The sequence below is a fragment of the Marmota flaviventris genome, chromosome 18 (assembly GCF_047511675.1).
Source record: "Marmota flaviventris isolate mMarFla1 chromosome 18, mMarFla1.hap1, whole genome shotgun sequence".
Taxonomy (NCBI): domain Eukaryota; kingdom Metazoa; phylum Chordata; class Mammalia; order Rodentia; family Sciuridae; genus Marmota; species Marmota flaviventris.
The window spans coordinates 4,371,698-4,443,786 of NC_092515.1; the positions used below are offsets into that span (position 1 = coordinate 4,371,698).

A 72,089-nucleotide genomic window follows, 5' to 3' on the forward strand; every position below is an offset into this window, starting at 1 on the left:
CTTCATGCATATCACTGTGTGGAGCATTCCTCTAGCGAGAATGACCAAAGAGTTGGCTACCATAAGTTGGCCAAGAATCAAATCTGTGGATCTCAATGTGCACCTACTGTAGGAAAGCACTAAATGATAATGAAGTACAGAGAAATTTCCCAGAACTGTTAAGATACTTGGGAATCAATATAAAGAAAAAGGTGAAAGATCTATAAAATGAAAACTACAGAATAATAAAGAGAGAGATCAAAGAAGACCTTAGAACATGAAAAGATCTACCTTGCTCTTGGATAAGCAGAATTAATATTATCAAATGACCATACTATCAAAAGTACTGTACAGATTTAATGCAATTCCAACCAAAATCCCAATGGCATTTCTCATATAAATAGAAAAAGCAATCATGAAATTCATCTGTAAAATTAAGAGACCCAGAATAGGTAAAGCATCCTTAGCAGGAAGAGTGAAGCAGACCGTAAACTATACTACAGAGTAATAGTAGAAAGAGCATGGTATTGGTACCAAACAGGCTGGTAGACCAATGGTACAGAATAGAGGACACAGAGACTAACCCACAAAATTACAATTATCTTATGTTAGAGAAAGATGCCAAGAAAATGCACTGGAGAAAAGATAGCCTCTTCAACAAATGGCCCTGGGAAAACTGGAAATCCATATACAACAGAATGAAATTAAACCCCTATCTCATGCACAAAACTTTACCCAAAATGGATCAAGCACCTAGGAATTAAACCAGAGACTCTGTATCTAATAGAAGATAAAGTAGGCCCTCATCTTCATCATGTGGAATTAGGCCCCAACTTCCTTAATAAGACTTCTATAGTGTAAGAATTAAAACCAAGAATCAATAAATGGGATGGAATCAAACTAAAACGTGTCTTCTCAGCAAAAGAAACAATCTATGAAGTGAACAGAGAGCCTACATCCTGGGAGCAAATCTTTATCCACTAATCTCTAGGGTATACAAAGAACTCAAAAAGCTAAGCACTGAAAAACCAAATAACCCAATCAACAAATAGGCCAAGGACCTGAACGTACACTTCTCAGAAGAAGATATACAATCAGTCAACAAATATATGAAAAAATGCTCATCATCTCTAGCAATCAGAGAAATGCAAATCAAAACTACTCTAAGATATCATCTCACTCCAGTCAGAATGGCAGCTATTATGAAGACAAACAACAATAAGTGTTGGCGAGGATGTGGAGAAAAAGGAACACTTGTACATTGCTGGTGGGACCGCAAATTGGTGCAGCCAATATGGAAAGCAGTATGGAGACTCCTTGGAAATCTGGGAATGGAACCACCATTTTACCCAGCTATTCTTCTCCTTGGACTATCCTCAAAGGACTTAAATACAACATACTACAGGAACACAGCCACATCAATGTTTATAGCAGCACAATTCACAATAGCTAAACTGTGGAACCAACCTAGATGCCCTTCAGTGGATGAATGGATGGAATTTTACTAAGCATTTAAAAAGAACCAAATCATGGCATTTGCAGGTAAATGGATTCAGTTGGAGAAGATAATTCTAAGTGAAGTTAACCAAACACACAATGTTCACACAATGACATAGAGACATAAAACAGTTCTCAAAAGAAATTAGATAGGAATCAACATATAGGAAATCATAAATGACCACAAATACACAATGCCAAAAGAGACACTGCAAGACACATCATAATCTACACTGAAAATTAAGACAGAATAATAAAATCTTCAAGAAAAAACACATCAGGTCACATTTAGTTGCAAATCAATAAGATTCACCTTTGTCTTCTCAACTCAGACACCAATATCAAGGAAAGAATAGAATGACATAGTCTAAGCTCAAAAAAAGAATAATTTCCAGCAAAATTGCTATATCCAAAAAAAATGTGTTTCAAAATGAGTGGAGAAATTAAAACATTGCATGATGCAGCTATACTAAAAGAAATCATAACCAAAAAGCAAGAACTATGAAGAATATTCAAAGATATGCTACATACAGAGAAATCCTAGAACAAACAAAAAAGGTCCCAAGTGGATGAGGCCCACTATAAGAGTAAACAACTAAATGAAAATCAAAACCAAATAAAATATGGCAAATAAACAAAAATTTCAGGAATGCAAAAACTTATATTCACACTAACTCTGCAAATAAATGGCCTCTACTCCCCAATAAAAAGACATACATTAGCAGAATAAATCAAAATACAAGATCCAACTGGATGCTGTTTGCAAGAGACTGATCACAGAGGCAAAGATGCCCACAGGCTGAAGTTTGTAAAAGGACATTTACATATCACACAAATGGAATCTGAAAACAATCAGGAGGAGCTAGCTATTCTCACATATAAACAAAGGAGATTTCAAGCAAAAATTAACCACAAAAGGACAGTACATTCTGCTAAAGGGAACAATTCAACCAGAAGAAATAATTGTACTAAATATACATACCCCAAATGTCAGGACACATTAAAAGAAATAATTCTTGACATTAAATCCCAGATATACTGCAATAAAATAATACCTAGTGAGGTTAACACACTTTTATCACCAATAGATAAGTCATCCAAAGATAAAATCAACAAAGATATTACCAATGTAAATAGTACTATAAACCCAATGGGCCTAATAGACATTTAGAATACACCTCACCATGTCACCTTCCTCTCACAACATTCTTCCCCTAATATCATCCAGCATCTTGTGACATAGCCCAGAAGACTCACAGGAACTGAGCTGCTGTTGGTGCCATACTCATGATATACCAAAACTATGAGATAAACTCTTCTCTCTTCAGGAAACTGAGCTTCTGGGGATTTGTCATAGAAGTGGGAAACAGGCTTCTAATGCTGTCTCCTATCCCTGTGTGAGAGGCAGAGACTCTTCCCTCTGGAAGATTCCCAGTTCCACATCCAGCCTCAGGCTCTCCTGACTTCAGTCTCCTGGGGTCATCTCTCCACCTGGGATGGGCTACATTCTTCTGTATCTTTGAAACCTACAGCTTCATGGAACAGGCACCCAAACCCCTTCTCTCCTTGAGGCTTGGACATGGACACACAGCACCCAGGAGGGTTCACAGGTCCACAAGCACAACCTGAAGATGAGGCAGGGAACTCTCCAAAGCCTCTGTCTGTGGCCTGTTTGTTGTAGTGGGACAAGTCTACAGTGCCCTCTAACATGGGCTCCTGGACAAGGTGCTCTTAAATACATGTGTAACCCAGAATGTGAGCAACCAGCACTCATGGTGGAAGCTGCATGGCCCTGTTCCCATAAGAGTCATTTACTTTGGATGGTTTTATATCTCCTCTAGATGTCTCTTGATGTAGCTTGAGGATCTGGACACTTTGGGGCACATCTTTTTTCATGGATCTCCAAACTTCTTGATATTCTTTGGTTTCAGTCTTGTTTCTCTCTCCAGTAACCAAAGCTGGATTCTGCTCCAAAATTTTACACAATCCCTGTCACTGAAGGCTCTCAATTAGCCTAAATATCCAGAACAGAATGTAGTAAAAAGAGCACATGCCCCCACCCTTGAGACATGAGCACACACAGGAAACTCAATCAATGTGGAACAATGTCAAGGCCCATTTCTTCACTGTGTTCATGCTGGAAACTGTTTCCATGAGCGAATAGTTTAGTAAAACAGTGATGGAACAAATGCAGTCATTGAGAACAAGTTTATTTATTTTATTTGCTTCAAGAAACATTTAATAAAGATTGATGAGATTAGGCATTCAGACAAGGAAGATAAATACCTGTAATCTCAGCTACTCAGGAGTCTGGGGCAGGAGGATTGCAAGTTTGAAGCCATCCAGAGCAACTTAGTGAGACCATGCTGCAAACACAGTGTTTTATAAAGAAGGCTGGGATGTAACTAAGTGGTAGAAAACTTGCTTCACATGCAGAATGCCTTATACTCAACCTCCAGCACAGCAAAAACAAAGATATAAATAAGAAAGCTAACACCAAAGTGACATTACAGGATTCTGTTCACAAGGATGAGGTCAACCCACCCTACTCACCTGCATCATTTGCAGGCCAATTCCACATGCAACCAGCTGAACTATCCTTGCCTCTCCCTAAAAAGCTGTATGAAGTGAGCAATTAAGTATTTGACAATTTTGCATACATATACAATCAACACACTATTGTGAAGCTTTGGGAGGGATGTATTCCAGAACCTGGATATAGAGGAATCCAGTTAAGGTAAAGAAAGGTCTCATAGTTTAAAAAAAAAAAAAAACAGCAATTAGCAGGCTGCTCCACCCTCCACACAGCGGGGATTCCCAATGCCTTCCAGATATTTTATTTTCTTAACCAAAGAAGAAGTTAAAGACATTTGCAGACACATTAGTACAGGTTACCAGGAGGATGTTAATATTTTCAGGAAGCAGGCTGAAAAATTCCCATTAGGATGAGGCTCTTACAATCACTACACCATGTGAAAGTGGGGTAGGTAACAAATAATATATGATCCACTGACTTGGTAGATAATGTGTGCCTGCACATATCACTGGACCAAAAAGTTGCAAAGCTAAAAGAACCACAGGGCCACATGTGGAGGGTTTCTTTTACAGCTGTGCATGAAGATGGAGTCCCAGCATTCAGGAAGTGAAGAGAAACTGAAATGAAGGTGTACATGTGCTCTTCAAGGAGTATGAGATGCAAACAAGCTGCAGAAGGAGGTATTTTTTGAATTCTGGATGGTCATTTGACTGAACACAAACGATTGAACACCAGTGCAGAGGAGGAGTTATCCAGAGCATTGCAAAAAGCACTGGATGTGCCAACAAGCACACCTCATTTCTGAGAGATGGTAGAGGCCAGTGCTGCAGGGAAGCAGATGTGAATGCAGCTGTGTTGGGGAGACCAGATGGGATGTTAACACATGAGGATGGGATGTTAACACATGATGATGGGAGTTAACATATGAGGACGCTTCCACAGACTCGTGGCTTCTGCAGCACACTCTACCTGCCTCCTCAACAGAGAGGAGGGTTCTAGGAAGACATAACTGCACCTCACACTTTTTCCCTTGGGTCTAGTTTTATTCTAGGTATAACTAGCTCACCTACACATATGTATGTATCCGTTGTATATATGTACATGCTCAAATTAATCTTCATGGATATATAAGCAAAGCAAAAATTCAGTTCTGTGAAAACAAAACTTCTTCAAAAATGCTTGATATGTAGAATTTCTTTGAAAACTGAGTTTTAAACCTTATTGAGGATAAGTGTAGCATACAGAGAAGAATTGATAAAATACATGTCAAATATTTTATTTATCAGGTTGTATTTAAAAATGGAAAGCTACTTTGGAGAGTTATGAAGAAGTCTATTGTTTTTCATGCCAAAATGACTTTAGAGATGTTTCTAATAATAATTCATTGCCTAGATTTAATTGTGAGTTAGAAGGTTTACAACAGCTGCATTTAACATTTGCCTCCCTGGGGAGAGAAGACCAGTGTATTTCTTTTTGGAAAGTGTGAAGAATTTGGAACAAAACTCAGTTGATCCATGAGTATCTGATACTTCAGGAGAAATGTGCTGATTATGTGGCACCCGCAGCCAACACTGGACACATCAATAAAAATGGTGCGCTGAGGTAGAAGTCTCTTTAGAAATGTAGTTCTTGATGTTTAACAAATCAGATCTTATCCTGCTGCTTCTGATCAGCAGAGATTCTAACTATGTCATAGCACAGTCTAAGAACATATGCCAATTGCTATTTACTATTTTTAAAGTTCCATAGAAATTAGTCCATTACAAAAAGAAGAATACTCATATGTAAAATATATCTCTCAATTAAATGTGAGAAATGTAAATTTTATAAGAGCATTATTTATTCAGGTTTATTTCTAAAAAGATTTTGGGTTTTTTTCATATTCAGCTTAATAAAATCATTTTCTTATTCAAAAATATAAAAATAAATATAGGCACACCTAATGGGTTGAAATTCATAGAAATATTTGGTGAACTCTGGTAATACATGCTAAAGACAAGTGCATGCAATTCTATGATCAGACAAATGTGTGTGATTTCTAGATACTTATACATAAATATATGTTCATGAATATACATGTGTGTGAAGAAACACATGAAAGTATCATGAAAACATGTTGCACATCCCACATGTCAATGCTGATCATGATGCTCCAAAGTGTTGTACTGATCAGTTTCTGCTGCCTATCCAAATGCCTACACAAACACCTTATAAAGAAAGGAAATTTATTGAACTACATTTCTGGAGACTCAGGAGCATGGTGCCAGCATCTGCTCAGTCCTGGTGAGGGCCTCACAGCAGATGGAATCACAAAGGTAGAATCATGTACAGAAGAGACCACAGAGCAGAAGAGGGAGCAAGAGACAGTGGAGACAGCTGCATTGTTCTCATGGGAACTAATATAATCCATCATTAATCCCCTCCAAGGTGACCCCCACATGACCAATCACCTTGTATTGCACCCACTTCTCAAAGGTTTTACCACCCAGCACATCACACTGGGGCAAAAATTCGAACACATGGAACTAGGGTTGGAAACATAAATCACATCCACAAGGGAGAAATGCTAGAATTGTTTGAAATCCTTTATTTTGATTCTATCATCAACAACACGGGAAAATACAGATTTGAAGTATATGGCATTTTTGAAGTCAAATATGAAACAGATGATGTTGAATGATTTCATTTATGTTAAGTGCAAATCATTGAAACTGATCTCTCCAGTTAAAAGTCACATACTGATCACTCTTGGGAACACATACAGGAAACAGGAGTCATACAGACTATGGCTTTCTTTACCATGTAGCAGCTGCTTGCACAGGTGCATTCAGTTTGTGAGATTTTATTAGAAATACATGCCAACCCATACATATAAACATTCCAAAGGTACATAAAACTAATTCAATAATAAGTAGTGAAATAAAATTTATTAGCACCCAATGTTTTAAATGACCAAGGCGAACAGTAAATAAAGCGTAAATTCTAATTATCTTATGACAAAAATATTGCATTGTGATAATGACAGCACAGAAATAAAAAAATTCAATATAAGTTGTTTAATAAAGAGGACATCAGTAGACTTCTGCTTCCTATCATGTCCAAGATTACATGAAACATATGTCTCATTTCATTGCAAAAGACAAATGTTTGATACTGTTCACTGATATTTCCTTCAAAAAACACAGCTGAGACATAAAAATAATATGTAGATAAATAAAAAAGGAATGTCACTTGTTTTCTCAATTTAATAAATCAGGATAGCAAGAAAACAAAGAAAGCAGATTTATGCTAAAGAATTTTGTTCTTGTTGCAACTGGTATATGGAGTCTGAAATTTCTATTGGTAACATCTACTTTCCCCAAAATATTGTTGGATGTACAGAAAAGCCAAATCTAAGTGTTATACATGTGCATATACTCAGGTACACATATGCACACACTATAATAAAAAAGCACATGTGTCTTGATTGTCATTCTTTGAGATATGACTGTGTCACTATTATTGTAATTGGGAAGTACAAATGAAGAAACATAAGAATTGTGTGAAGCCTACAATTTACACATTCCCCTGACATCGTGGGTTTTCCTATTCCTTATCCAAGGGAGACCAAGCCTGGATGCACTGGAGTTCCTGCTCATGAGCAGAAAGGGGCTGAGAGTTGGGAAACTCCCAGCAACTATTACACCCATCTTTACCAGCAGCCAGTGGGGATTATAAATAAAAATTACACAAATCTGAAAGATGCAGGAAAGTGTGTAAAAAGATGCAAAAGTGCTCACCAGGAGGAGGATGGTTTTGGTGGCTCTGGACTCAGGGGAAGACCTGGGGGAGCTGGTCTTGTGAACCTGCTGCATTCTCTGTTTGTGTCTGTGCAGGATGAGCACCATGGAGCTGCTGGCCCAGAGCATGAGCCCCACACACAGGACATCAGGGAATGTTACCAATGCTGCATACAGTGATTGTAAGGTTTTGCTAGGATGAACACCAGAACAGTATTCAAAATCTTTCATGCTTGTGATATTATTGTTGCTCCTTTTTCCAGTCATTTGTGAAAAAGTCATAATACTTACAAGCAGGTACAGAATCCAGCTCAGGAATATGGAGAAACCAATGTATTTGGGAGCTTTCACTTTAAGCTCTGAACAGCTGGAATTCTCAGGACTAATCTTCATGGCCTGGAAGACACTCAGGAGGCAGGTGCTGCCAATGGACACACCCCTGCCCACCCTGTGAAGATAGAAAAGCAGCTGGCATCCAAAATCATTGAGGAAATCTTTCACTCCAAAAGCTGCCACTGTCTGGGGAACTCCTCTTGACAGGAGAGCTAACAAGTTGGCCACAATCAAGTGCTGAAGAATCAAGTCTGTGTGTCTTACCCTGCACCCAGTGAAGTAAAGGACCAGGTAATGGAGGAGAAGAGAGGAATTGCCCAGAGCTCCAACCACAGTCTGTGACAAGAAGATGATTCCTAGAGCCACATCACTGGTTGCCATCCTCCCAGTTCCCTGCTGTCCCAGCCAGAGGGTCCTGGAGAGAAACAGGAGGCCTGGGCTGCACTTGTCCTTCAACCAAGATCCAATATTGCCTTCACTCCAGAGTTAACACTGTGAAAACTTACCTAACGTTTTATTTTCACTAGCAGGTTTTAATGAGGTTCATGACTAGTTCAGGCAGGATGTGTATAAATCCTTCTTGTGAAGGCAGCACATGGTGATTCTTGAATCTTCATGACACGACAAAGGGGCTGAGATGACCAGGAGAACTTGTGCACACACATGTTAAGTCTCTGTCCAGATTCATACTCTGATCAGGTGCACAGAAGGGTCTTGAACCTGGATGAGTGTTTACAAAGAGCATAGCATGAACCATCAAGCTTCTGTAATGGTAATGAGCTGGTTCTTTTATCAATCCAGCTCACATTTACTTCCATTTGTCTATATTCCTATTGTCTTCAAACTAGTGTTATTTTTCAACTTTTAATTGTAAAATGTTTTCATTTTTTGTAAGTAGTTATTCTATGTACAAGATCAAATATGAAGGAACATTTAGATATTTAAATACCTGAAGGTGCACTGAGGGAACTCTAGCCCTGCAGGCACCTGTCTCATGGTCATCGACCTGCAGTGAGGCAGGACTGGCTGCACATAAGGACAGCTACCCCATGACTCATGTAGTTGTATGTTAGGAATACAGCTCAGTGGCCCCTGTCACAGAAATTTTGCCTCAATCCCAGGCCATGTCCTAACTCTTGGAATACCAAGAAGTAATACGTGATTAAAGAGTATGTGTAGAAACAAAATATTCACTTTTTCAGAAGATACAAACATGAGCTAAGTAATACCTAAGAAAAAATATTTCAAAGAAGTAAGATTAGTGAATGATGTTACAATGGAAGCCATCTATGAAAACTGGTATTTGTGGCCATTTAAAAGTCAAATACTAGAATTTCTGCATTCATATAAATGCATATCTTTAACTTAATTTATTAGGTAGAAAAATTTAGGTTCACATCTTACTGAACAGATGGTGAAGAGCTTTCCTGCACATTCATACCCTGCTCCACTATCAGATTCCTATGCCACATGGTGCATTCACTACAATCAGAAGATTTTTGACATACTAAAAATATACAGCTCTTACAGGTAATAATAGTAATCTGTAATAATCTTGTCCACTATTTCCATACATGTTTCTTTCCATAATATAGAGAAATGGCCTCACTATCATTGAATTCTTAGGCTTTCAGGATTGCTACCATTACTATCCCCCTTGGCTGCACCATGCTGATAGTCAGAGAAAATATTCTACCTGAGCAGTCACCATCAGCTCTCTCTCTGCACAGAACTATGAAGATTCCTGTGAGCACCTCCTACTCCACACACAAAGTCTGGACCTAGAAATCATGAAGATTTAGTGTAGACTCCCTGTGAGGGAAACTGAGCAGCTGGGTGACTTTAAAACAACCTCCTTGTGCACCTTGAAAATCACATTTAATTTTTATTTGCACTAAACCACAGCAATTTCTGTCGGTAAGAATCACATATAGTTAAATTAGGATTCCTGATGGTTTGGCATTTTAGGCTAGGACCCATTTATCTTTGCTACCTAGAGCCATTCTTCATCAACCGTTTTAATACTTGTGTGGCTCTGGGTTCTGTAGGGCTCAACTGAGCATCCGTTTTTGGCTGTGATCACTTACCCAGACTCTTGATGGGTCTCTTCTCACAGATGCTGCTCTCACACTCACCCTGAGTCACTCACCAGGCTCTTCCTCTCTGCCAGGATGGTGACCCCAGTGCAGAGGCCTCTGTGACCAAGAGGTGTGCTACAGGGAGGCGGCCAGCTCCTGAGATATGGGTCTGTGACTCTCTGACCTCACCTCCCCTGGGACCTGCAATTACCACTGTGCCAGCAGCAGCAATGGCTGTGCAGGCTGGGGGAGCTGAGGACACTGCTGGAAACTTTCTCCCAGGTGTCACTTATGAATAACAATTTTAAACTTTCTTCATAACATGTCTTCAGAGGATATTCTAGTGTTTGGAGAGACTCTTACTTATCCATGATCCTGGGAGACCAACAGGGTGTCACTTAGAGGGGTTGGGAAGTACTGAGGTCTGTCATATGAAGGGCTGGCAGTGAGGTTTGCATGTCTTATATTATTTCTTCCTTCCCTGGGAAGATTTCTACCCAAATCTAGTTGCTTCCTGTTCTTCATTTCAATGAACAGCACCAGATTGAAGGTCTGAGCACAGAAATGGAAAGAGAGAAAACACATAGGAAGGATATTAACACAGGTACAAGAAAAAGAGAGAATGTGATGCTATTATCACCTTGGAAGCCACCAGAGTTATCTGCAAAAACATGGGAAAATTCAATGGACTCATTTACATATTGAATGTTAATTCATATCATTATTTTGTGAATATATATGCCGTGCCATTATTGACCTCCACTACTGACAGAAGGGAGAAACAGAGCAATATCCCTCAAACAAACAGAATGTAATAAAATTCTCCTTCAACAATGACATCAGCAGAATCAGTTTGCCGTTTCTGAGTAAAGATTTCTGTAAATACCAGGTATTCAAGGGATACAAACATTAATTCAGTAGCCCCGCGGGGTGACCACAGCACAGGAGCCCTTTCAGTTACTGTACTCCCTCCAGCCCTGCAAGGACAATGTATACACCGAGGCACCTTAACTAATGCTGTGAGATTTACCATTCACGTGAAAACCTGTGGTGTGAACACAGGTGGGTTTTGGGCACTGACACTAAATAGGAGTGAGACTGGAGTGGATAAAAGAATAAAGACATGAGGAAAGCGTGGACAGAGAAACAAGATGGTAGAGCTCCTGTGACATGGAGGAGAGAGTGCAAAAGAGAGGAGGTAGATGCAAAAAAGGCAAAAACTCATTACCTATCCAGAAAAAGCTCATGGACATGCCTAGGTGTGGGCACACCTGGGGGGAGGATCCAAGGGACACAAGGACATAGGGTTAACCAGGTAAGAGAGACATGGGGTGCAAGGTCACACAGGAATGAAGATGCTTTTGGGGATGGGGACAGAATACAAAATAAAGTTGCAGGTTGCTGGATGTAAAGCCTCTGAGGTGTTCATAGCTTCACGTGGTGGGAAGTTGTGAACACGGATGGGGGAACAGGGACTGCATTAGTTAGTTGTCCAAAACAGCCCCAGAGTGTGACAAAAAGTGAGTCTATGCAGAGATAATGGGCCTTGGAGAAGACAAATTAGACAGAGAACAATGAAAGAGCAGGGGAAGGTGGTGGGGAAAGAGCTAAAGGGGCCATGAGGCTAAAAGTGGAAGGAAACACAAATGTAAAAATGTACACTTCTAGATTTCAGGACTAATATGAATCCCCACAACCATGTCGTGTTACTGAGTGACAGAAAAGACACCCGTGAAACAGGGAAAGTGTCTTGATTGAGGACCAGGCACACATGGAAGAAATAATATGAAGAGCTGTGCCCCAGGAGGAAGGTGGGGGGACGATGGCCCTGGCTGCAGTCACTTTGGAGCCTGAATTGGGTGTTGAGAAGGCTGAGAGTTGACCTTGGACATTTGGTTGTGGGGGGCTCAGGGGCCCTGGGGACTAACTGAGGAAATGGAGTTGAGGGTGGATACAAGAGAAGACAGAGCTCTGATGGTGAGTCTTGATGGGTTAATGGAAGGCAGAAGGGCAGTCCTGAGGCCACTAGAAGAGACATCACTGAGGAAGGGACATTAAATATGTCACAACACAGCTGTGTGGAGGATGGATGTGGAATGGATTCATGGCTCTGAGGGATGGGGGAGCTTCAGTGTGTGGCTACAGCTCAGGGTGAGGAGCCAAGCCTCCCCGAACAGTAGGGGAACATGCGTTCAGATCAGCCCTGCTTATGGAGGTGGGACTGACAACTGAATTTGTGTACATTTGTGGTGTACAACATGAGGAGCTGACATCGGTAGACACTGTGAAGTGATTGCCACACGCCAGTTAATTTACCTACCTACCATGAGATATACTTAACTTGTGTGGGGGACATTGAAGATATCTCAGCAAATTTCAAGAACACAACCTTGTCTTGCTAACTGCAGTTTATATGTTGCACAGTAGATTCCAGAGCTCATTTATGTGGTAATGGAACTCTGTGCACTTCCAACCAGCTCCCCATGTCTCTCATTAACCACCTCTTTACAATACTCATTCCACTCTGTTTCTGTGAAGTTTACTCTTTTAGAAGCCACATGGGTCAGATCAAACGGTATTCATTTTTTGTTGTTTGTTGTTTGTTTTGCCAGTGCTGGGGATTGTGCATCTGAGACAAGCACTCTACCAACTGAGCTATACCCCAGCCCCTCCAACAGTATTCTTATTTGCCACTTCCATGCTGCCCTGCAGGATCATTGGTCAGCACAGTGGCAAGATTTCCCTGGGTTGAAGGCTCAGTACCATTCCCCTGCATATTAATGGACACAGCACCTCACCTACACACCTGCACACACTGGTGGACACCACATCTCACCTTGCTGCTGTCTTGCCTGTCGTGAACAGTGCTGCAGTGAACCTGGAGGTGCAGACGTCCTGTTGACTATGAATACTTTCCTTTAGATGCACAGCAGGGATTGGGATTGCTGTCCCACAGGTGAGTTTTACTCTACATTTTCAGAGGCGTCCTCCTGCACTTTTCCATGGTGGGGTGCAGGTTAGCTGATCTCCCACATAATCTGCCCAAGGTTGACTTGCCCCATATTCCTGTCAATACTCGTTTACTCTGATCTTCTTTGTATTACGCATCCCAACACTTGTGAGGTAATATCTCTTTGTATTTTATGAATTTTACTGATTAGTCACTAAAAGCATAATTAACATACATTCTGGCCACTCTTTCTCTTTGAAAACTATATGTACTCTATATTTGGCCCAAGTTTTGAAACTTATAAATTTTACTGTGCATATTAATGTAGATAACATAACCCCATAACATATAGAAAAATGGTGACTAAAATAGAACAATTCACTTACCCATTCTCTCTCTTAAATACACATGTATTCCCCCATGTGAAGAACACTAATCATGTAATTATGTGGCAAAACTCCTATTCAGAATACAGAACCTCTAACATGGTCAGTATATTATACCTGAGATTTCCTTAACTGCTCACCCTATTTCCTATCTGGTAGGTTTTTACCCACAGCCATGAGTAGATGAATTTTTATATGAGTCCCATGTTCTGTGGAGTCACTTTCTTCCTTTAAGAGATTCCCAGCCCTGGCAGAGCTAGTCTTCCCAAGGTTAGGGACCACCTTGACTATCCCCAACCTGCAAATAACAAGCACATCTAACAAATATAATGAGTCCAGTGATTAAAAGGTGTCAAATAGACTGATACAGACAAAAACTGAACTCAAGACCACACAGAAGAGTTTGGAAAACACTTGTGGTCACATAGGACCTTTTTTTTTCAAATATACTTCATCTGTTCCTCTTTCCCACATCTTGATCTGAACACTCTTCTTGCAGCTCTAGATGCTTAGGGCTTCCTAGGTGACCCGAGGACAGGGGAAAAGAAGCAACAAAGGACAAAAGCCTCTCTCAAAGAAAACATTTTTTGCAGTAGAGCTCAGATCTCTCTTTTTGCAGGTGGTCACAGGAAAGTTCCTCCTGGATCTGCCTCGTCATGATGACTGTGTTTGCCATCCATACCTACAATCTTGTTTTCTCCCCCTAGATTATTCCAGGAACTGCCTTGTTCTTCTGAGTTCCAGTGTGCTGTGTTTACCATATCCACTTCTATGAAGTGGACTTAGTCTTTGCCAAGATTGGTGTTGAGTTTGCTTTTCTGCAAAGGCATTTCCCGTTCTTTATTTCCTGGGTGGAGTTCACTGCTGCTAATGCCTCACTCTGCCCCTTCATGGATTTTTGGAAGGTCTTACCCTTCCTTGTAAAACTGCATGACTTTCCCACTTGATGTGCTGTGTCTCACAAGGATTTTAATTATAAGCTTGGTGTCCGATGTGGCACCAAGTGGTGGTGGAACTTTTATTCCTAGGTAGTTTAAATTTGGTGTTATTCTGTTCATTTTGATATTATTGTGTCTGCAGACACATTAGGAGAGGTTAACGGCAGGATATTAATATTTTCAGGAGACAGACTGAAAATTTTCCAACTTGGATGGAGCTGCTACAATCTCAACAGCACCAGTGACTGTGGTAGGTAATGAAAGATACATAATCCAGTGACCTGGTAGATCATGTGTGCCTACACATATCACTGGACCAAATGGTTGTAATGCTGAAAGAACCACAGGGCCACATGTGGAGGGTGCCCTTTACAGCTGGCCATGAAGATGGAGTCCCAGCTCTCAGAAAGTGGAGAGAAGCTGGAATGAAGGTGTGCATGTGTCCTTCAAGGAGTATGCAAGGCACACAAGCTGCAAAAGTAGGTATTTTTGAATTCTTGATGGTCACTTCATTGAACACAAAAGATTGAATACCAGTGCAGAGGAGGAGTTATCCAGAGCATTGCAAATAGTCTTGGCTGTGCCAACAAGCACATCACATTTCTGACAGATGGTAGAGGCCAGCACTGCAGGGGAAGTAGATGTAGGTGCAGCTGTGTTGGGGAGACCAGTGATGGGAGTTAACAGATGAGGACCTTCCACAGCCTCATTGCTTTTGCAGCACACTCTACCTGTCTCCTCCACACAGAGGAGGGTTCTAGGATGACCTAACTGCACCTCATACTTGTACCCTTGGGTCTAGTTTTATTCTAGGAGTTAACTAGCTCACTTATACATATGTATGTATGCCATGTATGTATACACATGCTCAAATTAATCTCCATGGAAACATAAGCAAAGCAAACCTTCAAAGTTGCTTGATATGTAGAAATTTTCAGCTTAGAGCTCTAATTCTTATGGAGGGCTAAGTGTGGTATATAGATAGAAGAATTGCTAACATACATATCAACTGTTTTATTTGTCAGGTTGTATAAGAAAATTGAAAACTACTTTTGAGAGTTATGTAGAAGTCTATTGATTTTAATCTTGGAATGGCTTCAGAGATGTTCCTAATAATAATTCAATGCCTACATTTAATTGTGAGTTAAAAAGTGTGTAACAACCATAATTCACATTTGTCTCCCTGGGGAGAGAAGACCAGCATATTTGTTTAAGAGTTAAGAACTTGGAAGAAAACTCACTTGATCAAGGAGCATGTGTTAATTCAGGAGAAATGTGCTGATTACATGGTGCCCACAGCCAACACTGGCCTCCTCAATGAAAATGGTGCACTGAGGAAGCAGTCTCATTAGAAATGTACTTATTGATGTTTAACAACAAAGAGTTTATCCTGCTGCCTAAAACCAGCATAGTTTCTAACTTTGTTGTGGCACAGTTTAAGAAATATGCCAATTGCTACTTACAATTTTTAAGTTCTGAAGAAAGTAGTTCATTACACCAAGAAGAGTCCTCACATGTAATATTTTCCTCTCAATTAAATGTGAGAAATGTAAATTTCATAGCAGCATTATGTATCCAGGTTTAATTCTAATAAGATTTTGGGTTGGGCATGGGGTTGTAGCTCAGAGGTATAGTGTTTACCTAGCATGCATGAGGCACTGGGTTCAATCCTCAGCACCACACAGAAATAAAGGTGAAGATATTGTGTCCACCTAAAGCTAAAAAATACATATTAAAAAAAAGACTTTGGGTTATTTTTATATTGAGACTAATAAAAGCATTTTCTTCTTCAAAAATATGAAAATAAAACTAGGAGCACCTAAAGGGTTGAAAATCTTAGAAATATTTGGTAAATTCTGGTAATATATGCTAGTTGCAAGTAGATGTGAACCTATGATCAGAAAAATGTGTGTGATTTATTGATACATATACATAAATATGTGTTCACATATATACATGTTGTGAAGAAACACATGAAAGTACCATGAAAACATGTTGCACATTCCACATGTCAGTTCTGATCATGATGCTCCAAACTGAAAGACACTACTATATTTTATTGATCAGTTTCTGCTACATATCCAAAGGCCTACACATATACTTTATTATAAAAAGAAATTTATTGAACTACAGTTCTGGAAATTCAGGAGCATGGTGCCAGCAAATGTTCAGCTCTGGTGAGGACCTCACAGCAGTTGGAATCACAAAGGGGGGAGATGTGCAGAAGAGACCACAGGGCAGGAAGGGGAGCAGGAGACACTGGGGACACCAGCACTCAATGTGGGACAACCAATGTTCTCAACTTTTCAGGGGGAAGACAGCAAAATTCTCACTGGGGGATCTTCTGCCCAGAGAAATCCAAGCCACCCTAAATAGCCACCCTGAATCTTTATATCTCAAATAATTGGCAAATAATAAAACATAAACACTCAGAGAATTTATTTACAAAAGCAAAGCCCCTGATAGATCAAGTCCACATGGGTTCTTGAACTGGACAAAGAGAAAATGGCCCTGATGGTTTATTTAAGGGGGTACCATCAAAGGCAGGGGCAAGGTTTCAAGGGCAGACTCTTGCTTTCTGATGTCTTGCAGTCAGCAGGTTGATTGACATTGGCAGGTCACACCCATCTCAGGTGCTGTGGGGGATCTTAGTGAGAGCTTGAGGGGGAAGTTCACCTGCATCAGGCAGTCTATCCCTGTGAGGGGTACTCCAGGGAGTTACCAGTGCCTGACTTATCCCCTCAGGAGGCTGCAATGAGCAACGTAGTCCACACACATCCCACAGATGGCTCGTGACAGGAAATAATATAATCCATTATTAACCTTTTTCAAGGTGACTTCCCCATATCCAACAACCTTGTACTGCATCCACTTCTAAAAGGTTGCACCACACAACACATCACACTGGGACAAAACTTCTAACTCATAGAACTTGGAGGTGGGTGCATAATTCACATCCAAACTAGAGCACAGGTGCATCAAGAGAGAAATGCTAGAATTGTTTGAAATACCTTCAGTGAGATTCTGTCATCGACAACATGGGAAATACAAATTTAAAGCATGTGGAATTTTCAAAGTCCAATATAAAACAGGTGATGTTGAATGATTACATTTGTTTAAATTGCAAATAGGGGAAAGTAATCTATGCTGTAAGAAATCACATACTGCTCACTCTTGTGGACACTTAGAGAAAAAAAGAGTTATTGTTTTACCGTGCAGCAGCTTCTTGCACATATGTTTTCAGTTCAGGAAAAGTCATTAGAAATGCATGTCAACACATCCATACAAACATCTCAAAGATACATATTGATAACTCAATAATCAGTTATAAAATAAATTTATTAGTACCCAGTGTTGTAAATCATCAAGATAGACAGTAAATAAAGATTAAATTCTAATTATCTTATGAAAAAAGACATATTGCATTATGAAACTAAAAATGCAGAAACCAATAAATAGGATATACACTGTTTAATAAAAAGAGCATCAGTAGACTTTGTTTCCCTTCATTTCCAAGATTACATGAAACATGTCTCATTTCATTGCAAAAGAAAAACGTTTGAGAGAGTTCACTTTGATATTTCCTTCAAAAGACACAGCTGGGACAAAACTAAGAGTAGACAAAGAAAAACTACATTCCATGATAGCAGGAAAATAATGAAAGCAGATTTTATGAGGAAAAATTTGCTCTTGCTGAACTATATTAAATGTGAAATTTGTATGTTACATCTAATATTTCAGAAATATTGTTGAATGGAGAATAAGCCAAATCTTAGTGATATGCATGTGCACATACTCAGATACACACACACACACACACACACACACATGCTCACACTATAATAAAGAATATATGTGTTGATTCTCATTTTCCTTAGATGTGACTGTATCAGTCTTCTTTCAATTTGTGGGTTACAATAAAGAAACATGTAAGAATTGTGTAAATGCCTACAATTTACACGTTCCTCCTGATATCAGGGTTTTTTCTATTCCTTACCCAATAGAGATAGTGGCTGGATGCACTGGAGTCTCTGCTCATGAGCAGAAAGGGACAGAGAGCTGGGAAACAGCCAGCAACTATTGCACCAACCTTTACCAAGAGCCAGTGGGGATTATAAATAACAGTCACACAAATCTGAAAGAGGCAGGAAAGTGTGTAAAAAATTACAAAGGTGCTCACAAGGAGGAGGATGGTTTTGGTGGCTCTGGACTCAGGGGAGGACCTGAGGGAGCTGGTCTTATGAACATGCTGCATTCTCTGCTTGTGCCTGTGCAGGATGAGCACCATGGAGCTGCTGGCCCAGAGCATGAGCCCCACACACAGGACATCAGGGAATGTCACCAATGTTACATACAGAGATCGTAACATTATTTCAGAATCAACAGAAAAACAGTATCCAAGATCTCTCAGGCTTGTGGCATTATTGTTGCTCCTTTTTCCAGTCATAGATGAAATAATAATAATATTTATAAGCAAGTACAGAATCCAGCTCAGGTATATGGAGAAACCAATGTATTTAGGAGCTTTCACTTTAAGCTCTGAACAGCTGGAATTCTCAGGACTAATCTTCATGGCCTGGAAGACAGTCAGGAGGCAGGTGCTGCCAATGGACATACCTCTGCCCACCCTGTGAATATAGAAAAGTGCTGAGAGCCACGGCTGAGTCTGTATGGCCCCTGGCATTTTGCCAACAGTATTGATTGACAGGCAAGGCATTACTATCCGCCTCTGCCGCAACTTTTGAGTTCTCGCACTATTTTGGAGTTCTCGTGGGGATTTCCGGGGATTCCCCGAGAGTTCCCATTGTTGGGGAAGTGCAGGAGGAGGGATTTCCGGGAGAGATATTTCCGGCTGGGGGTTCCTGGACAAGCCTCGTGGCGTTCGGGACGATTCCCCGGGAGCTGTGTGAAGTGTTTTCCTGCAGTTTAAAAATAAAGTTTGTTCCTGCTTCAGTGGCTAGTGATTTGTGCCCAGCCAGACTGCGGCAGAAAAGCAGCTTGCATCCAACATCACTGAGGAAAACTTTCACTCCAAAAGCTGCCACTGTCTGGGGAACTCCTCTACACAGGAGGGCTAACAGATTAGCCACAACCAAGTGTTGAATCATGACGTCTGGGTGTCTTACCTTGAACCCCATGAGATAATGGACCAGGTAATGGAGTGTGATGAGCCGCTTCTGCCGTTTCTGCAGACTATGGTCGCCATTACAAGATGACGCTGGCTCCGCTGTGGTCTGTGACAAACAACTCCTTATCTGGGAGAGTTGGCACATGATTTTTCACCACCCTGTGAGAAAGCTCCACGCGGCAGCTTTGCATTGGGGCTTGGGATGCTTTATTAAGGCTGGGAGGGGCATCCGGGAAGAAGAAGAGAAGAAGAAAGAATAAGAAATATCAGGGACCTGAATAAACTGCTGAAAGAAGATTCCCGAGTGTTGCGTCTTCCTTGCGGGCAAGGGGTCGCGACAATGGAGGAGAACACAAGAATTACCCAGAGCTCCAACCACAGTCTCTGACAAGAAGATTATTCCAACAGCCACATCACTGGCTGCCATCCTGCGAGTTCCCTGGTATCCAAGCCAGAGGGTTCTGCAGGGAAACAGGAGGCCTGGGCTGCACGTGTCCTGTCATCCAAAATCCAATATTGCCCACACTCCAGAGTTACCACTCTGAAACCTTACAAAAGGTCTTATTTCACTATCAGGTCTTAATGAGGTTCCTATGACTAATCAAGGCAGGAAGTATGTATAAACCCCTGTTGTGAAGGCAGCACATGGTGATTCATCTTCATGACATGAGCCAGGTGCTGAGATGACTTTGCTGAAGACCAGGAGAACTTGTGCACAGATGTTAAGTCTCTGTCCAGATTCACACTCTGATCAGGTGTACACAGGGGTCTTGAACCTGGCTGACTGTTTACAGAGAGCACATCAAGAACCATCAAGCTTCCCTAAAGGTCGTGAGCTGGTTTTTCTATCAATCCAGCTCATATATTCTTCCATTTGTCTGTATTCCTATTGTCTTCAAAACTAGTGGCATTCTTAAATTATTCATTGTAAAATGTTCCCATTTACTCTGAAATATTAATTCTATGTGCAAGGTCACTTATGAAGGAACATTTAGATATTGACTTTAATGACTCCAGATGCACTGAGGGAACCACAGCCCTTCAGGCACCTGTGCAATGGTTAGTCCCATGCAGGGAGGCAGGACTGACTCCACATCAGGACAGCTACCCCATGATTTATATGGTTGATTGTTAGGAACACAAGCTCAAGGGCCCTATCTCAGGAATTTTGCCACAATCCCAGGTCTTCTTCTAAGTCTTCGGATACCAAGAAATAACACGTGATTAAAGAATATTTTGTAGAAACAAAGTATTCACTTTTTCAGAAGGTACAGAATTGAGTTAATTAATACCTAAGAAAAAATATTTCAAATAAAGAAAATTAAAATTACTGAATGATATTACAACAGGAGCCATCCATGAAACTTGTGTGAGTATTTAACCCTTGAAATACTAGAATTAATGCATTCGTTTGAATGAATATATTTAACAAAATTTTTAGGTAGAAAAATTTAGGTTCACATGTTACTGAACAGATAGTGAAGAGTTTTCCTATGCTCCCTGCACACTCATATCCTGCTCCACGATCAGATTCCTATGCCACATGGTGCATTCACTACAATCAGAAGATAGCCCACATAAAAAGAAACATAAAGCTCTCACAGATGGTAACAGACTTCTGTAATAACCTTGTCCACTATTTTTATACATGTTCCTTCTCACAATATAGACAAATGGCCTCATTATCATTGAATTTTTAGGCTTTCAGGATTGCTACAATTACTCTCTCTGTTGGCTGCACCATGCTGAGAGTCAGAGAAAATGTTCTGCCTGAGAAGTCACCATCAGCTCTCTCTCTCTCTGCGCAGGATTAAGAAGATTCCTGTCAGCTCCTCCTGCTCCACACACAGGCAGAGATATACTATGAGTCTGGACCTAGAAATCATGAAGATTTAGTGTAGACTTCCTATGAGGGAAACTAAACAGCTGGGTGACTTTAAAACAACCTCCTTGTACACCTTGAAATCACATTTAATTTTTATTTGCACTAAACCACAGCAATCCCTGTCAGTAAGAATCACATTTAGTTAAATTAGGATCCATGGTGGTTTGGCATTTAGGCTAAGACCCATTTATCTTTGCTACCTAGAGCCATTCTTCATCAACCATTTTAATATGTGTGTGACTCTGGCTTCTGGCAGGCTCAATCAAGTGTCCTCTTTTCAGCTGTGATCACTTACCCAGACTCTTGATGGGTCTCTTCTCATCTCACAGATGCTATTCTCACACTCACCCTGAGTCACTCATCAGGCTCTTCCTCTCTGCACTGGTGACCTCAGTGCAGAGGCCTCTCTGACCAAGATGTGTGCTGCAGGAAGGTAGCCAGGTCCTGAGATATGGGTCTGTGGCTCTATGACCTCACCTCCCCTGGGACCTGCAATCACCACTGTGCCAGCAGCAGCAATGGCTGTGCAGGCTGGGGGAGCTGAGGACACTGCTGGAAACTTTCTCCCAGGTGTCACTTATGAAAAACAATTTTAAACCTTCCTCATAAAAATGTCTTCAGAGGATATTCTAGTGTTTGGAGAGACTCTTACTTATCCATGATCCTGGGAGACCAACAGGGTGTCACTTGGAGGGGTTGGGAAATACTGAGGTCTGTCATATGAAGGGCTGGCAGTGAGCTTTGCATGTCTCATATTATTTCTTCCTTCCCTGGGAAGATTTCTACCCCAAATCCAGTTGCTTCTTGTTCTTCATTTCAATGAATGGCACCAGATTGAAGGTATGAGTAGAGAAATGAAAAGAGGAAAACCACATAGGAAGGATATTAACACAGGTACAGTGAAAAGAGAGAATGTGATGCTAGTATCACATTGGAAGTCACTGAATTCACCTGCAAGAAGATGGGTGAGTTCATTGGATACATTTATGTATTGAATGTTAATTTATATTCTGCTTTGTGAATAAATATGCCCTGCTAATATTGACCTCCACTACTGACAGGAGGGAGAAACAGAGCAATATCCATCAAACAGAATGAAATAAAATCTCCTTCAACAATGACATCAGTCTGAGTCAAGATTTCTGTAAATATCAAATTTAATATTAATATTACTAATTAATATTAGTAACATTAATTGCTAAATAATTATTAATTATTTACATTGGTATAAATAATTACTAATATTAATTCAGTAGCCCCAAGGGATGACCACAGCACAGGAGTTCTTTCAATTATTATAATCCCTCCAAACCTGTAAGGACAATACATATACTTAGATACCTTAACAAATGCTGTGAGACTGGCCATCCAGGTGAAAACCTGTGGCATGAGCACAGGTGGGTTTTGTGCAGTGACACTAAGTGGGAGTGAGACTGAAGTGGTTAAAAGAATAAGGACATGAGGAAAGAGTGGACTGGGAAACAAGAGGGTAGAGATCCTGATCTGGTTCCATGATTTTGGAGGAGAGGGAAGATAAGAGAGTCCTCATTTTATGCTGATCCTCTAGGGGAAAATAATCTATTTGTGTCCTATGAAAACACCTGGAATCAGGGACCCTGGACAGGAAAACATAAAAGTGGTAACTGTCCCACACAGATGAGAATTACAGACATTCTAGGGGAAGAAATATTGCAAAAAGCAAGAATCTGGGTTTCTTCCTTGAAAAGCTGAGTGAAGTATTTCGGGGCCCTTTAGTGCTACAACAGCAGGGAGAAGAGTGGCCCAGGCTCAGCCAAGACATTAAGGATAATGGGGGAACTTAAGGCCCAGCTGTCTGAGGGATGCGGCTTTTCCAATGTTCCTCCCTTCCTGGTAGATGGTCCCACTCTTCTGTATCTCCTCTACACCATGCAAAATGTCATCACAAGCCCTGGCTCCTGCAAAATGTAATCACCCACAGGCTCGTTCTCTCAGGCCATCAGGACCACAGCCTGCTTACCAGGGATGCATGTGGCCATGTAGTCCTCACAGTAGGGCCAGTTTATATGGCTCGTCTCTAGTTTGGCCAGACCCTGGGACCAGCATGTTCCTGGATATTTTTAGCCCATTGACAATAGAGGCCAGACTGACAAACTCCACCAAGGACTGATTGATCCAAATCCTGGCATGCAGCCCAGAAATTGAGATCATCCTGCTCAGCAGGTCTCTGTGGCTGGCTGCAGTGATTCCACCCACTCCAGGAACTCCAAGTGTTCTATTCTCTTCTGTAGGATTGAAAGTTAGGAGTTGACCTCATGGATTACACACATTTGCTGGATATCTTGCTTCTGCTCTGCGAACTGCTGTTTATGATCAGCAGATGTCTTCTAGAGCGCTGTCATTTATGTCAACTGCTGCTATAACACAGAGCCAAGTGCTTCATGCAGTTGTGGTTAATCAGCTCATCTTTGAATGTCTCCAGGAGGCACTGGCCCATTCAAGACTTCATGAAAAAATAATGGATAAGATCTTCATGCATATCACTGTGTGGGGAATTCCTCTAGCAAGAATGACCAAAGAGTTGGCTACCATAAGTTGCCCAAGAATCAAATCTGTGGACCTTAATGTGCACCCACTGCAGGAAAGCACTAAATAATAATAAAGTACAGAGAAATTTCCCAGAAATGTATAACATACTTGGGAATCAATGTAAAGAAAAAGGTGAAAGATCTATACAATGAAAACTACAGAATAATAAAGAGAAAAATCAAAGAAGACCACAGAAGATGAAAAGATCCACCTTGCTCTTGGATAGGTAGAATTAATATTATCAAAATGACCATACTACCAAAAGCACTGTACAGATTTAATGCATTTCTGACCAAAATCCCAATGGCATTCCTCATACAAATAGAAAAAAAATATGAAATTCATCTGGAAAAATAAGAGACCCAGAATAGGTAAAGCAATCCTTATAAGGAAGAGTGAAGCAGACGGATTTCCTATACAAGACCTTAAATTATACTACAGAGGAATAGTAACAAAAGTAGCATGGTATTGGCACTGAAACAAACTGACAGACCAATGGTACAGAATAAAGGACACAGAGACTAACCCACAAAATTACAATTATCTTATATTAGACAAAGGTGCAAGAACATGCACTGGAGAAAAGATAGCATCTTCAACAAATGGTGCTGGGAAAACTGGAAATCCATTTGCAACAAAATGAAATTAAACCCCTATCTCATGCATAAAATTTAACGCAAAATGGATCAAGCACCTAGGAATTAAACCAGAGACTCTATGTAGAAAAGAAGATAAAGTAGGCCTTAATCTTCATCATGTGGAATTACAACCCAACTTACTTAATAAGACTTCTATAGCACAAGAATTAAAACCAAGAATCAATAAATGGGATGGAAAAAATATAAAAGTTTCTTCTCAACAAAAGAAACAATCTGTGAAGTGAACAGAGAGCCCAAATCCTGTGAGCAAATCTTTACCCCTTACACATCAAATAGAGCACTAATCTGTAAGGTATACAAATAACTCAAAAAGCTAAGCACCAAAAAACCAAATAACCCAATCAACAAGTGGGCCAAGGACCTGAACAGAACAGACCTCTTCTCAGAAGATGATATACAATCAATCAAGAAATATATGAAAAAAATTCTCATCATCTCTAGCAATCTGAAAAATGCAAATCAAAACTACTCTAAGACTACATCTCACTCCAGGCAGCTATTATGAAGACAAACAACAATAAGTGTTGGCGAGGATGTGGCAAAAAATTACACTCATACATTGCTGATAGTACCACAAATTGGTGCAGCCAATTTGGAAAGCAATGTGAGATTCCTTGGAATCCTGGGAATGAAACCAGCATTTTACTCAGCTATTCCTCTCTTCGGACTATCTCCAGAGGACCTAAAAACAGCACACTACAGGGAAACAGCCACATCAATGTGTATAGCAGCACAATTCACAATAGCTAAACTGTGGAGCCAACCTAAATGTTCTTCTGTGAATGAATGAATTTTAAAAAATGGAATTTTACTCAGCATTAAAAGGAATCAAATCATGGCATTTGCAGGTAAATGGATTCAATTGGAGAAGATATTTCTAAGTGAAGTTAGCCAATCACAAAAAAACAGATGATGAAGGTTTTCTTTGATATAAAGAGACTGACTCATAGTGGGGTAGGGAGGGAGAGCATGAGAGGATTAGATGAATTCTAGATAAGGAAGAGGGATGGGAGGGATAGGCAGGGGCAGGGGAATAGCAAGGATGGTGGAATGTGATGGACATCATTATACAAAGAACATGTATGAAGACATCAATTAGGTGTCAATATACTTTATATACAAACAGATATAAAAATGTGGAATATATGTGTATTAAGAATTGTAATGCAAAAAACAGAAAAACAAAGTACATGTATAAAAGTATGAATTGGTGTGAACATACTTTATACACAGAGATATGAAAAATTGTGCTCTATATGTGTAATAAGAATTGTAATGCATTCCACTGCTGTCATTTATTTCAAACAAATAAAATCAATAAAAGATTAAAAAACAATGAATCTACTGAAAATGAAATTAGGAAAGTGAATCCATTCACAATAAAATAAAAATTAGAATACCTATGGATAAATCTAATCCAGGATGTGTAAGACCTCTAAAATTAAAACTAGAAACAATGCAGAAAAAATATTGAAGTAGAAAGTAGAAGATGGAAAGACCACCCATGATTTGGATAGGAATAGAACTGAACATAAAATAAAAACTATTTTAAAAACTTAATGTATACCCACCAAAATATCAACAACAATCTTCACACAATGACATAGAGACATAAAACAGTTCTCAAAAGAAATTAGATAGGAATCAACATACAGGAAATCATAAATGACCACAAATACACAATGCCAAAAGAGACACTGCAAGACACATCATAATCTACACTGAAAATTAAGACACAATATTAAAATCTGCAAGAAAAACCACATCAGGTCACATTTAGTGGCAAAACAATAAGATTCACCTTTGACTTCTCAACTCAGACACCAATATCAAGGAAAGACTAGAATGACATATGCCAAGCTCAAAAAGGAATTTCCAGCTAAATTGCTATATCCAAAAAAAATGTGTTTCAAAATGAGTGGGGAAATTAAAACATTGCATGATGAAGCTAAACTAAAAGATGTCATGACCACAAAGCAAGAACTATGAAGAATATTCAAAGATATGCTACATACAGAGAAATTCTAGAATAAACAAAATAGGTCTCAAGTGGTGAGTCCCACTATAAGAGTAAACAACTAAATGAAAATCAAAACCAAATAAAATATAGCAAATAAACAAAAATGTCAGGAAAGCGCAAACTTATATTCACACTATCTCTGCATATAAATGGCCTCTACTACCCAATTAAAAGACATAGATTAGCAGAATAAATCAAAAGACAAGGTCCAACTGGATGCTGTTTGCAAGAGAGTGATCACATAGCAAAGATGCCCACAGGCTGAAGTGTGTAAAAGGACATTTACATATCACACAAATGGAATCTGAAAACAATCAGGAAGAGCTAGCTATTCTCAGATGAAACCAAAGGAGATTTCAAGCAAAAATTAACCACAGAAGGACAGTACATTCTGGTAAAGGAACAATTAAACCAGAAGAAATAACAGTAGTAAATATACCGGCCCCAAATGTCTGGACACATTAAAAGACATAATTCTTTTTTTTTTAATTTTTATTGTTGGTTGTTCAAAACATTACATAGTTCTTGATATATCATATTTCACACTTTGATTCAAGTGGGTTAGGAACTCCCATTTTTACCCCATATACAGATTGCAGAATCACATCAGTTACACATCCATTGATTTACATATTGCCATACTAGTGTCTGTTGTACATAATTCTTGATATTAAATTACAGATAGACTGCAATAAAATATTACCTAGTGATGTTAACACACTTTTATCACCAATAGATAGGTCATCCAAAGATAAAATCAACAAAGATATTAACAACTTAAATTGTACGATAAACCCAATGGGCCTAATAGACATTTAGAATACACCTCACCATGTCACCCCTTCCTCTCACTCACATTCTTCCCCTAATATTATCCAGCATATTGTGACATAGCCCAGGAGACTCACAGGAACTGAGCTACTGTTGGTGCCATATTGATATATTCCAAAATCATGAGACAAAGGAAGGAATGTATAGGTAAAGCACAGGGGATCATTAGGGTGTGATCACTACAGTAGAATACAGCAAAATGGGTCCTTACACTATGCATTTTTCCTGTTCCATATGCAGGTACAACAAAGAGTGAACTCCAAAGTAAACAGTGGACTTTGGCTAAGAATGATCTACATCCAGTTTGATGCTGTCACACAGATCACACAGATTCCAGATGTTACAGTTATGGAGACTGTACTGGGAGCAGGGATGTATTAGAACTCTGTACTATATGCTTGAACATTCATAAATACAGCTTGCTTTTAAAAACTGAAATATTAATGTAAAGATAAATGATCCATCAAAACCAAGGAGTTATTACCTTGGAAAGGCAAGGTGCATTCACTATTTGATAGGCAGTATCATTCAGAACCCTAACAAAGTAAAGGTGAGAAACCTCATTATCACTGGAATAGATGAATAAGAGAAATGGACAGCACCCTACCTGTATTTGTGGTAACAATGCTCACAAACTGCTATAAATGGGTACTTTCCTCATAGAACTGGTACCTTCTCCCTCTGTGGCCCCACCCAGAAAGTAACCACAGCCCCACACCCCTAAATGTGCTCCAGGGCCCCCAGGCCAGAATCCTGCAGAATTTTGGTCACAGAGGTGATGGCTGTCCAGGACGATGTCACCTCACAGTTGCAGTGCACCTGTGTAGCACTGCAGTGGCCACTGTCCACCAGCGACCCTAACTTAGATGACAGGACAGGTGGACAGCAAGTTCACACCAGTGGTTCTGCTCTCTAGGGACAGCCTGAAGGTCGCCCAGGAAAGGTGGTGTCCACTGTGCAGCTCATCTTTAATCACTGCCACGGCATGACCTGTGCTGAGTGGGCAGCCTGGTCCTCATACTGGTCCTCAGGAATATTTGGCCCTGGGAGAATGTGGCAGTTTACCCAGAGATGACAGTAAATGGTCCCCACTGAACTCTCATCCAAACAGCTTTACTCTGAGCCCAGTTCCCCACCTGTGTGTCCTGCTCTGATATTTCCCATGTCCCTGCCTGAACCAGCATCCTCACTGTTTATATATAAATGGGTTCTCCTGAGAATACAACCTAGCCTCAATATATAAATGTATTCTGACTTAGAGAGTGGTAAGTGCTACTTTTTAAGATTGTAGGTGAGGCTGGGAGTGGTGGGACATACCTCTAATCCCAGTGGTTGGGAAGCTGAGGCAGGAGAATCACAAATTCTAGGTCAGCCTAAGAAACTTAGAAGGGCTTTATACAACTGAGTGAGACCATGTCTCAAAAAAACAAATAAATAAATAAAAATATAAACAAGCACTAGGCATGTGGCTCAGTGGTTAAATGACTCTCTGTTCAACCCCAGTACAGTGGCGAAAAAAAGAGTGTAGGTGAGGATGTGACCATTTATCTATGTGCGCTGAAACGCATCTGTGGATATTTTAACAACATGTCAATGTATGAGATTACACTGCTACAGTTGTAGAGCTCCCAGCAGAACAGGTGCAACTCCTAGATGAGAAACCAGGTCCTTCCTTCCTTGTGGCACAGCAGGCAGCAGGAGCACTGTGTTCCCACCAGCTTCTCTTATTCCTGCAAACTGCAATCTGGGTGACATGGAGTGGCCCAGGTGGAAATTGCACAGGAAAGGAGTTTGCATCACAACTGAGGATACCCACACACAGGAAAACAAACCTTTTAAGGAGAACTGCTGACAAACCTACCTTGTTCCTTGAAGAAACTGTGCAGAAAAACAATTCTCTCCTTAATTATGGCAGTTGATGCTAAATCTGTCCTCCCAAGGTCTCTTCAAAACTATCTAACATATAACATTCTGGAACAAAACTTTTCTGGTAATTATAAACTTACTGAAATGCTAAGGAGAATTATTTTCCAAAAAATCCACCGCTCATTTCTACATTGCATTTGTTTCAGGCAATCTTTCCAGGAGTGCAGCACTTGGTCAAAAGTTGTAATTCAACTGACCTGGAAGCCTGGGAACTAATTAATTCCGTGTGCCTCCAGCGACAGGAACTAGGATGGCTGACTTCATGATGCTCTGCTTAGGGTGAGGACCACTAGCTCTGTTTCCTTCCACCACGACCATGTGGGTATCACAGTCAGCCAGCTAAGGACCCCAGTGCTCTTTACGGTTTGCAATAGAAAGACAATGACTCTTCCATCCATTTCTCTATTGATGTTTTGAATGTGAAGAACAATGAAACACTTAAACATTTGTGAAAAAATAGGTAACTTACGTAGTTATGATACAATTATGTTGTTACGATACTTTAAATTATGTTTTGAAACTGGTGATTGAGCCCAGCCTTGTCCCTGAGCGTCATCTGCAGCCTTTTTAATTTCTAATTTTAGAGGCAGCATCTACATTGTTGAGGCTCCTTCCACTTGTGATCCTCCTCTCTTGGTCTCCCAATTTGTTGTGATTGTAGGTGTTTTCCACAGTACAAACATAGATTTTTAAATTTTTTTATGCAGACAAAGCAGAGCCTGGATAGTTTGGATACAGTGGATTTATGGCTCATGAGAAGAAAGGGGCTGACAGTGGGAAAACACAGTGAAATCAGGTCATTGGTGTCCACCACCCACCAAATGAGGTTGGAAAAAATAGCAATATATAAATGTAATAGGGAGGAGAGGGTGTGGAAAGTCACAAAGGTGCCCACCAGGACAAGGATTCTCTGGGTGGCTCTGGACTCAGGGCAGGATCTGGGGGGAACTTTGATGCTGTGGATATGCTGAACCCTCTGCTTGTGCCTGTACAGAAGGAGAACCATGGAGCCACTGGACCAGATCATGAGCACAGAAAAGACAACTTCAGGAAATACAAATAAGGCTGCATATAATAAATCTGTGATTCTGTCACGACCTGTGTAAGAGAAGTAACCATAATCTCTCTTGTCCGTCGTGTTTACACTGTTCCATTTGCTAAGTATATAGAGAGGAAAAATGGAATTCACCACCATGTACAGAACCCAGCAGAGGGAAATGGAGAAGCCAATGTACCTGGGAGCTCTTCCGTTGAGATCCTTCCAACAGGAGTTCATGGGGCTGATGGTGATGTTCTGGAAGACGCTCAATAGGCAGGTGATGAAAATGGACATACTTCTGCCCACTCGATATATATACAAAATTAGTTTGCATCCAAAATCACTGAGGAAATATTTCAACCCAAAGGCTGTCATTGTCTGGGGAATTCCTCTACTGAGAAGCACCAAGGAGTTGGCTATGATCAGGTGCCTGAGAATCAAATCTCTGGACCTCAGTTTGTACTCATTGCAGAAATGAAATAAATGATAATAAAGCAGAGAGAAATTTCCCAGGATTCCTACTGCAATCTGTGATAAGAACATCAGTCCCATAACCATATCTCTGGAGTCTATTCTTTCATTCATCATATTTTCCTTTGAATGATAGCAACAGTTCCACATATGAGCAAAATTACTCATTAACAATAGCTGTATCCAAGCACAGTGGTGAGAATCTATATCCACTTGTTACCTGTGGGGCTGAGGCAGGAGATTCACTGGAACCTGGAATCCAGTCTGAGCAACGTAGTGAGCTCCTCATCTTAATTTTTCACACCAACAGTAACTTTCATTGCATGCACCTGTGGCATTGTAAAGACCTCAAGATGCACATATTGATGGGGAGAAATATGCTTTGTAGGAAAATGGCCTAGATGATCACATTATGCCAAGTTGGGAGGAGCAATGAAAAATGAGAGCAAATGCATAGAAATAATTTAGCATTTAATATTTCAGAATTAACTGATATATGCTGATCACATAGGAAAAGGAATTTCAATCACCATCCATACCATACAACAAATCAGATCTTAGTGGATTTCTGACCCAAATTTTAAAGAGAAGCAATGGCATTTTTAGAATACCAAAAAACATTTCTGTAGTATTAAAAAACAAAATGCACAATAAACAGACAAATATCAATTTTTACATGGAGTTTTAACTCCTGTGTTTTCTGGTTGTGACTTTTCACTCTGCTTTCCTGCCAGGCTCCTTTCTCACAACCCAAGTCACTGTACTTTTAAAGCTTAACACTGCATTCTGAAAATGGACCACCAGACTTTCTGTTGCTCACATTATCATTCCAGGAATGAAAGAATAGTGAAATCTATAAGTGAATTATTCAACAATTTTACTTTGCTCTTAAACAATGGCACATGAGTCATTAATATCTGACAAAGTAGTTTAGGATAAAACTGAAGCCCTCAGTGATTTCAGACTGAAATATTCTGTGCACTGATAGATGCATCAGTGAAACTGATAGTGGTGAAAGATGATTTGTGGAGGACATTTCAATACACAGGATATGACAGTAGAAGATGGAGGATGTGAAATCTGCTGCATGGAATGAACTGAAATAAAAAGAAAAATTTCCTGAGTTTGTAATTAGTATTGGAATATTATTAAACCAGAGAAGTTACCAGATATACTTGGTACTGCTGACCAGTGTCCGGTTGTCATTGTTATAATGTTACCTTCTTTTATATGTTCAGCAGGGAGAGAAGTCACGCTAGAGCCATCTCAGCACAGGGATTCGGATGAGACACAATTCCTGTCCACTAGGTGGATTGTAATGTAGAGTTGGGAAAGAACACTTTATTCCAGAAATAGTCCCTGGTCTTGGTTTCTGCACAGGATGAGGTGATCCTTACATTTACAGGATTATCTTTAAATAGACATGAAAGCCTTATACACACAGCCATCAAGGCAGTTTAAAATATATTCTGAGTTTTTTAAAGTAATGTGAAGAGCATGTTAGTTGCTAACTACAGTCCTTAAGTCCCTTCAAAATGACAATTCACTATCAATGGTAATTTTCTTAAATAATCTTAGTGTGTATTTTATTAAATAACTTTAGGAGCCCTGAAGAATTGATATCAGGTCAGGGACACTTCTCTTTTTACTACTGAGCTCATAAAGAAGGAATTATTCCTCTCCCTTGTTGACCTTCCCACCAACTCTGTTTTCACCCCAGGATTTCTCTGCAGTCATGAGCACACCTGCAGACTTTCTTTCCTTACTGAATCTGCTGAAACAAAAGACTGAAATAGAAAACACTCACGTTGCTTCTTGTGTGCAAGGTTCTGGGCTCAGTGTGAGGTCCTGACAGCCAGCATGGAGAGAGGGAGGCAGCTGCACCCTGAGATAAAGGTCTGTGCTCCTGTGACCTCACTTCCCCTCAGGGCTGCAATTATCACTTCACCTGGAGAGGCAATGACAGTGCAGGCCTGGGGAGCCCAGGACAAGGATGAAAAACTTTCTCCACACTTGTTAATTAGTAATGCAATTATGAGTTCCTTGTTAGTAAATTCAGAATAAGGGCTGGGGTTGTAGCTCGAAGGTAGGGCACTGGCCAACCATGTGTGAGGCACTGGGTTAGACCCTCAGCACCACATAAAAATAATAACTAAATAAAGTTTTTAAAAAAGTAACAAAAGTTTTGAGTTTTTCAGAGGCTATTGCTTTGGCTTGATCCATTGAAGCTGACAGGATCTCCTATGGAAGGATAAGGCAATAGAGACGTGTGATCTATATGGGACTCACAGAGGGTTTGTGTGTCTCACTGGACTCCAGGCTTTCCTGACTTGACCCAGGCTTTCCTTGACCCAAAGGATACAAATTCTGCCTTCTTGCTCATACTTCTTTATCCCCATCCTCAGTGGGAGAGCCTGGGACATGGATCCAGGCCTATCAGGTGGCCCTGTGGGCTCATCTCCAGGCAGGTTGGGGGAAGGAGAGTGTAGATCATATTCAGGGCCAGTGCTCCTGATTGTGACATCAGATGCTGTCATCACAACCATGTCTTAGTGATGGAGCTTGTCACTAGGAAGGAAGACTCAGTTGGGGAGTAGCCAACAGGATGGGTTACTTGGAGCATTTACTGAGGGGCACTGTGTGGAGGCATCAGGGGGTGGTGCCTTGTGAAGAGGAAATCTGCCCCAAACACTAGAAAGGACCTGGGTTTCGGTGATGAGGACTTAAGTATGCTGTAACCAGCTCACAGGAGGACGGGTACAAAGGCCCTGTCCACTATTGTTCATGGAGTCTGAAAAGAACCTGTATATGATCCTGTAGATGCTCAAAGATGAGTTGCCAAAGAATGACTGCATGAAACACCTGTGTACTGTGTACAGCAGCAGCAGACATGCACGGCAGATCTGCAGAAGACATCAGTCGGAGCGAGACATCCATCATACATTTGTGCAATCTGCAGGGCCAACTCCAACTGTCTAACCTGCAGGAGAGGATGGAATACATGGAGTTCCTGGAGTGGGTGGAGGCTCTTCAGCCAGTCATAGTTACCCACTGGGAAGGATGATCTGGACCCCTGGGCTGTGCTCCAGGCTGTGATCAATCACCACTTGGGGAAGAGTGTCTGTCCTGCTTCTATTGTCAGTGGACTGTAGATTTCCAAGAACATGGTAGACAAAGGTTTGCCACATAGGACACGAGACAGATAAACACCCTACTGTGAGAACTACATGGCCAGGAGCATTCCTGGCAAGCAGGCTGCTGTCCCATTGGCCTGTGCCCACCAGCCTGTTGTGATGGCCTGGTGGGGAACAGCGGGGCTCGTCATGATGTGCATGGTGTGGAGGAGATACAAGAGAGCTGGATCAGCCATCAGGAGGAGAGGGACATGGATAAAGCCCACCCCTCAGGGAGCTGGGCCTTGAGGCCCCACTCTCCTTCATGCCTCTCCTGAGCCTGAGCCGCTCCTCTCCCTGTTCTTCTAGCACTGAATGGCCCTGAAGTCCTTTGCTCAGCCTTTCAAGGGGGAAACCCAGGGTCCTGCTTTTTGCAGTATTTCTTCCCCTATGAGTCTGGGTGGGAAAGTCAACATCTTTGTATTTTCCTGCCTAGGGTCCCTGGCTCCAGGTGTTTTCAGAAAGCAGAAGAGGATTTATTTTCCTCAGAGGATCGGGATGGATGAGGAATCTCTAATCACCCCTCCCCTCTAAACCAGGGCAACAGAGCAGGCTGCCTGTGGATTCAAGCCTCACTCTCTGGGGTCAGACGTCCAGAAGAAGTGTTAAGGGTGGAACTGAAACATAGAAGTAAACAGTGAGCCCAGTCATAGGTCACCTTAGAGCTCTAAAGGTGAGTTTAGGCCTCTGGGACAGGCGCATCCCTGTTCAGACTACATTAAATGTGCAGGCTCCACTGGGTCTGCAGGTGCACAGGTTGTAATGCCAAAGACTACTAGATGAGCCCCTCTCCCACTTCCTCATAATGAGGGTGGCAGGGTGTGGGTGGGCTTTGACTGAGGTTCAAGTGCTTGTCAAGAAGCTGCTCTCTGGCTTTTGCTGAAAAGACACTGCCTCTTGTGGCATGCCCATAATACCACCATAGACCCCTCTCCAGCCTGTGTTTCATTTCGAAATTATCTATTTTTACAAAGTCTTTGGACTTTTAAAAATTGGTTCTTTTTAGTTATTCATTATAGTAGAATCCATTTTCAATAAATATAAAACCATGGATTGTATCTTGCTCTATTCAGTCCCCATTGCCTCCCCTTCCCCTTTCCTCTCCCTAAACCTTGCTTTCTTTACTGCTTTCTGCCATTTTCTCATACTTTTTTAAAAAAAGTCATTTCCCATATTCATATATGTATGTAGCAAAGTTATGTCAGATTCATTCCACTGTCCTTTCTTGTTCCACCCCCTCCTTTCCTTCATTCCACTGTCTACTCCACTGAACTTGTATTCTTCTCCCCTGCACCTTTATGGTGGGTTAACCTCCACATATCAGGGAAAACATTTGGCCTTGGTTTGGGGGATTTTCATATTTCTCTTAGAATCATAGTCTCCAGATCCATTCATCCATTCACTGGCAAATGTCCTAAAGGGATTCTTCTGTATGGGTGAGATACACACCACTGTGTTTGTATACACCACATTTTCTTTAAACATTCACCTGTTGAAGGGCCCCTATATTGGTTCCATGTCTTATTTATTTTCAATTGAGCTTCTATAAATATTGTGTGGTGTGACACCGTAGACTGCTGATTTTAAATTATTTGGATATATACCAAGGAGTGAGAGAACTGGGTTAAATTGTGGTTCCTTTCTTAGTATTTTTGAGAAATCTTGAGAAAACATTCCATAGTATCTGCACCAATACAATGTCCTACCAACAACGTATGCATTCCCTAGACTGCTTTTGTGTATACAAGCACCATCTCTTCCCCACTATTATTTTCTTAGAATGGCTTTGTTACATCTCCCCTCCTTGCTATCCTAGTCACATTAGTGGCAACTTAATCACTTAATTATTTTAAGAGATCAAAAAGAAAAAAATATCCACAAAAATTTTGTTCATTTTAAATTTCACATTCCTAAGTGGTATCATTTTGTAATGTTCAGCAAACAAACAAAAAAAAAAAAACACAACAAAACAAAAAATAGAATCACTCAAAGTATCTGAGAAGAATGTCTAATGAGGGGAGAGTAAAAGGAAGGTCATAGAGTCAAAGTTTAATTAGATGTCATTGTTTTCATTTCTATAATGGGATGTAAGTTACTTTGGAAATCATAATATCAGACTATTTTACAAAAATGACTTTATGTGTATTGCCCCGCAGTGATAGACGTCTAAACAGAACACTATCACTAGCAGAGAGTTGTTCCTCAGAAGTAAAAAGACCAGCATTATCTGGATCAACCAGCAAACTCTACCATTTTTATCAAGCATTACTTTACCAAATGCTGCCTTCCCAGCCCACAGGATGGTTATCAGAATTACCTAAACTTTCAGGGAGGTGGCCCTAGAGAGTCTGCTGGTTTTGAGAAGGCCTTGGCACCAGTGAGCTGAGAGGGGTCTATGAGAACCACTGATCCTCACTAGAAGCATCCATGTGGTCTATGATGGGAATATTAAATGGAAGTCTTCTAGGTTATCCATCTCTTTTACAGAATTGAGGGTCACTTCAGAAAGCATGGCACAGGTAAAGATTTACTGAAGAACATTGACAGAATTTGCACTGGAAGTATGGACAGCCCTTGTCTCAAAAGGTGAGGGAGGTGCCCAGCTGTGAGCTTTCTATGGATGATTGTTGAGGGTGTGCTGGGGCCCTAAATGGAGGAGCCATTGTTGGTTTTTCCTGGTGTGAAAAGTGTTTAGAGGCCACTGTGGAGATCTAGTCACCTCACAATCACATCGTGTGGTGATCATCCTATGTGAGGGTCAGAATGTACCTTGTCTAACCATCTAACCATGCATAACTTCCTGGCACATTCTGTAACTTTCTCAGTGGTGATGTTCTAATTAATGTCTGATCTTTGGTAAGCATATCTTGAATGTTCTGTTTGTCTTGAAGTGAAGAAGCAGCTCAACATAACTTGTTTTGTTTTCAGAGGTCTCCATTTCCTAAGGGTCTGTCCCTTTACTAAGGTCCTGGGCCTCTGGGCCTCAGTGATGTGGGTCTTGAGAATCAAAGAGAAGGTGTGTGGGGTTGATGGGGAATTTGTGGTGTCAGCAACCTTGGGATATCTGAAATTGGTAAATGGGAGAATATTCAGGTCACAGATGGAGAAAACATGGGAACAATTATGAATTGGAAGCCTATGGGGTCGAAATTAGGTACTTGGGGGACTAAAGGCCCTGTAATGTCCCCTTTGTGATAGATAATATATTCACAGGTTCTGGGCATTGGGATGTGCACATCTTTGGGGTCATTATCTGGTCTGTCACAACTTCTATATTCAGTGTAATGTTTTTGAGTTATCTGTTCACTTCATGTATCAGCCCTAATTTCTATATATGAATGGTATTCCAGTGTATGAATGAATACACAATAATTTATTTCATTTTCTTCCTAATGGATACTTGGACCATTATTAATTACACCATTCACAAAAAAAAAAAAAAACTTAATCCAAATGCACCATAGAATTAAATGTAAAACAAAAGCCTTATAAAAAGTCTAGGAGATGACATAGTGACTTTGATTTTGGCAATGCCTTTGCAGGTATACAAACCAAGAACTGTTCACAAAAGAAAAATAGTCAGTTGAACTTTGTTTCAATTAAATATGATCTGTGAAATATACCTTTTTTGTATTTTGAAATTTATTTATTAGTTTTAATCAGTTATATATGACAGTAGAAATCTCTTCCATTCATTGTACACAAATGGAACAGAATATTTCACTTCTCTGGTTGTGCATGAAGTAGAGTCACACCATTTATGCAATCATGTGTGTACCTAGGATAATGATGTCTCTCTCATTACACTATCTTTCCTACCTCTTTGTCCTCTCCCCGTCCCCTTTGCCCCATCCAAAGTTTCTCCACTTATCCCATGCCCCACATGGATTGGCATCCACTTATCAGAGAAAACATTTGGACCCTGGTTTGATGGGATTGGCTTCCTTTCCTTATCATGATACTCTTCAATGCCCTTCATTTACCTTCAAATGCCATAATTTTATTCTCTTTTATTGCTGAGTAATATTTCTTTGTGCATATGTACCACAGTTTCTTTATCCATTCATCTATTGAAGGGCATCTAGGTTGTTTCCAGTTTAGCAACTGTGAATTGTACTGCTATAAAAATTAAAGTAGCTGCATTAGTATAGTATGCTGTTTTAAGTCTTTAGGGTATAGCCCAAGGAGTGGGATAACTGTCTGGGTCAAAGGATTGTTTCATCCCAAGAAATCTCCATACTGATTTCCCAGAGTGGTTGCACCAATTTGCAGTCGAGTAATGTGAAATACACTCTTAAGAGAAAGACAAGCCACCCACAGAATGAGAGAAAATATTTGCAAAATGTATATAAGATAAAAGCCTTTTATACAAGACTTATTATAAGATCTATCAAAACTAATCAAGAAAAAAAACTACTAAGATTAAAAATTGGCAAAAATCACCAAAGGGATAAGCAGATGGCAAAAGATCATGAGAAAAGAGGATCATCGTATGTAATTAGGGACAAGAACTTCTCATCCCAAAGGTTCTGTATTTAATAATTTTTGCTTTAAACCACAAGCTTGACCCAGGGCATCCTAAAGGCCCAAGCTATCACCTGGCACCTGGGCAGATGGTCTGCTATGGGATGATTCTCCTCCTCTGCATTTGGGCCTCAGCTGGGTGCAGTTGGTGCAGCTCATGCCATTCTCAGGTGTCCCCGCCATGTGCAAAGAGAAGCAGTGCAACAGAGCCATGCTCAGGGTCAGAAAGAGAGTCAGGAGGCCTGTGAGGTTTTGTCCATTAATGTACCCTGTGACATCCTTCATCTCTCCACCCCTGTGACCTTTAGAGCCACCAAACATCTATCATCCCTCACTTGCATTCACCTCTTCCACTCTGTAGGGTGCCCCAATGTCCCATGCCCTGAACATTACAAAGACCACCCACTTCACCTTCATCTGCCCCCACACATGCCACCACAAGGGTCTTCCCTCTCCTGGCCTTGTATCTACTCCCAGAACCAACATTTCAGACCCTTCCCTGTGTTCTCTGCACAACCAGCTCAGTCTCACAGTGCTCAGCTTCCAGGCATCGTCAGCTCCGCCGTGAACCAGGCACCTGCCCTTGATCCATTACCTGTCATGCTGTCCCAGCCTTTTCTCCCATATTTTTTAGCCCACCCATGCCCGTGGCTCTCCCTAACTCCCCTCACTTTCTGTGCATCTCTTTCCTCTGTCTTCCCTCCATGTTTCACCTCCTACCCTTACACTGTGTGTCTGCTTTGATCCATTATCGTCCAAGACCCCCCTCCTCCATCTCTATCCTCTCCTCGCAGCATGCCCTTGTCATGTTTTCCACAGAACCTTTACTTCCCTTTGCCCTTTAACTCTACATTGTCAGGTTCTCTTTTGTTCCTGGAACACCTGAAACTTTTATCCTCCTAGAACCCAATATGTTTATACCTTAACTTCCTTGTACATGGTCCCCTTGGTACTCTGAAGCCTGGCATTGCTTTATCCCATGCACAACCTGTACTCGGGTTTATGCTTACTGCTCTGCAAGCACTTTTCTTCTTTCCTGGATCCTTCTTTAGGCTCTGCACCACCATTTTGTGCCTGTGGTCCCACTTTCCATGTGCCCTCTTGTGTCATGTGTCATGCAGTCATACACTGTCACTCCCTCGTTCTCCACTGTTCAAAATGACTGCTGGTGTTCATTGACAAATGGCTCTTGAGTTAGAGTGTTCACATTTTTATCAAGTTTTAAGTCAGGTAAAAATATTAAAAATGTGTATCAACAAGCTGTCAGGTAAAGTGTAGAAATGCTCTGTGTGTGTGTGTGTGTTTTTCAGGGTGTATCATTGTCATTTTGATCCCTTCAGCCTCTGCTAGGGTGCTGATTTTCACTGTGCTATAGCTGCACAGTGGTTGCCTTCAGGTCAGGCTTGGAGCTGAGGAAATGGGTATTGGCTAAGCTAAGTTAAAATGAAAGCAGTCTCTTTTATGTGGATTTAATGAGCTGCTCTAGATGGGAAATTACCTTGCTTCTAGTTGACTACATGATGATAGCATTGGGTATGCAGTGCACCATCACAGTGCCAGTTATCAGTGGTCAACTTCAGTTTAAATGGAGAATCCCAGAGAGCAGAGCACTTTCACCCCACTCTCATTAGAATATAGTTTTGTAACTTTTCTACTTTATTGCAAGTTACTGTTATTAATTAATATCTTTCTACCCCTAAAGATAACCTGATCTTGATCATATGTATATATACATATATAGGAAAACAGTGAATGTAGTTCAGTAGTATGTATGTATTTAGGAATGCATCCAAGATGTTTGATTGCATCTGCTGTATAAGGAAAAAGTAATGCATGAGACCCTCCATTGTTCAATGCAGCAGATCTTAATGTGAACAGCCAGGTCCACTACCTACTCTGCTCTGGACCACTCTTTATTTCATCTCTATTGTCTAAGCATACAAAAGACATATATTAGAAAAAAATCTATTTATTCCACAAATGTTGCAAGTACTTTCTAAGTCTAGTTTCTCCCCTTGAAGATCTTACTTTTACCATATCATTCTGATAACCTGGAAATACTAGCATTTTCCATGGAATTTATGCTAATACTTAAGTTGTTCACTTATCTGGATCTCTTCTATGCTCAATTCAGCCTTTTCCATAAGCTAAGATTCTCTTACATAAGCTAAGATTATAAAAAAATTGTAGCTCTCTCAAATATTCCTCATAGATGCATTCACAAAAAAAATACTTTCTTCTGTGGCATTTTTAGAAGATATAATATGGGTGATAAGAATAGATTTATCAGGGCAATCAAGGGAAAATAAATTTATATCCTGTATAATAATGAGTTTTACTTCCAAAGGTCCTCTAGGAATGTGTGCCCATTAGGACTCTCTCATCACCCACTTGTCAAGAGGCAATGTTCCACCAATTGTTCCTGCTGTGATTCGTCTCATATTCCTACTGCCACCAACAACTTACATTCTACTGAACACTGTCTGCTGTGCAAGGATCTTTTTGTCTTCCTGTGTACAACCCAGCCTAACTACATAAGATGACTGTGATTTAGAAAGTAACAAATACAAGATTTGGAGGGAATAGCTAAGCATCTCTCTACTTATTTTGTATCATAGTTGTGTTTTATTGCCCAGAGTTTGAAAGTGTGAGATCATGCTGCAACTCTTGTATAGATGCCAGTAGAGAGGTGCAATCTCTAGGGAAGACCCCAGGCACTTCTTCCTTTCTTGTGGCATAGAAGGCAGCAGGAGCACTGTTCTGCCAACCAACTGCAGTCTGGGTGGTGTGGAGTGGCTGAGGGGGATGCTGCACAGGAAAGGAGTTTGGCCACACCTGAGGTTCCCTGCATGTAGGGAAACAGAACAGCTAAAAAAAAAACCCGCCTCACCATTTTCCCTAGAGAGAGATGTTACCTTTATTTCCATTTGTAAAAAATAATTCTGTTACAGAAATGTAAACTGTATATCCTAATCTCCCAAGGCTCTTGCTGCAACAAACTTCAAGTTAACAACAGAACCTTTCAATAAGATTATAAATACATGAAGAATTGTCATTTAGCAATATCCACCACTCATTTTTCCTCTGTATTTGTGTCTGGCAGAGTTTGGAGCAGTCCAACCCTTGTTTAACAATTGTGATTTAACTCACTTTGAAGGACAGAAAATAAATTCATTTAGTGTGCCCCAGCATCAAAAATAATGGTTACTCTCAAAGGATTGTTGCATCAGGATGAGAACACAAGGTCAATCCCCTCCATGATGCTCACATATGTCCCATAGTCAGACAGCTGTCCCATAGTCAGCCAGCTGAGGACTCCAATATCCATTAGGGTTACAATAGAGAGACAAGTGACTCTTCCTGGTTTCTCTGTTGTGAGGGTGACTAATAACTAAAAAATTAGGCATTGTGCAAAAATTTAAAATTTATGTACATTCGACAAAGATAATTTTCTTCATTATCCAGTTGAAACAGCCCTTGGATACTGTGGAGTCATGTATCATGAGAAGAAAGGGACTCACAGTGGGAAAACACAGGGAAATGATGCTGGTGATCCTCCACAACCACCAGTTGAGATTAGAAGAAAGGGCAATATAAACATTTAATAGGGAGGAGAGGGTGTGGAAAGTCACAAAGGTGCCCACCAGGAGAAGGATTCTCTGGGTAGCTCTGGACTCAGGGCAGGACCTGGGGGAAACTTTGATGCTGTGAATGTGCCAAACCCGGTGCTTGTGCCTGTGCAGAAGGAGAACCATGGAGCCACTGGACCAGATTATGAGCATAGAAAAGACAACTTCAGGAAATACAAATAAGGCTGCATATAATGACTCTATGATTTTGTCTCGACCCACAGTAGAACAATACCCATAATCTGTTTTCTCTGTTGTGTTTTCAGTACTGCATTTGCTAAGCACATAAAGAGGAAACATGGAATTTACCATCATGTAAAGTATCCAGCAGAGGGATACAGAGAAGCCAATGTGCTTTGGAGATATTACTTTAAGATCCCTCCAACAGGAGTTCCTGGGGCTGACCGTGATGTTTTGGAAGATACTCAAGAGGCAGATGATGCTAATGGAAACACTCCTGCCTACTCGCTGAATATATGAAATAAGTTTGCTTCCAAGATCATTCAAGAAATATTTTATCCCCAAGGCTGTCATTGTCTGGGGAACTCCATTAGAGAGAATAACAAGGGAATTGGCTATACTCAGGTGCTTGAGGATCAAATCCTTGGACCTTAATGGGCACTTGTTGCAGGAGAGGACTAGATAGTAAAGAAGAAGATAATTTCCCAGAATTCGAACTGTGGTTTGTGATAAGAACATCAATCCTATTGCCACGTCTCTGTGGGGCATTCTGTCATCCAGCACAGTACAGTTTCTTTTCTATGAGTTTAATGACTCATTTAAAATTTTGTAGCCAGACACTGTGGTGTGCACCAGTAGACACCAGTGGCTCAGGAGGCTGAGGCAGGAGGAACTCTTGAGCTAGGAGATTGAGATCATCCTGGGAAACACAGCAACAGCCATGGGGATTGGCAAAGACAAGAAGATGCATATGTTCATGGGGAAAAATCCCACCCTATTTTCTTAGAGAAGTTGTCATTAAAGCTCAGATGGTGATACCCTGGGAGAAGCAATGAAAAGTGAGCAGGGGACAGAATGCATAAATCAATCATTTTTCAGAATCAACTGGTATATCCTGATCATATTGAAGAAGAGACAACATCAGTCACCATCTACACCATATAAAAATTCAGTTCTTGTTTAAATCTGAAAGAAAATGAATGGAACATGTTCAACAACAAAAGAATATTTTTGTACTACTTGGTAACAAATTGTACATCAAACATCAGACATTCCTGAAGAATACGATTGAAATGACAAATTTTATCTAGTTAAACTAAGATCAATTTGCACATGGTGTTGCAAAGGAGATTAATGTACCAAGTGGGAATAACTTATACAGAATGAATAACAGAATTGAAATAAGCATTATGTTCCAACAAAAACCACAGGAAATCACTATTCAATGAATAACAAATATGGGGAAGATTTTAGTCTAGTATGACCTTTGCATTTGGTTTAAAGTTTTAGTATATAGAGAAATATGAATTAGAAATGAGATTTTATAGATCCTAATAAAATGTAGTGCACTAATCACAGTCAACTCTCTGGATTCAATCAAAGCAAGAGGCACTCAATATTTAGATTGGCAATAAAAATATCATTCCAGAGGCAAAAATATACTGGAAGGTATATATAGTTGAACAATTGTACTTAGTCTCTAAACCATGAAACATGATATTGTAGTTTGTGATAAAATGGTGTAGGATAGAAATTTAGTTGTCATTCATCTCAGGTGAAAAGCTTATGTGTACCAACACCTATGAAACCATTGGTAAAAAGCAAGGTTTTGAAAGGCACTTTGCAAGAAATAATAAAATAGAATCTCTATACTATGAATTTCCGGGCGTTCTATGAATAGAAACACAAAGAAATACATTCCATGGGATTGGAATTAAAATGAAAATGTTAATAACCCAGAGGAAACAAAAAAGACACCTTTGGTTCTGACAACCAATGTTTAATACTCATAAAGTTACTTCCCTTATGTGTTGTGTTCCCAAGTTCATCAGGAGAAGAATTCTCACTACAAGCATCACACCATAGGTGATTCACAATTTCTGTCTCCTCTGAATGAATTGGATACAGATGTTGGTTTGGATTTCTGTTCAGGATAAGGTTATTCTGCCCTTAATCCTCATCTTTATTGTAGGCATGAAGGCATTATAAACACAGCTCCAATAATATGTATGATTTATTCTATGATTTATGTAGTGTCTGTGGACAGAGGTGCTTTAATTACCACAATGCTTCAGCACTTCCACACCCAGGTTTCACTATCAACATCTGGGATTATCAATAATAGTCACACTCACTGAGGACTTTATTACATTCTATTTGGAGCCATCATGTATTGGCCTCAGGCTAATGCAAAATAACAAAAAATTATTCCTTTCCTTGTCTACAATGACACTAGATCGCCTTCTCTCAAAATCCTTTTTCAGAAATGGGTACTTCCCCAAATTTCTCTTCTTACACACTGAGCTTTTATGTCAGAATTAGAAAATACTCACTGTGCTTCTTCTGTGCAAGGTGGTGGGCTCAGTGTGAGGTCCTGACAGCCAGCATGGAGGGAGGGAGACAGCTGCACCCTGAGATAAAGGTCTGTGCTCCTGTGACCTCACTTCCCCCAGGGCTGCAATTATCACTTCACCTGGAGAGGCAATGACAGTGCAGGCCTGGGCAGCCCAGGACATTGCTGAAAAACTGTCTCCTCAGTTGTTAATTAATAAGGCAATTATGAGTTCCTTGTTAGTAACTTCAGAATAAGTGTTGAGGAGTTTTGGAAAGGCTGTTTCATTTCCTTGATTCCTTAAGACTGAAAGTGTATTCTTGGAATGTGTAGGAAATATTGAGCTGGGACCTATGAGGGACTTGGAGATCTTCTAATTCAAAATTTTACTAATTCTAAGTATTCAGATACTTATGCTTCACGATTCTAACACAGTCTGGAAAAAACAAAGGAGAATGTGAGAAAGCATCTTAGAAGGATTTCTCATAAGGTAAGAGCAAAAGGAAGATCATAGTGTTATAATTGAAATTAGGAAACTGTACTCATTTGTATACTAGAACTTAAAATTATGTGGAAATGATGTTAGGAAAATATTGTAGGCAAAATTATTTTATGAATATTACCCCAGCAGTGGGAGAAAGTCTAATTAGAACATTAGAAGGGAGATGCTTATAACAGTATCTCACAAATAAAATCACCAGAATTAGAGGATCAGCCAACAAATTGTCATTTTTGGTGTGTCATATAAGCAAATGCTACCATTTCCATCCAAAAGCAAAAATGTTTTTCAGAATAATTAAACATACTTTTGCACAGAAGATTAAAGAAGTGTGCACGAACTAGTAACTAAGGAAGAAATATAGAATTTAATGTATCCAGTGATAATTAGTGTTACAGAATGCACAAAAACATCAAATAATTTCAACAGTTACATAAAGACAAAAAAAAATCATTCAATGAATAATAACGATGGGGGGAAAGTTCAATGTCTTTATTTAAGCACTCTCCAATATAAGCACACAACAAACTGAATTTAAAGTAAAATGTTAGAAAATACCACGATCGGGAAGGATGCGATAGCTCAGGAATCTCATGAACTAGCAATGGTTGTTAAAATTGGGGCAAACGTGTGGAAAAGCTGGTGGTGTCCACTTACTGGATCAGATACAAACGTCTATGCCAGCAATTCCAATCTGATGTGTCCGTGTTGTATTTAATCTAAGCAAGACTGGCCCAAGTTTTAGTTCTACAAGGGAAGAGTGAGACGGTGGAGGTAAGGGAAAGGGAAGCAATGAGAACTGAAAATGGAGAAAATTATATTCCATGCATGCATAATTATGTCAAAATGAGCCCCAGTATTATGCATAACTATAATGCACAAATAAAAATTAAAAAACAAATAAAGGAGGAAAAATTGTTATGAAAAATCAAAACAGATGCTAGGAAACTATGTACTTTTAACTTGACAATGGGTGGAATAAAATCCCCTCTAAACAAAGATTTATTTCCACAAAGAAAATATTCTTTTGTTGCAACTGCAGGAATAAAAGTGTAGTGGAATCTATAAATGAATTATTCATATATATTACCTTGGTACTGAACAATTGCACATGAAGTACTAATATCTGATAAAATAGTTAAAGATAAAAATGAAGTCCTCACTGATTTCACAGCTACATTGGTCAAAGTTTCAGTAATGAAGCAGGATTTGTGGAGGACATTCAATACACAAGATATATCAGTAGAAGTTGGCACATGTGCATTCTTCTGCATTGAATAAATTGAAATAAAAAGGAAATTATCATGTGTGTGATTAATATTGAAGTATTATTAAACCAGAGAATTTACCAGATTAATTTGGTCCTGACAACCACTGTCCAATTCTCATCCTTATAATGTTACTTTCCCTTGTGTGTTCAGCAGGGAGAGAAGTTTTGCTCAGCCATCTCAACACAGGGATTTCTCTCCACACGAGGTGGATTGTAATGTACAATTGGAAAAGAGCATCTTTTATTCCCAGGTCTGGGCTTCTGTACATAAGGAGGTGATCCTCACAGTTCTATCCTTATCTTTACTCTAGGCATGAAAGCTTTATACACACAGACATCATAGCACTTCAAAATATATTATACAATTTTCTAAAGTAATGTGAAGAGCAGATTAGTTGCTACTATAGTCGTTGAGCCCCTTCTATGTAAGAATTTACTATTGATGGTATTATTCACCTATAAACATCCTCAGTGTGTATTTTATTAAATAACTTTAGGAGCCAGGAAAATTGGAATCAGGTCAGGGACACTTCTTCTTTTACTACTGAGCTCATAGTGAAGGAATTATTTCTTTTCCTTCTTTATCTTTACCCTGAATCTCTTCCTAACCCAGAATCTGTTTTTCCCTCTGCTGACACAAGCACATGCTCAGAATTGTTTTCCTTACTGACTCTGCAGAAGTAGAAAACTGAAATAGAAAACACTCACGTTGCTTCTTGTGTGCAAGGTGGTGGGCTCAGTGTGAGGTCCTGACAGCCAGCATGGAGGGAGGGAGGCAGCTGGACCCTGAGATAAAGGTCTGTGCTCCTGTGACCTCACTTCCCCTCAGGGCTGCAATTATCACTTCACCTGGAGAGGCAATGACAGTGCAGGCCTGGGGAGCCCAGGACAAGGCTGAAAAACTTTCTCCACACTTGTTAATTAGTAATGCAATTATGAGTTCCTTGTTAGTAACTTCACAATGAGTCTTGAGGAGTTTGTTGCTTTTCCCTGATCCCTGCAGGCTGACAGGGTCTTACATGGAAGATTCAGAAATATTAAGGTGTGACCATGGGGCCAAGTGTTTGTACATCTTACTGGACTTCAGAATTCCCTGAGTTCTTCTACGTCCAATCTTGTTAATAAATATTCAGATATTTGAGAACTCTCTGTTTTTTAAGTGTAGGTACTCAATGCTATAAATGTTCCTCCCAGAATCCCTTTCATACTGACCCAGAGATTGATATATGGTATCTCTGTTCTCACTTGTTTCTAAGAATTTCTTGATTTTATCCTATCATGTATTCTATGATCCATTCTTTATTTAAAGGAGTATGGTTCAATCTCATGTATCTTTTTTTTCATTTTTCTTGTGGTTGATTCCTAGGTTCCCTCTATTAGATCTGATAAGATGTATGATATTTTATCCTTTTTTTTGCTAAGACATCCATTGTGACCTAGTAAGTTTTTCTTATGGTGTTTAATATTTTTTTCTTTATTTTCTATCTTAATTATGATGTGCTTGTAGATTTTCTCTTTGATCTTGTCTATTGGGCTCCTATGTGATTTCCCATATGGTAGAGAAATTTTTCTGTCACTCTCATTGTGGAAGAATGTCGTTGATATTTTGGTGGGTATTGCACTGGATCTGTAAAGTGGTTTTGGTTGTACGGACACTTTTATAATATTAATTCTGCCAACCCAAGAACATGGGAACTCTTTCCATTCTTCTAAGGATCCCAGAAATTATGTCTAGTTTTTGTAATTATTATGATTTGCTTTGTTCCCTAAAATGTGATCTATTTTAGAGTATGTTCCATGGGACACTGAGAAGAAAGGGAATTCAGTTGTTAATGGATGAAATATTTTCTAAATGATTGTTGGATTAATAGTGGTTTTTAGTTGTGAAGAATCTTCATTTAGTTTATGTCTGGATGATCTCTCTAGTGGTGAGGCTGTGTGTTGAAATCACTCAATATTGTTGTCTTGTGGTCTACTAGATTATTAATATTGAGAAGGGTTTATTTTATTCCATTGATGGGCTCTGTTTTTGTCTTGTTAGTGATTTATAATTCCATTTCTTCTGTGGGTAATATTTCATTAAATGTATCTTGTACTGCTTGCTTAGTGGCTATGAATTCTTTTAGTTTCTGTTCATCACCAATTCTGAACTATAGTTTTCTATTGACATAGAAACTATGACACCTATTATCTTTCAGGGATCCTTATGTATTTTTCAGATCCTTTTGGCTTTTAAGTTTTGGGCTACTAAATCAGTATAAATTTTAATTGTTTTACTTCTAAATGAGATGTGCCATTTTTATCTTCATGTTTTCAAAAATTCTAACAATGTTTTATATTTTAGGAATTTTAATTTGATGTGTTATAAAGAGGACCTTATTTTGGATATTATCTATTTGGATTTTAAAATGCCTCTTGCATGTGGATTTCCATCTAATTCCTAAGATATGAAAACTTTCCTCATACTATTTCTTTGAAGATGTTATGAAAACTTTGTAGTATTTTTTAATTTTTTTCTTTTTAGATATACATGACAGTAGAGTGTATTTTACATATTATACATATATGGAGTATAAGTTGTTCTAGTTAGGATACTATTCTTGTGATTGTACTGAAGTGGAGTTTCATTGGTAGTGTATTCATATATGGATATAGGAAAGTTGTCAGATTCATGCTACTGTCTTTTTTATTCCTATCCCCTCTCCCTTCCCTTCATTCTCCTGTGTCTAATCCACTGAACCTCTACTCATCACCTCTCCACCCTGTTGGGTAATAGCATACGCATCTTGGGCTTCATCTATGCCAATGACTTTTAGATGGGTCTCTTAACGTTATATTTCTTGAATACTCTAGTCATGATTTTTATGCATCTTTTCTTTATTGTCAAATTTATTTTCTAGATTGTATAGTTTGTATTTGAGAAGAGAACATCTTTCTCCTTTTTTATCTCATATATTGGTGATGCTTTCCATGAAATTTTTATTTTGATTTATTGAGTCTTTCATAGGTTTCTTTTCCCCAGAATACAACTCTTTATTGAAATGATCTTTCATTTTTGATATTTTATCTCTTAGTTCCTTCCTTTTTTAAAGTATAAACCTTCTAAATTCTTTATCTAATATTTTCTGCACTGTGTTGTAAATGGGGTCAGGTTTTGCAGTGTAGGGGACTTAGGGGAATGGGGGTTGTTCCCTGAGTTTTTTATATTGTTTGAATTTCTACACCTATAGAGGGATGATTACATCTTCTACTTTTATGCAAGTACTATTGAGTGAGCTTCTATCTGATAATTGCTCCAGGCTGGGAAATTTTCTAAGTATTGACACTCCCCTGCAGCTTCGGCTATGCCCAGTATCAACAACACATGTATATTTCAGCTCATGTGTATGTTTCAACACAGAGTGTACACACCCATACTCAGGCATACTGGAGCTTATACATATATACCATCATTCCCAGACTCTTGCTTTCACCTCACACACACTCACAATGCAGACACCAACACAATGGTCATGTCCCACTCTGTCACATAATCACTCACACATTCATCTTCATTCTGTGTCTCAGTACCTTGTACAGATATGTAAGTTTGTGCTTATTTACAAGCCTGTGAATTCCATAAAGAAGTTGGCCTTGTATGTTCTTTACATTCTTTTCATCCTGCCACACACAGAAAGGACAGCATTGTCCACATGCAGCATTTAAACAGGCTCTGGTGTTTGCTGTGAATGCACAGAGTGTGATGTGAAAAGCCAAAGTGATCTCTTGCCACCTGCCCATGTTGGTGAGATGAGCTGGTTTCCAAAGAGCAACATTGGGAAGAAATCATACCACACACAGACATGAGGTTTTCAGGTCGAATGTAGGACAGCTCTACGACCAAAAGGGTCAGCTTCCATGCTAGACAGTGCTGGAAAGACAGCCTGCACGGGAATATATTTTATAGGGGGGACACACAAAAGAGCTTTGCTGGAATGTTCTTCACCAAATAAGGCAGGGGATAGGGTTTCAAAAGAAAGTTGCCCAAACCCATTGGGAAACTCCCAAGTCAGGGTTAGAACAAACTTCTTTGCCGAATGAAGGTGGAGGCCACTTGCTTCACACAGTGCCTGTGAGGTGATGCCAGACCAAACATCCCCTTTACTCAAGGGTGAGAGAGGAAGCTAGCCCATGGGCAGGCAGCCTCCCACAGTGATCAAATTTCAGGCATCCTCAGCTCCTCCATATCCTGCATGCATGACCTTGACCCACGACCCATAATTCCATATGCCCTACCCTTTGCTCCTGGGTGCTTTTGCCCACTCATGCCCAAGGTCCCATCCTCTGTCAGGCTCCCGACCTTTCCTGTGCAGGTCTTTTCTCCCTCCCCATGTCTATCAGGTCCCCCCGGCTCCACTTTCTTTATTTACACCTGTATATGCCTTAGTCCATTGCTCACCAAGATCTACCTCCCCGTCTCCTGCTCCTTTCCCCACAGCACACTTCATCACATTCCCACGAACCATAACCTCCTTTTGCCTTTGAACCATGCATTGTCATTTTACCCTCTGTTAATGGGACACCTTGTCATCCTCCTCCCCTCCAGAACCCAATATCCTTAACTTCCTTGCACACACAATGTCTTTGTAACCTAGGTCCAGCACTGACTTGAGCCCCTGAGAAACGTGCTATCCTTCTGTCTTCTCACTCTCCACCTTCTGCTCTTCCCCCAGCACTTTATAAACCCACCCTTCAGGGTCTCCGCTCCACTGTCTTAACCCTGTCATCCCATTTCCCTGTGTCCTCTGTCACTCTCATCTGTCACACAGTCAGGCACTGTCACTCTTCTAAATGCTTCACTATTAAACAATTGCTGCTGGTTATTGTTGACATGTGCCCCAAGAGTTGGAGTGTGTGCACAGTGATCAAATTCTGAGGCAGGTCAAACGGAGAAAAATTATGAAAAATGAGTTTCAGACAAGTTAGTGAAAAATCTCTCTGGATATTTTTTTTCTGCTTTTCTGCACCATATCTGATCCCTTCACCCTCTGCTAGGGTATTGATTTTTGGTTATGCTATAGTTGAACAGTGGTTGCTTTCAGGGCAGCCTGGGAGCTTAGGAGATGGAAATAGGATCAAGGTAAGTAAAATGAGGGAGCCTCTTGTTCCTTCTGGTGTGGACTTGATTGGCTGCTCTAGATTCCAAACCACATTGTTTTTAACTGGGGCCTCCAAACTACTATAGTGTACAGTAGTGTGCATGGGTTCCGAAATGCATTGGGGATCTTGGACTGCATTACCCTGCACAAGGCAGGATGCCTGCATGACACTGCTTCTCTGTGTGGTGCACTGGGTTCCAACCTGCAGGGCCACCACCATCAACCTACTGTTGTCTGGACCTCTATTTCATCTTCATCCTCTGATCACACTGATGATACAATTTTGGAAAAACATATCTATTAATTCCACATCTATCCCTGATAACTTCTGGATCTGCTTTCACTCTTCAACAAAAGCTCTCCACAAGATAGGAACATTTGAGATAAATACATGGATAATTGTTATACTCCTTTATCCACCACTCATTTATCCACTGTATTTTCTTCTGGCAAATGTTTTCAGGAGTACACCACTTGTTCAGTCATTGTGATTAAACCAACTTTCAAGGACTGGGAACTCCCTTATTTGATCTGCCTCCAGCTATATGAATTCCAATGACAATCTACAGGTTGCTGTGCAACAGCATGAACACAATCGGCTTTACTTCCTTCCACAATGAATATGTAGCTCCCACATTCAGGCAGCTGAGTACACCAATGTCCTTAGGAGTTTACAATAGAAAGGCAAGTGACTACTTCATAGTTTCTGGATTGGTGTTTTGAGCATGAAGAATGACTAAACAATTGCACATTGTCTCAACACATACTATTCACATACTTATTTCAGAATTAAGAATTTTATATTCCTTAGGAGCAGAGCCTGGATAGAATGGAGTTATGGTTCATGAGAAGAAAGGGGCTGACAGTGGGAAAACACATGGAGATCAGGACATTGGTGTTCACCAACCACCAACTGGGATTAAAATGAAGGGTAACACAAACATTTAATAAGGAAGAGAGTGTGTGGAAACTCACAAAGGAGCCGACCAAGACAAGTATTCTCTGGGTGGCTCTAGACTCAGGGCAGGATCTGGGGGAACCTTTGATGCTGTGAATGTACTGAACCCTCTGCTTGTGCCTGTACAGAAGGAGAACCATGGAGCCACTGGACCAGATCATGAGCAAGGAAAAGACAATCTCAGGAAATACAAACAATGCTGCATATAATGAGTTTGTTATGTTGTTAGGACCAATGTAAAGACAGTACCTCAAATATCTTTTCTCTGTCAAGTTTTTGCTATTCCATTTGCCAAACACATAGAGAGGAAAAATGGAATTCACCACCATGTACAGGATCCAACAGAGGGAAATGGAGAAGCCAATGTACTTGGGAGCTCTTTCTTTGTGATCCTTCCAACAGGAGTTCATGGGGCTGATGGTGATGTTCTGGAAGATGCTCAAGAGGCAGGTGATGACAATGGACACACTCCTGCCCACTCGCTGCATGTACAAAATAAGTTGGCATACAAAATCACTGAAGAAGTACCTCAACCCAAAAGCTGCAATTGTCTGGGGAATTCCTCTGCCAAGAATGACCAAAGAGTTGGCTATGACCAGGTGGCTGATAATCAAATCAGTGGTCCTTAATATACAGTCATTGTAGAAAAGGACTAAATGATAATAAAGCAGAGAGAAATTTCCCAGAACTCCAACTGCAGACTGTGATAAGAGCATCAGTCCCATGGCCACGTCTCTGGAGTCCATTCCCTCTCTCAGCACATATTCCTTTAAGTGATTGCAACCGTTCTTCCTGTGAACAAAATGACTCATTAAAAATTTTGTAGTGAACCCAATAGTTTATACCTGTAGTCACCAGCTCCTCAGGAGGCTGGGGCAGAAGTGTGGTTTGAACTAGGCATTAAAACTCAGCCTGGGAAATATTGCAGTACCTGTCTGTGGGTGTGTATTTTCACCAAGTACAACATTCATTGTTAAAATATTGACATGTACATATGAATGGGGGAGTTCCCAGATTATCTTCTTAGAGAAGTCAACTTTAAAAATCAGGTGATGATAACCTGGAGGAAGCAATGGAAAATGAGAGCAGTGGAGAGAAAGCATAACTCAACATGTGCAGCATAAACTGATATTTGATAGTCATTTTGTAAAAAGATAACTATTTTGATCCCCTCCGTGGAAATGAGTCCTTACTTTTTCATTATCTTTTATTCTTTTGTTTTCCTCCTATTTTATGCGTTTTGCTGTGCTCACTGGTTCACACATATACATACATACACATATTTGTTTATTTTTCCCTCACCGTAGCATTTTTAAATGTCTATCATTTTTAAAATTTTTCCTTGCCTTGTCTATTGAGGGTTGGGGTTTTGATGAGTAATCTGGGTTTGTTTTCTCTGTTTTCATTTGTCTGTTTCTATGGTTTATTTTCTCTCTTTTCTTCTGTGACAGCCAAATTCTACTATTTTCTCTTGCATTCTCCCTTTGTTACTTTTAACTTTCCATTCTTCTTTTTTAAAAATATTTTTAGTTGTAGATGGACCTTCATTTTACTTATTTGTATGTGGTACTGACATTTGAACCCAGTGCCCCACACATGCTAAGCAAGTGCTCTTCCTGACTAAAACTTCAGCCCTTTCCCTCCTCCCTTAAACCATCACATGCTATATCTCTTCTGCATTCTCTCTGTTCAATCTTTCAAATCATGAACTCTTTTCTACCTTCTTATCAAATGTCCTTTTCTCTTAGTTAACTCTGTTCTTACCATCTTTTAGCACTAATTGTTTATATAACTCCTGACCCCACCATTAATGCTGTTGCAATTAATACTGCTGTGGGTCCCATTCTTGACACCTCTTGTTGCTTTAATGGCAGATACAGTTCATGGTTACTTATTGGTTTTGTTGTTGTTGTTGTTGTTTGTTTGTTTGTTTGTTTGTTTTTTCCTGCTGGAAATTGCTGACCCTACCATTTCTGTTTTTTGTTGCAATTAACAATGTAAATGGCATAGTAGGAACCAAGTATTCAGTTTAATGCTGTATAATGTTTACATAGGTTGTTGTTTATTGTTCGTTTGCCCCTTTTCTGTGAAGTGCTGGAGTCTATAATGACACTATGAGTTCACAGGGTAGAAACTCTGCTGCTGAAATAAATTCAGTCAATGACATACAAATTAATTACACTCAATCTTCAGCTATACCTTAATATAAAGAATAAAAGAGACAGCTTAACTAATGACCAGGCCCCAAGTAGAAACATCTAGGGGTGGGCCCCCAGGTCCCACCTATCAACATCCAATGCTGTAGTTGAAACATAGAGAAGTAACCCAAAGACAGCACACCCATGAGAAGTTCTCAATACAGATCTCTCTAGGACACTTTTTTTTCTAAATAGACCATATTCTAGGTCACTATGTAAGTCTTACAAATACAAAAAGAAAAATGCTATTATCTTGTGAATCCAATCAGATCAGAATGCAATGAAACTACCAGTCAACAGCATGATATATAGAAATCATAAAAATACACAGAAATTGAAAAATACATTTTTAAGTGAGGGATAAATAATAGAATAAATAACAGAAGAAATAAAAAGTTTTTAGAAATAAATGAGAACAGAGATAAAACATACTAAAATTCCTGGGACAGTATAAAGGCAGTTCTAAGAGGAAAATTCATAGCATTGAATGCCTTCACTAAAAAATATCAGAAATATCCCCAATAAATAATCTAATGCTAAAAATGAATACCCTTAATTCACCAAAGTAGGAGGTTACAAGATCAATGTTCAGAAATCAATAGCTTTACCATATTCTAACAGTTACGCTGCTGGGAAAGAAATCAGGAAAACAATCCCATTCACCATAACCTCAAGAAAAAATATATAACTGGGAATAAATCTAACAAAGGAGGTGAATTATTTCTATAATTAAAAGTACAGAACCCTGAAGAAAGAAATTAAAAAGAACCTTAAAAAATGGAAAGACCTCCCATATTCTTGGATAAGCAGAATTAATTTTATCAAAATATCTGTATTTTTAAAAACATTATACAGATTCCTTGAAATAATCATCAAAATACCAAATAACTTTCTCCATGGAACTAGGAAAACAGTCCTAAAATTCACTTGAAATAATAAAAGTCCCAGAACAGCCAAAGCAATCAGGAGCAAGAGTAGTCCTAGAGAAATCATAATACTGTACCTCAAATTATACCACAGAGTTATAGGAGAAAAAGAGCAGATATTGGCATCAAAAAGATATGAAGTCCAATGAAATAGAAGACAGAGAGTTACAGCCAACTGATACTTGATAAGATTGGCAAAAATATATGTTGGGAAAAAAGAGCCATTTTAACACATGGAACTGGGAAAAATGGATAACCATGTGTAGAAGAATAAAATTAGATCCTTATCTCCTAACCTGATCAAATTAAAGACTTAGGAATTAGATTATTTGGGTGAGTTTTTGCTGTTTTAGTAGGAATTGAACCCAGGGGCACTTAATCTTCAAGCTACATCTTGAGCTCATTTTTATTATTTATTTTGAAACAGGGTCTCTCTAAGTTGCTTAGGACCTTGCCAAACTGCAAAGTCTGGAAAAACTTTGCTACTGCTAGAACAAGAAATAGACTCAACAAGCAACATATTGGTGCAGACACCAACTTTCTTAACATGACCCCATAACTCAAGAAATAAAACCAAGAGAGATGACATCAAATTAAAAAGCTTCTTAATATCAGTGGAGATCATGAAGAGAGATTCTGCAGAATAGCAGAGAACCTTTGCTGTATTCTCTTCTGACAGAGGATTAACATTCAGAATACATAAAGAATTCAAAATGTGTAACATCAAAAGTAAAAACGACACAATACAAAACAAACAAGTGTCCCATGGGTGCAGTGATGCAAGTCCATAATCCCAGCAGTTTGGAAGGTTAATCAATAGGATTGGGAGTTCAATTCCAGACTTTGCAATTTGGCAAGGTCCTAAGCAACTTAGAGAGACCCTGTTTCAAAATAAATAATAAAAATGAGCTGAAGATGTAGCTTGAAGACTAAGTGCCCCTAGGTTCAATTCCTACTAAAACAACAAAAACTCATCCAAATAATCAAATCAATAAATGGGTTAATGAAGAGGCATCCCCCCCCAAAAAAAAGAAATATAAATGGCACTCAAATATATGAAAAAAAAAAAGTGTTCAACTACCTGGAAATCAGGGAAATACAAATCAAAAGTACACTAACATTTCATCTCACTCCAGTTAGAACAGCAATCATAAGAATACAATAATAAATGCTGGCAGGTAAGTGGTGAAGGAGGTTCACTCACTGTTAGTGTGACTGTAAATTAGTACAACTACTTTGGAAAGCAGTATGGATATTTGTCAAAAGATTAGAAATGGAACCACCATATGACCCAGCTATCTCACCCCTTGGTATTTAACCAAAAGAACAAAACTGACCTATATAATGTTGCATGCACATCAATATTTAGTGTAGAGCTATACATCATAGCCAGCTTATGGACCAGACCAGGTGCCCATCAGGAAATGAAGAAATTAAGAAAATTATTCACAATGGAGTTTTATGCAGCCATTATAAAGAATGAAATTATGGCATTTCCAGTAGGTGGATAAAACTGGAGAGCATCATGCTAAGTGAAATAAGAGACTTGGAAAATCAAGGGGTGAATGGTTTCTCTCATAGGTGGAAGCTAGTGTGAAGTAAGGGGATCAGGGGAAGGCGTCTTACAAGGGAAGACTGATGGGCCAGGAGAATCAGATTAAGGGGGAGGGAGAAGGGACAGAGAAGGGAGAAAATGGGGAATTAATTTGACAATATTACACTATGTCCATGAATACATAGGCCACAATGAATTCCACCTGTATGCATATCTATAAAGAGCCAATTAAAATTGATAAATAAAAGGAAAACCAGCACAATTGGCAAAGAGAAATGGAAAGAAGGAGAAGGAGAGAGAAAGAGGAAGCACTGGGGACTGATACGGAGCATGTTTGGTTAAGTCAAAATGAACCGACTATACTGCAAAACTATAATGCACTAATAAAAGCAAAACTCATAGTAGAACAAAAATATAGTAGAATAAATAAATAATTATTGGAAAATACTTTTTTTTCTAAACCATGACGCATGAAATACTAATAGCTGATAAAATAGGATAAAATTAAGTCCCTACAAATTTCATGCTAAAAGCTTATATTGACCAATACCTATTAAACTTCTGATAAACAAATGCAAGTTTTGAAAGGCAAAAGAAAGATTTACATGGAATATGAAGACCAGGAACTCCTGGGCACTGTGTGGATTGAAACACAAATCAATACATGCCGGGGACTTGGGTTAAGGTGAGAACATTAATAAACCAGAGGAAACAACACAAAGCGCCTTTGGTCCTGACAGCCACTGTCTAACACTCATAAAGATATGTCCCTTACCTGGTGCATTCCAAGTTCATCAGGGGAGGAATTCTCACCTCGAGCATCACACCATAGGTGATTCCGTGAAGACACAATTTCTATCTCCACTGAATGGATCATAAATGGATGCTGGTCTGGATTTCTGTTCAGTATTAAGACATTCTCTTGGTTTTATCCTCATCTTCACTGTAGGCATGAAGGCATGGTAAAAACAGCTACAGTGATACCGATTTGGTCCATGATGTACTGTGGACAGCAGGGTGCTTTAACTACCATAGTGCTTCAGCACCTACACAACCAGATTTCAGTAACAACATCTGGGATTATTAACAATAGTTAACCTCAGTGAGGACTTTATTACATTCCATCTGGAGCCAGCCTGGGTTAACACCAGGTCAGGGACACGGCCCCTGTTACTAACTCAGCTCATAACCCAAAAATTCTTCCTCTCCCTGTGTACACAGGCTCCAAATCTATTTCTACCCCAAATTCTCTTCCTCAAACTTCCCTTCTTACACACTCTGTCTCAGAGACACAAACAGAAAACACTCACTGTGCTTCATGTGTGCAAGGTAGTGGGCTCAGTGTGATGTCCTGACAACCAGCATGGAGGGAGGGAGGCAGCTGGGCCTTGAGATAAAGGTCTGTGCTCCTGTAACCTCTCTTCCCCTCAGGGCTGCAATTATCACTTCACTTGTAGAAGCAATGACAGTGCAGGCCTGGGGACACTGTTTAAAAACTTTATTCTCACTTGCTAATTACTAAGGCAATCATGTGTTCCTTGTTAGTAACTTTAAAATAAATGTTGAGGAGTTTGAGAGAGGTTGTTGCTTTTCCATGATCCCTAGAGGCTCATAAGGTCTCATAAGGAAGGTTCAGAAAATTTTGAGGGTTGACCTATGAGGGACTTGCCAAGAATTTGTGTGTCTCACTGGACTCCAGGCTTGCCTGAGTTCTTCTACCCTAATTATTGTTAATTCTTAATATTCAGATATTTGAGTTTCTGATTCTCAAAAAAAAGAAAGAAAAGAAGAAGACAAAATAAATACATAGATACATAAATAAAATGGGCGAAATCTGAGAAGGATGTCTAATGATATAAAAAGGAAAAGCAAAAATATAATGTCATGATTTAGAATGACCTGGACTTATTTGTATAATTGAATATGACTTAATTTGAATATTATGATATGAAATATTATAGGAAAATTAATTTATGAATATTACCCCAGTGGTGGTAGGAAGTCAAATCAAAACAGTATCACTAGAAGAGAGATGTTTATGACACTCTTTCACAAACTCACCAGCATTAGAGGATCATATTTATTGAGTCTCATACAAGCAGATGCTACCACCTCAATCCAACAACACTAAAAGTTTTTCAGAATCATTAAACATACTTTTTTAGGCAAATTAAAGAAATTTGCATTGATAGGTAACTAAAGAAGTAAGGAAAATGGTGAATTTTCATGGTCAAAAACAATCGTTTGGTTTATGAAAAGTTGAACCATGTCCACCCTCTATTTGTCCATGAGGGTTTTATGCCAAAGTAGAGGTTGATGGACACAGGAAACAAAGGATAACAATCACCTCTGACCCATCTGTCAGTCTGGGGATTCCCCTCAATCACTCTTGGACTCCAAAACTCCCTAGAAGCACTCATGACATCCACAGAAAACTGTTGTGCCCATATTACCATCCATTGTAGGTTAGGGATGCATGTTACAGCCAGCCCAGGGAAGACTCTGACAGGCAGAGTCTAGGAGAGGATCCCTCTAGCCCACGACCAGCCTTCATTAAAGAAGGTGCAAATCATGAGAAAACATTAGGGAGTTTTCAATGAAAGAGACAAGACTCTAATTACCTTTAAAACCAGCTCCAGGATGGCTTCTCCTAGCTCCAGCCTCCAACCACCTATTGTGGTAGCGAGGTTTACTGAAGAGGCTAGCAAGAGAGAGAGAGAACATGCCAGGGAGTGAACTTTTATTGGGGAACAAAAATTTCAGGGGAAAATCCCATCCAATGAAATTAAGGGGGGTAGCATCCCAAGGTCAGGGGCAATGGTTGAGTCTTTGGGGGCAGTGGCCAGACACGCCTCTGCACGAACAAGCCCTCAGACCTGGAGAAGGGTGGGAAAGCTCTGACACAGCTGTGTCTAAGCACCTGTCACCCACACAGGGAGCTAACTCAAATCATGTGTGAAGATGGCCTCCTACATATTCCCTCTTTTTTCTTTTAAAAAGCATGTGATGATTTACTCTCTTGAGTCTCTGCACTATTGCTCTGAAGATTTGTCATCCTATAATTAAACACAAAAGAGAATTAACAGCAAAGAGAACAATCCAATAATGTACCAGGCTGAGTGTTTAAGAATATTTCCAGGGTTAAATCCATTTAATTCCTTCAATATTTGATTAGCCAAAGAAGAACGATCTGAAAAATCAGCTCTATTATTTTGAATATCTTGGATATGGTGATGGAGTTCCAAAAGATCCAAGCTATTATTATTATTTTGCCAAATATCCAACAAATGGTTCTTAACCTAATCTCAATCCCAGAGAGAAGCATTGTACTTGGCAGCAGTAACACACACATATTTATAATTTGTGTGGCATTTAAGCCTTTCCTTAAACTTTAAAGCCAAAAGTTCATTACCTATTTTATAACAGTCACCTCTGAAGTGTTTAACTTAGTCTCAATCCTTTCATTAGTATTCACTTGATTGCACATAGCCTTGGAAGTATTTTGTGCTAAATTATTAAGAAATTTTTTATGTTGAATATTTTGAGATAAAGTTATTGAGGCTGTGACAGTGGATGCAATGAAAGAAACCAATGCCAAAACTCCCACAATTATAATTTCAATGGCATGTCTAGGTCTCACTAGCTGGGTATGAATTTGCTGTAAGACTTGAAAAACCAGCATCAGCGTACCATGGCTCTGAACTATTAGCAGGCAATAAAACAAAAGAGGGCTGATGAAGTACCAGCAGTCCTTTTCCTCTATTATATCTAGTAATACAATTGGTTAGGTTACATTTGTTACATGTTACAACATATCTGTCATCTATCCAATTAACTTTTACATTTCTAATCATTAAAACGTAAGGAGATTTCACACAGGCTCATAAACCATAGCAAGATCCCTCCTTTCAGCTCTTGCCAAAAATTTTGGTAAAGGCTTGTCTGTAAAATGTAAGAACTCTGAGGCAGCAATTAAGTGCCAAGCATCTTTTTTAATACCATCTTCACTATAAGTCAAAATATTGCTAACAAATCCTGCTGGTGTCTTAGCAGAACTTTTTTTGTAATTGTCTTTTATCAATTTTTGGAGACCAGTCTAAAATATACCCACTATCTTTAAACACCTTGTGTTGTACAGGAAAAGTATTTACACAATCTATCCATCTAGGAAAGGTGCCGATCTCAATTGTAGAACTACTAGGACAATGAGGTATTCGTGGGGGTTTTGCAGAAAAGACTGGTTTGTTATGGGAAAGTCTCATTTTGATCACTGATCTAGTATAAGGTTTTAAGTCTCCATAAATAGTAAATAAATAGATCTCCCAATCACTGTCTTTTCCTCAAATGATACTCTGAGACAGCCAGCATGTTTATCATGGAACCAACACAAAGGTAATTGGGCACTGTAGCCAGAATAATTAAATCTAATCACATGATTGGGAGTAATATGAATATCTGTAAATCCTCCCATCATGAATGAGTCATTAGTAAACACTGGAATAGATTCTCCAGTCCACACAGGATCTGGGAAATATGTCCAGTAAGTGTCTGCTCAACTCCCTTTTGCCTGATAGCCCCGCAGGGCAATCACTGTAGCTACCATCATCAATGAACTCTCATTCCTTCCTAAGAGTTGAATTATTTGCTAAGCATGTGTTGTCAGCTTCTTCACATCTTCCCATGAGATCAGATTTTTAGGGGGGTCATGCTGGTTCCTCTTCATTCTTCTTCGGTATCTCTTCCTTTTGAGTGGAGGATTCTCTGGGTCTATTTTCAGTCCTTGGAATCTCGGTTCTATCTCTTCCATGTCTGATTGTGTGTTCAGGCACCCAGATATAACGGAAAGCAGAAGAATACAACTGACACTAGGATTGATGTATGTATACACATGGATGTATAACCAACATGATCCTGCAATCTGTACACGTGGAAAAATGAGAATTCATACCATATTTGAACCAAATGTATGATCTGTCAAGATCATTGTATTGTCTTGAGCAACTAATAAAAAAAGAGGAAGAGAGAATTATGTAGCTTAGGATAGCAAGAACATATAAGTACAAGAAAATCCAAAAGTTAAGTTTGAGCTGGCACAGTGACACACACCCATAATCTCAGGGACTCAGGAGGCTGAGACAGGAGGATCACAAATTCAAAGACAGCCTCAACAATTTAGTGAGGCCCTGTCTCAAATTTAAAAATTAAAATTAAAAAAAAAAAAGTTAGTTTACCACTAACTCAGTGGTAAAGCACCCCTGGGTTCAATCCCCAGTGTGGTGGTGGTGATGATGATGATGATGATGATGATGATGATGATGATGGAGGAAAATAGAAAAGTTTGGGTTAAAGATCAGGAAAATCAGTCAGATGCAGTGGCACATGCCTGTAATCCCACCAGTTCGGGAGGCTGAGGCAGGAGCATCCCAAGTTCAAAGCTGGCCCCAGAAATTTTGCAAAGCCCTGGGTAACCTATCCTGTCTCAAAAAATAAATAAATAAAAAGGGCCAGGGATGTGGCTCAGTGGTTAAGTGCCCCTGGGTTCAATCCCTGGTGCCAAAACAAATAAACAAACAAAAAAGATCAGGAAAATCTTCCTAAGACCTATCATTTTGCTGTTCAGTCTCCTGAGGAAATGATAGACACTTTATCTCCAGAGGCAGATATTTAAAGTTAGTAAAAATAAATAAATAAATAAAAATTTAAAACAAACAAGGCAAGGTTGAGGCTATTTTGGGGAGTCATAATACTATCCCCCCCTTTTAATTTTTGTAATTGCAGCTTAATAGATAAATGAGCTTGTTCCACAATGGCTTGACCTTGGGGGTTATAAGGAATCCCTGTTTATTGTCAATTTGAAACTCTTGGCAAAATTGTTGAAAGTAAGAGCTTACATAAGCTGGTGCAATATCTGTTTTAATCTGTAAAGGGCATACTAACACAGCAAAGGCTTCTAGGCAATGAGAAATTACATGCTGAGTATTTTCTTTTATACGTGCTGTGGCATAAAATAAATCTGGGATGTGTATCAGCTATCACATGTACATAACATTGCTTACCAAATTGAGGAATATGAGATACATTCATTTGCCATATTTGATTTGGTTTTCATCCACAGGGATTTACTCCTGATGGTGGAGATGGAGTGTGAATAACACACTTAGGGCAGTGACTTACAATTTGATGAGCTTGTTCTCTGGTAATATTAAAATTTTTACGTAAGCTTGAAGCATTTTGATGATGTAAAGAATGTGAAGCTTGTGCACAATCATATGGAGACATCTGTTGACAAACATCTACCAATTTATCAATCTTGTCATTACCTAAATTTAAAGGTCCTGGAACGTTAGTGTGAGCTCGTATGTGACCTATGAAACATGGGTATTTTTGCATTTGCACCACCTTTTGTAGATTATGAAATAATTTAAATAGCTCCTGTGATGAGGTATAACCAATAACTGAAGTTTCAATATTTTTGGTAACTCCAACTGCATAAAAGCTGTCAGAATAAATATTAATATGCTCATTTGTAAAGTAATTTAAGGCACAAATGAAAGCTTGTAGCTCTGCACTTTGGGCAGAAGTATATGATGTTTGTATTACCTCTGTGTGAACACAACTATAAAAACCTGCTTTACCTGAGCTTGAACCATCAGTGAACACTGATAGGGCTCCATTTATGGGCTGGGCATGTACAATCTTTGGAAAAATAAGTGGTGTTATTGATGCAAATTTAATAATCTTATCACGAACGTAATGACTTTCTATCTGACCAGGAAAATCAGCAAAAGCTATTTGCCATAAACTAGAAGCTTGGAAAAGCCAGTTATTTTGATGAACAGAAAATGAATAATTATAATATCAGGTTCAGACCCAATTAATTGTAAAACTCTCATCTACCTTTAATTACTAATTGAGCAATAAGGTCATGAAAAAGGAATTAATGTCTTTTGGGGAGAGTGGGCTAAATGAATCCACTCAATAACTCCCAATCTTTGCCATATAGTGCCCATTGGGGTATGCACAGTTGGAAATATTAATAAATATATTAGTTCTTGAGGATTAATTCTAGTAAGCTGTGCATTTTTAATTGCAATTTCAACCTTTTTAAAAGCTGTTCTGGCCTCTATTGTCAGCTGACGTGGAGAGGTTGGAAAAGAATCTCCTTGTAATATCTGAAATAAAGGACTTAAATCAGAAGTATTCAGTTTTAAGGATGGCCTCAGCCAATTAACATCTCCTAATAATTTTTGAAAGTCATTAAGTGGGAAGGGATATAAATCCTCCAAATATAAACTTAACATAACCCCTTTTACTTTAAACTTTTTAAATTTGGATTCATCAGGGCTTAGTGCTGCGGAAAGGCACATGTGTCCAAAAAATATACATAAGCCAAAGGTACTTTGGAAGGATATTCTAACTGGACAATGGAAAGGTCCTGACCCAGTGATTGTCTAGAGTCAGGGGTCTGTTTGTGTGTCTCCACAGGGAGAACAGCAGCCGATTTGGATTCCAGAGAGACTAACTAAAGTGATTTCTACAGACCAAAAAGAAGATGATTTGGCTCAAATCCTTAACAGCTGATATCCAGAACTCCAGTTCAGCTATCCTTACATCTGCAACAATGGTTCTCCCACACCTGGAGGCTAATGAATAATGAGCACCATTAAGGCCTATTTCAAATGTAAAAAACCTTGAGGCTTACTTGTGGGAATACCTTCAAACCCATATGCAAGTTACAGGAAGAAGGATGAGACATCTAAGAAGAGTCAAACCCAGGTGATAGCCAGGATGCTTTTTTCTATTTTATTTTTTGAGCTCATACGGACCTAGGTTATTGTTTTTCTGATCAGTTTTATTTTTTGATCAACTGTGGAGTTTTTAAACATTGCAATGGAGATTTCCCCTGAGTAAAGCTACAAGGCCTCTACTATTGTGTTATGTGTGCACACTTGTGTTATGTGTTGTATGTCAGTATGTGCATATGTCCATATATCATTTATGAGGAGTGCTCATGAAAAATTTTTTAAAAAATGGATCCAAATATCTTTTGTTGACGTGATTTTAACAGTTTAATTTAAATTGGGTAAACAGATGAAAGGAAAGATATCTCTTAGATTAAGCTTACAAGTTTTTCTAGGTGTTCAAAATGTTGATGTCTATGAAATAATCTACGTAAATTCAAAAATTTACAAGGATTGTTTTTAAATGTGAACAAAAAAGAAGGTTAACAGAACTGTTTGTTTACTTTCACCTTTGCTTTTCATTATATCTAACAATTTTGTTCAGGATAATGTACTAAATTGATCAGAAAATTGTTTTCTTAGTGCCTGCTGGAATGCTTACACAATTTTCTTTAGCCATCATAATTTTCTTTAGCCATCATTGCCAGAATTCCTACCTCCATCCCAGTGCCAGTGAAGACAAAAATAGAAGAATTTCCAGTATTATTGAAACACCAAATGAGACTTCAGAATTACAGCTACCGTCATTATAGCTGTTGCTGTTTCGGCTGCTGCTACTACAGCTTCTGCGATAGTTACCACAACAAACTGTATAAACTGATGCATCAATGAATAATGTAACTCAACAAGTAATGCTCAATCAAAGAGTCGATTTACTTGAAGAAGAAATAGATATATTAATGGATTCCTCTGCTTTAAGCTGCTTACAGAACTTACCTGGACTGTGTATCATTTATATGCATTATGAACTAATCTATGGATAATTGTAATAGTACAAGGGTATCTTTGCTGACAGTGTCATCGGTGGTAAAATTTTTCCAAGGGCTTCTTACTTGGAGCCGTTATTCGCTTGGTATCGTGGCATTCTCCTTCTGCTTATGGCAGGTTATTTATGGTGTTTGTATAAAAATCACTATGGGGGATCCAACATGGCGGTGGGCGCGGAGAGATCAAGTCTCTGACCTCTTCAGCTGCGCGGGCATAGGGAGTCGTAAACTGTCTAAATGCTGTTTGCTCAGGATCACTAGGCAATGCTGAGCTGACGTGGATCTGGGGCGAACAGTCTGGGCCTCTCAGAACACACACCTAGCCCAGATTGGCTGCATTCAAGCTCCCGTTTGCCTGCTTCTCGCAGCCAAACTGCTGTGACTCAGCACTAACTATCCCGCCAAAACAACTGGTCGACCCTTCTGATCCTACGGAGGTAATTGCCAACCGAGCTTTCATAGGCAGTGGCCACAGGATTGAAACGGGGCTTGGGAGAGACAGTCAGGACCCACCCATTGCATTGGTCACCCGGCAAAGGGAACAAACTGTCACCATTTGCATGGGATACCACCATGGCAGAGAACTGACGTCACCAAAACGCAGCGGAGCAGATAAATTCATTGAAATCAGCGGCGACAGGTGTGTAATACCCTAGCCATCCCTCTCCACACAGTGGGGAAACCTTAAGGGCCCCTCCCAGCTCTCCTGTAAGGGCCCCTCGCAGCTCTCCCGTGAGCACGATAGCCAGACCAAGGGAATCAGGAGTGGTGCGGGACTCGTGGCGCGGAACAACTGAGGTCCTTTGCACCAGCTACCGGGGGTGTGGCTACCGGAGGGCAAGCAAATTCGCTGGGGGTTCTCAGCCCCAAGCCCTACAAACTTAGGGTCTGAGGGAATGGCAAACAGGGAGAGTGTGCCCAGGTGTTCATGAAAACAGAGCTCCCAGGAGCAGCAGACCTGGCGTGTAGCCAGTATTGTGGTGAGCATCACCGGTGAGTGGGGCCTGGCTTGAGGAAAAGTGGGGAAGCGACTAGACACAAGAGAAGGCCCTAGGCACTCAGGATTGGAGACCCGCCCAGTCTGGGAGGAAGAGCTGCTGCACAGTGATTGGTTCCCGCCTATTAAGAGGAGAAGCTTGGCCCAGTGAGCACAGCTCCACCTACTGGAAGAGAAGTTAATCAAACTCTAAGACTGCATTTATTAATTTTTTTTTTAATTTGGGTTTTTTTTCATTTTCATTTTTTGTTGTTGTTTTTTTAATTTTTTTAAATTTTTTAATTTTTTTTTAATTTTTTTATTTTATTTTTTTAATTTTCATTTTCATTTTTTTATTATTATTTTTTTAAAAAAATGTTCTCTTTCTTTTTTTATTTTCTATTTTTTTCTTTGGTCTTTTCATTTCTTTTCAATTCTCTTATTCCCCCTTCCTTGAATTCTACCTGCTTACTCTCATTCTCTTTAGTGACTTCTTCCCTTCCCTTCTAATACCTTTCCTCCCAAGCATCAAATAAATTTATAGGAGTAAACAGTAACTCAGCAGTCAAACAGAACAAGAAGTAACATGAGCAGCATGAAAAAGCAAGGAAGAAAAGGAGTACAAACAATGCAGGACAGCCTAAATATTCAGGAGAACCTAGAGTCATCAGAAAAATGGTCATATAAGGAACTCAAGGAATACCTTAGACAGATGGAATGGAACCTTAAAGAGGATACGAGACAGCAAATTCAAACAGTGAAAGAATACATTGAAAATTAATTACATAAACAGATAAAAGAAGTTAAGCATCTTTATCAGGAGATAGAAATTATAAAGAAATCAAACAATCATTCTAGAAAGGAAAGAAACTATAAACCAAATTAAAAACTCAAATGAGAGTATCACTAACAGAGTGGAGCAAGTAAAAGCCAGAACGTCAGATAATGAAGACAAAATATATCATCTTGAAAAGAGTCTAGCCAACTCAGAAAGGCTGGTTAAAAATCATGGGAAAAACATCCAAGAGATATGGGATAACATAAAAAAAAATTTAAGAGTCATCTGGACAGAGGAAGGTGTAGAGATTCAAACCAAGGGAATGAGTAACCTGCTGAATGAAATAATTACAGAAAACTTTCCAGAAATAAAAAAGGAAATGGATATACAAATTGTAGATGCATACAGGACACCGAGCACACAAAATCACAGTAGACCAACACCAAGACACATTGTTATGAAGATATCCAATGTACAAAACAAAGAGAAAATATTAAAAGCTACAAGAGAAAGGAGGCAGATTACATTCAGGGGTAAACCAATAAGGTTAACAAAGGATTTTTCATTACAGATGCTGAAAGCAAGAAGATCCTGGAACAACGTTTTTCAAACACTGAAAGACAATGGATGCCAACCAAGAGTTCTGTATCCAGCAAAATTAAGCTTCAGGTATGACAATGAAATAAAAATCTTTCATGATAAACAAAAGCTAAAAGAATTTGCAACCAGAAAACCAGCATTGCAAAGTATCATGAGCAAAACACTACAAGAGGAAGAAATGAAAAACAATAACCAAAACCATCAGTGGGAAGTGCCTCAGAAAAGACAGAGGGCAGGGGAAAAGCTAATCATGAAGAAACAAAGTAAATTAGAAAAAAAAAAGATAAATAATCAAACATGGCAGGAAGTACAAACCATATATAAATAGTAACTCTAAATGTTAATGGCTTAAACTCTCCAATAAAGCGACATAGGCTGGTAACATGGATTAAAAAAACAAATCCAACAATATGCTGCCTCCAGGAGACACATCTGATTGGAAAAGACATACACACACTGAAGGTGAAAGGTTGGGAAAAAATATACCACGCACACTGTCCTCGTAAGCAAGCAGGGGTGGCCATCCTCATATCGAATAAGATCGACTTCAAGACTAAGTTAATCAAAAGGGATAAGGAAGGACATAATATACTGTTAAAAGGAACCATTCACCAACAAGACATAACAATTATCAATATTTATGCACCAAATAATGGTGCTGCGACGTTCATAAAACAAATTCTCCTCAAGTTCAAGAATCAAATAGACCACAACACAATAATTATGGGTGACTTCAACACACCTCTCTCGCCATTGGACAGATCCTCCAAACAAAAGTTGAATAAAGAAACTATAGAACTCAATATCACAATCAATAACCTAGACTTAACTGACATATATAGAATATATCAACCATCATCAAGTGGATATACGTTTTTCTCAGCAGCACATGGATCCTTCTCAAAAATAGACCATGTATTATGCCATAGGGCAACCCTCAGTAAATATAAAGGGGTGGAGATAATACCATGCATTTTTATGATCATAATGGAATGAAACTGGAAATCAATGATAAAAGAAGAAAGGAAAAATCCTACATCACATGGAAAATGAACAATCTGTTACTGAATGATCAATGGGTTACATAAGACAAAAAGGAGGAAATCAAAAAATTCTTAGAGATAAATGAAAATGCAGACACAACGTATCAGAATCTATGGGACACAATGAAAGCAGTTTTAAGAGGTAAATTCATTGCCTGGAGGTTATTCCTCAAAAAAAGGAAAAACCAACAAATAAATGAGCTCACACTTCATCTCAAAGCCCTAGAAAAGGAAGAGAAAAACAACAGCAAATGTAGCAGAAGGCAAGAAATAATTAAAATCAGAGCAGAAATCAATGAAATGGAAACAAAAGAAACTATTGAAAAAAATTGACAAAACTAAAAGTTGGTTCTTCAAAAAAATAAATAAGATCGACAGACCCTTAGCCATGGTAATGAAGAGAAGAAGAGAGAGAACTCAAATTACTAACATACGGGATGAAAAAGGCAATATAACAACAGATGCTACAGAAATACAGAAAACAATTAGAAATTATTTTGAAAACCTATATTCCAATAAAATAGAAGATAGTGAAGACATCAATAAATTTCTTAAGTCATATGATTTGCCCAGACTGAGTCAGGAGGATACACACAATTTGAACAGACCAATATCAATGGATGAAATAGAAGAAGCAATCAAAAGACTACCAACCAAGAAAAGCCCAGGACCAGATGGGTATACAGCGGAGTTTTACAAAACCTTTAAAGAAGCATTAATACCAATACTTTTCAAGTTATTTCAGGAAATAGAAAAAGAGGGAGCTCTGCCAAATTCATTCTTTGAGGCCAACATCACCCTGATTCCGAAACCAGACAAAGACACCTCAAAGAAAGAAAACTACAGGCCAATATCTCTGATGAACCTAGATGCAAAAATCCTCAATAAAATTCTGGCGGATCGGATACAAAGGCACATCAAAAAAATTGCGCACCATGGTCAAGTGGGATTCATCCCTGGGATGCAAGGATGGTTCAATATACGGAAATCAATAAATGTTATTCACCACATCAATAGACTTAAAGATAAGAACCATATGATCATCTCGATAAATGCGGAAAAAGCATTCGACAAAGTACAGCATCCCTTTATGTTCAAAACATTAGAAAAACTAGGGATAACAGGAACTTACCTCAACATTGTAAAAGCTATCTATGCTAAGCCTCAGGATAGCATCATTCTGAATGGAGAAAAATTGAAGGTATTCCCTCTAAAATCTGGACAAGACAGGGATGCCCTCTATCGCACTTCTATTCAATATAGTTCTCGAAACACTGGCCAGAGCAATTAGACAGATGAAAGAAATTAAAGGCATAAAAATAGGAAAAGAAGAACTTAAATTATCACTATTTGCGGTGACATGATTCTATACCTAGAAGACCCAAAAGGGTCTACAAAAAAACTACTAGAACTAGTAAATGAATTCAGCAAAGTGGCAGGATATAAAATCAACATGCATAAACCAAAGGCATTTCTGTATATCAGCGACAAAACTTCTGAAACGGAAATGAGGAAAAACACTCCATTCACAATATCCTCAAAAAAAATAAAATACTTTGGAATCAACCTAACAAAAAACGTGAAAGATTTATACAATGAAAACTACAGAACCCTAAAGAGAGAAGTAAAAGAAGATTTTAGAAGATGGAAAAATATACCCTGTTCATGGATAGGCAGAACTAACATCATCAAAATTGCGATAATACCAAAAGTTCTCTATAGGTTTAATGCAATGCCAGTCAAAACCCAACGGCATTTCTTGTAGAAATAGATAAAGCAATCATGAAATTCATTTGGAAAAATAAAAGACCCAGAATAGCAAAAGCAATTCTAAGCAGGAAGTGTGAATCAGGCGGTATAGCAATACCAGATTTCAAACTATATTACAGAGCAATAGTAACAAAAACAGCATGGTACTGGTACCAAAACAGGCGGGTGGACCAATGGTACAGAATAGAGGACACAGAGACCAATCCACAAAGTTACAACTATCTTATATTTGACAAAGGGGCTAAAAGCATGCAATGGAGGAAGGATAGCATCTTCAACAAATGGTGTTGGGAAAACTGAAAATCCATATGCAACAAAATGAAACTGAATCCCCTCCTCTAGCCATGCACAAAAGTTAACTCAAAATGGATCAAGGAGCTTGATATCAAATCAGAGACTCTGCGTCTGGTAGAAGAAAAAGTTGGCTCCGATCTACATATTGTGGGGTCGGGCACCAAATTCCTTAATAGGACACCCATAGCACAAGAGTTAATAACAAAAATCAACAAATGGGACTTACTTAAACTAAAAAGTTTTTTTCTCAGCAAGAGAAACAATAAGAGAGGTAAATAGGGAGCCTACATCATGGGAACAAATTTTTACTCCTCACACTTCAGATAGAGCCCTAATATCCAGAGTATACAAAGAACTCAAAAAATTAGACAATAAGATAACAAATAACCCAATCAACAAATGGGCCAAGGACCTGAACAGACACTTCTCAGAGGAGGACATACAATCAATCATCAAGTACATGAAAAAATGCTCACCATCTCTAGCAGTCAGAGCAATGCAAATCAAAACCACCC

The 72,089-nt window shown here is 39.3% G+C and overlaps 4 protein-coding genes across 4 annotated transcripts; all 4 read right to left on the reverse strand.

Annotated features, from left to right (window-relative positions):
- Positions 1-7,560: 7,560 nt before the first annotated feature.
- Positions 7,561-8,505, reverse strand: LOC114080083 (vomeronasal type-1 receptor 4-like). The gene has a single exon (XM_027921626.2). It carries the CDS (start codon positions 8,503-8,505, stop codon positions 7,561-7,563), a length of 945 nt encoding a protein of 314 aa, XP_027777427.2.
- A 19,782-nt stretch (positions 8,506-28,287) lies between these two features.
- LOC139702776 (vomeronasal type-1 receptor 4-like) lies at positions 28,288-31,117 on the reverse strand. Its single transcript, XM_071604934.1, has 2 exons — positions 30,230-31,117; positions 28,288-28,428 (listed from the first exon to the last, which is right to left on the reverse strand). Exons 1-2 carry the CDS (start codon positions 31,115-31,117, stop codon positions 28,288-28,290), a joined length of 1,029 nt encoding a protein of 342 aa, XP_071461035.1.
- Positions 31,118-42,125: 11,008 nt separating this feature from the next.
- LOC139702777 (vomeronasal type-1 receptor 4-like) lies at positions 42,126-43,058 on the reverse strand. The gene has a single exon (XM_071604935.1). It carries the CDS (start codon positions 43,056-43,058, stop codon positions 42,126-42,128), a length of 933 nt encoding a protein of 310 aa, XP_071461036.1.
- Positions 43,059-52,555: 9,497 nt separating this feature from the next.
- Positions 52,556-53,452, reverse strand: LOC114080082 (vomeronasal type-1 receptor 4-like). Its single transcript, XM_027921625.3, has one exon. It carries the CDS (start codon positions 53,450-53,452, stop codon positions 52,556-52,558), a length of 897 nt encoding a protein of 298 aa, XP_027777426.3.
- Between the last annotated feature and the right edge of the window lie 18,637 nt (positions 53,453-72,089).

Excerpts from the sequence above, each read along its gene's own strand:
- LOC114080082 (XM_027921625.3), bottom strand. The coding sequence starts at position 53,452 with ATGGACTCCAGAGACGTGGCCATGGGACTGATGCTCTTATCACAGTCT.
- LOC139702777 (XM_071604935.1), bottom strand. The coding sequence starts at position 43,058 with ATGCCCCACAGAGACGTGGCAATAGGATTGATGTTCTTATCACAAACC.
- LOC114080083 (XM_027921626.2), bottom strand. The coding sequence starts at position 8,505 with ATGGCAACCAGTGATGTGGCTCTAGGAATCATCTTCTTGTCACAGACT.
- LOC139702776 (XM_071604934.1), bottom strand. The coding sequence starts at position 31,117 with ATGAATGAAAGAATAGACTCCAGAGATATGGTTATGGGACTGATGTTC. Across the intron at positions 28,429-30,229 it reads TCATGAGCCATAAATCCACT|TTAGGGTCGCTGGTGGACAG; the intron begins GTATCCAAACTA and ends CTGTCATCTAAG.